This window comes from Dasypus novemcinctus, chromosome 12, assembly GCF_030445035.2.
Source record: "Dasypus novemcinctus isolate mDasNov1 chromosome 12, mDasNov1.1.hap2, whole genome shotgun sequence".
NCBI lineage: Eukaryota > Metazoa > Chordata > Mammalia > Cingulata > Dasypodidae > Dasypus > Dasypus novemcinctus.
The window spans coordinates 96,632,904-96,702,854 of NC_080684.1; the positions used below are offsets into that span (position 1 = coordinate 96,632,904).

The 69,951-nt window shown below is 51.4% G+C and overlaps 2 protein-coding genes across 3 annotated transcripts in view; both read right to left on the reverse strand.

The window, feature by feature from the left end:
- Window positions 1-5,615: 5,615 nt before the first annotated feature.
- IFT27 (intraflagellar transport 27) lies at window positions 5,616-22,387 on the reverse strand. 2 transcript variants are annotated; one of them, XR_011650315.1, is made up of 7 exons: window positions 21,909-22,387; window positions 15,397-15,476; window positions 14,924-14,983; window positions 13,810-13,869; window positions 11,793-11,910; window positions 9,701-10,992; window positions 5,616-9,648 (listed from the first exon to the last, which is right to left on the reverse strand). XR_011650315.1 is itself a non-coding variant. In XM_058308752.1 (7 exons), the coding sequence occupies exons 1-7, from the start codon at window positions 21,940-21,942 to the stop codon at window positions 5,762-5,764; spliced, it is 561 nt and encodes a 186-aa protein (XP_058164735.1). In that variant the 5' UTR covers window positions 21,943-22,387; the 3' UTR covers window positions 5,616-5,761. The 2 variants fall into 2 exon arrangements, 1 of the variants encoding a protein (XP_058164735.1); XM_058308752.1 differs by having other exon boundaries at window positions 5,616-5,860; window positions 10,883-10,992.
- Window positions 22,388-59,428: 37,041 nt separating this feature from the next.
- PVALB (parvalbumin) overlaps window positions 59,429-69,951 on the reverse strand; it is a 13,503-nt gene continuing 2,980 nt past the window's right edge. The window contains exons 3-4 of the mRNA XM_004456385.5: window positions 69,650-69,759; window positions 59,429-59,646 (exon numbers count right to left, since the gene is read on the reverse strand). Coding sequence (XP_004456442.1) covers window positions 59,618-59,646; window positions 69,650-69,759 — 139 coding nt within the window. The 3' untranslated portion in view covers window positions 59,429-59,617. The remainder of the gene's footprint in view (window positions 59,647-69,649; window positions 69,760-69,951) is intronic.

The window sequence follows — 69,951 nt, forward strand, 5'->3', positions numbered from 1 at the left end:
AGAAGGTGGCTTGAGGTCACAGAGCCAAAGAGCACCTATGGTACGTTCAAGTCCTAACTCTCACAGTCATGCCGCCTGTTGAAGGATCAGTTTCCACTTCTGGAAATAGGAGGGAAAACACCTCTTTCAAAGGCTTGCCGGACAAAATAAAATTTAGGTGAGATATGTGAGTTGCCTATATATATATTTTATAATACGATACTTGTTTGTGCAAGTGTCTCTTGGTCTTTGCTTGAAAACTTCCTTTTATACCAGCTAGCATTCACCCTGACCTGGATCCTGTGTGCTCTTAATTTAACTAACTTCTTACAAATGACACAGCATCAGAGTTGTTTCTGGACTCAGCAGCATGAACTCATCGTCGCCCTTGTGTTGGGATATTCAATGCTTGCTGTTGAAATGGTACTGTCAGTCGATGGCTGGATCACTTCCTTGGGCTAGTTCTTTGGGTGCTGATGCGACCCTGGATAGACAAGGCAAGTATGATAGTGCCTACCTACAGAAGCACCTTCCAGCACCAGCTCCTTGGTAGGTAGGACCAGGTCTAAAGTGTTTAAATGTGTTTTCTTTCTTTTTTTTTTAGGTACAGGGGCTGGGATTGAGCCGTGGGACCTCATACGTGGGAAGTAGGCACTCAACCACTGAGCCACACCGGTTCCCAAGTTGTTTTTTTCCTTTGTTTTTTGTTTTTGGGAGGTACCCAGGACCTGCCATGTGGGAAAGCAGGCACTCAACCCCTTGAACCACATCCACTCTCCTTCATTTCATTTCTTCTTCTCAAGCAAAATGCATCAGTGGTGGTGAGGTGGCTACCACGTGCTGGTCTCCTTCCCTGCCCATCTCCCCCTGCCCTTAGGAAGGTCCTGGCCTTCGGTGGTGGAGATCCTGGATCTGAGTCAAATTCCCAAACCCTCAGACCCAGTCTCCCTGGATGGTGAGTGCAATAGATGGAGCTCTTTCTTGGGATTTTAGGCAAACATAAGCTTCCAGCACAGCTGGGCTGCAGCGTCTTTTTTTCTTTTTTGCCTTCAGCCCTGACAGCCTGTTCCTGATTTCTCTGGAAAGGCAGCTCCTAATTAGAATGGATCGAAGTCTTTCTCCAGCTTTGTCCTCGTCTCAGCCGAATTGCTGCTTTAAGACTTAATCTGGTGGCTGCCCCTGGTGGGCCGGGGCCCCTGGCGCTCCAGGCTCCTCTGGGGCTCTGGGAGGCTGGCAGCCTGGGGGGCATGGCAGGGCCCCTCTGCGTCCTCTCACTCCAGGCCCCTCCTTCTTCTCCCCATTTGCTTTCTTTCTAACTTCTCATTAACAACCCAAGGCTGTCCAGGCACCAGTCCTCACAGTCCCTGTTGGTGGGAGTGTGAATTGGAACAATTTCTCTGGAGGGCAATTTGTCAAATGCTATTAAAAGCCTTAAAAAAAAGTACATAGACTTTGACCTGGAAAATCCCCTTCTAGGAATTTGTCCTATAGAAATAATTGTACATAAATAGGTGCAAAAAGATGGTTGTCCTCTGTGCTTTTTGAAAGATTGACAGCTTAGAAACAACCTGGAGTCCATCAATTGGGGATCATTACAACAACCCATGTAACACACCAAGAAGGACCTTTTGGAGCTCACCAGGGAAATGTGAACTGGGTATTAGATACGCCTAAGGAATTACTGCTAATTCTATTTACTGTGATAATGACCTTGTGATTAGTTTAACACATGACATGGGGGCTAGTATTTGATTTAAACTGTTATAACAATAACAATATGGAAGGGAGAAATAAGACAAAGCAAGTGTGGCAAAACCTTCAATGTGCTGAATCTGGCTGATGGGTCAATGTGTGTTCGTTGTGCTCTTCCAATGTGTGTTCACTGTGCATGTTTTACATTTTTCATGATTTAAAAAGAATAAAACAATGATGTAAATCTGTATTTTTTGCCATGGAATGATGTCCAAATAGATACTAAGTGAAATGAGAAAAGTGCCAGAGAGTGCATGTGGCATTTTCACATTTTCTTTGCTTTTCAAATATGTCGTAGTTTTGCATGCAGGGGGAAGAGGGTGGACACACACACACGAGAATGGAGGTTACCTCTGGGTGGGGAGATTTGAGTAACTTCTATTTTCTTCTCTATACGTTTTTGTAGTTTGACTTTTTTTTTTTTTTTGCAATAGTTATATTACTTTTATGTTCAGGAAAAAAGCACAAAAATTGGGAAAAAGAAAATTTGGAGATCACCCACTCTGTTTTTGGCATTTACCACACACCAGGCTAGACAAAAGGAAGTTTCACCTATCTTGACTTATTTACTGCCCACCCCTCTATCTGCCACACACGCATACATTGGTGCAGTGCCACTGCTATTCCATTTGATCAGAGAGGGCACATTTCTTGTCTAAGAAAGCACAGCTGCAATTCTGCTTCTGCTTCTCTGACCTAAGCCAGTCTCTTTCTCCAACACCCCAGCTGTTGCTAGAGACCTGCAAGGAGGAGATGCAGTAGTTCCTGTCCTCCAGGAAGTGTGGCTCTTCTTGCTCTCCTGCTTTCCCCCTTATGTTTAGCCCCGAGGACAGTTACATAACGACTTTGGTGAAAACGCACTTCTCCCCCCACACCGTAGGTGAAATTCTTAAACTGCCCATTCAATATTTTCTCCTAATGAGCCATCTCAGCCTTCTTGCCTTTTTAGGATGGAAATGAGCTCTCCACTGCCATCCTGTTCATATTTATCAGCTCTGTTTACTGGCAGAGCAGAAGAGTGACCGGGCATCGTATACATAAATATCATAAAATCCACAGAGAGTTGGCAAGCCTGCGGTCTTAATCCTGGCTCCATCGCTAACAATTTGCAACCCAAAGAAGTCACTCTCTTTCCATTTTTTCTCTCTAAAGTAAATAAAGGATAACATATTTTAAAAAAACAACCCATTGGTGTGCGGAGGAATAGGCAGCAGAAAGACAACTTTAAGTTGGGCTGAAAATACAATGTTTCCCAAAATTTTTATGAGGCTTGAGATGGTCCAGGCTGTGTCAGGTCTGGGCCTGTGTATTCCAATAGTCCCTTACCCAGTTCCACCTCCAGTTGCTTCCTCTCCCACCCCATCTCCAGTTCTCCCAGGTTGACCCTTTGAAAGTAGAGCTCCAGGTGAGTCACTTCTGTTAAAAGCCATTAATGGCTCCCACTACCTTCTGGAGAATGTCCGATTCCCTTGGCCAGGGTACAAAAGCTCTGTGCTCTGGCTTCATCTACTCTCCAACCTCCCACCTGCTGGGCTCCCCTTCCCTTAAACCCTACACCGCATGCACAGCTCCCTAAGAGGAGCCCCAGCTTCATGCCTCCGTGCCTTTGCACGTGCAGGTGCCTGTGTCTGGAATGCCCCTCCCCATGCTAGCATAGGTACTTTCCTGTAAGGTCCCTGAAGGCCTGCCCCCCATCTCCAGGATGGGCAAAATCCCCCAACAGACGTGGATTGGTACAGCTCTTAGTTCCCATCCCAGGCTCAACTGAATCTGTGCTTACTGTCACCCCAGTTTGGGCCAGCAGTTTTGGTTTTCAATATCCCATTAAAAATACATTTAAGCATCAAAAAGTGTCCTGTTCCTGAATCTCCTTGCAGAAGCTAGTCTAACCAAAGCACCTTTCCCAGCCATGGAAACCGACAGGGCTGCCCTCATGGAAAAACAACACCGTGGTGGACCAGAGAACCCCCCAGCCACTCACACCCAAATGGGGAACCCTCCCCAGAACGCGCCACTGTCGCAGCACCCCCTGCTGGTGCTGCAGGGTTCTTCCCACACCTCTCCCCACTGAGAACCCGGAGAGAGCCCCCGGAGAACGCCCACCCTATGCCACAGCTGGCGCCAGGTTCCTGCAGCTCAGCAAGCATCCAGCCAGGGGGTGAGGTGCCAGCCCCTCTTCTTGCCAGCACCTTCCGTCTAAGGAGGGTTCTCTAGGACCTCTTCTGCTTGGCTCCGGGGGGAGGAGCAGGAAGGGGGGGATGCCTACTTACCACACTGTGTCCTATCACCCCCATTCCTTCCTCTCTCCAATTTTCTTTTGTAAACAACCACTGCGAAAGTGTCTGGCCCAAACTTTCTGTGATCTCTTTAGGAAGTGGGTTACTTAGTATCTCTTTGCCCACAGCTGTGAGCCCTAGTTACCAATTCTGGGGCAACCGGAGATGCCCCCCCCACGTCCCCTTGGCTGTTTATTATCATTCTTCTGGAACGGATGTCGGGAGGCCAGCGGCTTGGCCTTGTTTATGGCCACGACCCCAGTGCCTAGAAGAGCGCCTGGCACATGGCAGACCTCCTGTACCCATTTGAGTGACTCAGTGGGAAGGCAGCTGCAGGTTCACGCAGGGCAGTAATGGGCGCAGGGGGTGGGGGGCCTGGTGCTGGCTGATGCCGCGTGTCTGGACCCCCGGCCCACCCGTCCTACGCTTACTTCTCATGCTCTCCCCTTGCAGGTGACAAGACTCCATTTGCTCCGGCCCAGCTGGCGAGGCTGATCACAGTGGCTGAGCCGGGCTCAGGCGCCCATAACCCTGGCTTGGCCACCCTGTGTGGGAAGTCGGCTGTTACGTAATTCTCTGCCTCTGTCTCCTCGTTTGTCAAAGCAGGATGGCAACAGATTCTACCTTGTGGGGATTTACTGACCCAACACACACAATGTGCTCAGCAGACGCACAGACGTGGTGGGTCAGAGAGAGTAGCCAGAAGCCACGGCCGTTAGCATCGTTGTCATCGAGAAAGCCCAGGTCCGGCTACCCTGAGAGGGTTCCTGAAAGAAGCCGAGACCCCTGGGTGGGGGTGGCAGTAGAGGAGTTCTTGATGCCCTGGGGTAAAAGGCGATGAGGCGCCTCTGTGGGACTTTAATCAGGCAAGTGGATGATGACAGTGGTGTTTTAGGAAGATTAATCTGGCAGCAGGGGACAGGCTGGAAAACAGTCGAGCGTGGTGCCAAGAATCATGCTGCCTCCCAGCCCACCGAGAGCAGAGGGTCATTAAAGAGAAGCGGCCGTGCTCTTGGCTCCTGTGTGTGCAGGGTTCCCGGCAGCCGGGAGAGGCTGGGCCCTCCGTTAAGAGACAGGCGCCGGGGAGGACGGCAGGGGGCACTGTTTTGTCAGTGACAGTGGCCACCGCCAGGGAGCTCTGGCATCTGGACAGCCAGGAACAGGTAGCAAAAACGAGCTTGCCTGCTAGCAATAAGGAACGGGCAGGGACATCAGCCTCTGTCTCGGCCACGCGGCGAGGCCCACGCTGAGGATTTCAACTTCAGCAAATTGTAAGCGAGGGCTGGCCCGGGCCCATCTGAAGTCCGCTGTGGCGTTTGCTTTCTCTGTGGGAGACCCCGTCAGTGCTCACCCTTTAGGCAGCCCGGCCCACCCAGCCAGCCAGGGCTGGGGCTGCTGGTTGTCATCCTGTCCCAGTGGGGCGGCTTCTCTCGGCTTAGCCCTCTGGGACGAGTGACAATCGGCAGCCCCAGTCCCAGCCCACCAGAGAAGGGAGGCCACCAATGTCCTGGGCTTGGCTCCGGGGGCCACTCTGGAACCAGCAGTGCTGTCGCAGCCAAAGTGTAAAATGGAGCCAGGCTTGCCCCAGCCAAGAACAGGAGCTGCTGCTTCTACTTTTTATCCTCATTTTATTTAAAGCCGCATGGTGTATTGGAGGTGCAGAGGCAATTCCATCTTCTCTTCCACGGAGCCCGAGCCTCCTGCCAGCTCCACGGCAGCACTGCACCGTTGGCGGAACGGTCCACCCAACATCCTCATGCCAAGGAGTGGAAAACTTCTACCTTCTCCTGGTACAGGTGGCAGAACCGCCTGGCCAGACAGTGGAAAGGGGCCTCAAAGTTTTCCATCTCTTTCTGCGGAGAGAAGTGAACAAGTCAGCCGGCACTCACTGAACGTGCCTCGTTTCGTCTTCGCACCGTCGGGGCAGCTACTACGATGCTGATTGTACAAGAAGGAAACGGAGACACAGAACAATTAAGGCACTCCTTGTCAAGTGGGGGAGCAGGAATGAACCTGGACGTGAGTGTAGAGCCTGTACTTTTACCCATTCTCGCGACAGTGTAATGGATGTTAAAAATGAGACTCTTTCTCTGAGTTTTGACTGAGGCTCCAAAAGCTAAAGCAAGAGAGCATGCAGCCAGGACCCCCATTCCAGAGGGCAGGCCAGACAAAAAGGGGTGCATCCCACCTCAGAGGCATGAAGGCGGGGGCTGCCCCAGAAAGCACGTAGAGCTGGGGCAGTACCCCCACCGGGGAAGAATCAGGTGAGCCTGGGGCTGCTGTTCTGAGGGTCAAGCCGGGAGCAGCGCTTTCCTGGAGCCGGGACAGGCTAAGCAGGAGCCAGCCTGGAGCTCTTTTACAGGGATCTGTGGGAACGGCCTCCAGAAGGGCGACAGGTCCCCACAAGAACAGGCTGCCGTCTCTGGGGCTGCGAGCCCGAGGGGTGGTACCTGCCTCAGAGAAGCTCCAGGCGCCAGAGCTGATGGGAAGGACAGGGCCTCGCTCCCCCCAAGCCACAGCTGGGGCCTGGTGAGCAGGTGCAGAGACACGCAAACGGCCAGCAGGCTTGAGAGGCAAGAAGCACCGGCTTCAAATTAAGTTTGGAATTTTGACAATCACCCAGGACTAGGCCTCTGGCTAACTAAAATAATGGATATTTTCGTGACTCAAGGTGCCCAAAGGACTTTTAATTATCCGAGAAATTTTTTTAAAAAGTATTGACCCGGCCCTAGATTTTATCTAAGGTGTGGGAAAGAAAAGGCCCTACAGGGCAAGTATGGACAGTACAGCAAGAAAATGGCTATTGTTTTCTTCTCTCTGTATATGCATCCGTGCATTTTAATTTTTTAAGAAATAAGTTGGCAGAAGAAAAAATTCACTGCTTTGAAGAGAGCAGCTCAAACTATGAAGGCAAAAGAACCCTTTTTGAAGTCATTCTTGGCAGCTGGTGCAGTGCAGCCTTGGCAAGGGAGTGAAATATCCCCCAAAGAAACTGAAGAATTTCCAAACTGAGGAATGCTCCAGAGGTCATCAAGTGCCTTTGTTTTACAGGTGAATAATCTGGGGCCAGGGTAAGAGGCCAGCTGGGCAGTGGCCAAGCCTGGCCTAGAGGCTAGACTCCCCAACATGAGACGCCTTTCCACCGTGTCACCAGGAGGATAGAATGTGAAAAGGAAACCTGTTTCTGTGGAAAAAATTACCTGGACTTCCCAGAAAGCAAAGGAAACCCCAAGGCGAAGGATACCCTCCAGTCAAGAGCAGAAACAGCTGTGACAATGCTAGAAGAGTGGGCTGCGGGCGAGTGGGCAGGTGGTGTGTGGGGCGGAGGGCCCAGGGCCCAAAAGCTGTCACTCTCCAGCAGGACATAAGAGACATGACTCAGTTCTTTGTGCAAGCACCTCTGGGTGCTCAGAGCATCATGTCCTAAAGCACTGCCATTGCCAGACAGTAAAACATTCCATCAGTTGAAAACACAGTTAAGTGTTGACTGGAAAGAGAATGAGGCCTAAATAGCATATGCACAAGAATTTCCAGATAATCCTAAAGCTCTTGAAAGCAAGATTTTGGGAGAACACAAGATAAAAAAGCAAGGAATTCAATTGCAGGCAAGTCTCAATGTATACTGAGGCGTGCTCCTGAAATAGTAAGTGCACAGTGAACTCTTTCTCAAGTGCGGTAAGGAATCCTTCTGTTAAGTGACTAATTATAATCTCACTTATAGAGCTTGGAAACCTACAGAGTGGGTTTGCTCAGAGTGGAGTCTTCTGAGCAGGCTCAGACAAGCACTGTCTGGGCTGGAATTCTGTTCCTGAGGCCCCCGAAGTAGGCTCTGTGGGAGGCCAGAGCTGCCCCCTGGTGCCACCCACAGAGCACCCCTTCTAGAAGGCCCAGGTTTTGAAACTGGACAGGCCCAAGTTCCTGTCCCAGTTCTTTCTCATTAGCTACGCAACCAGGGAAAGCTACATAACCTCTCTGAGCCTGTCATTTGTGAAATGGACAGGGACAGCTGCCCTGTCATGTATGCAGACCCCAGCATGCAGCAGGTGCCCAAATGTGAGCTGTCCCCTTGTGGCTTTTTCTTGAACTGGTTTGTATTTAGTATTGTCCAACTTCTTCTAGTGATGAAAATGTTGTTTTTTAAAAAAAATTTAATTTGTTTAAATTTCAAATATTGAGGGGTGTTAGAAAGTTAAAGAACCAGGTAGGTACCTCGTCGAGGTCAGCAAGATGACGCCTGCTGCACTTAGTGAGAAGAGAGGTGGAGTCGGGCTTGGTGTGAGACTTGGCTGCACCTCAAGCAGCATTTGGTTATATTTCCTTTTTAATTACAGCTTTCTTAACCGAGCTGCCAGTGGCGCCTTTGTTAGCATCAACTCAGGGGACTAGTTAACTTGCAGTTAATAACAAGTGCTTAACCACAGCCTCCTCAAGCACAATTTATCCCCACCTGTTTCAACAGAGGAGCAACACCGGCAGAGCGCCGAGACGCTCAGCCCAGCGGCCCTGGTGACTGCTGTGTTGGGCTGGGTGTTAATTTTTGAGTTCTATCAAGAGTTCTGGAGGGAAGCAGACTTGGCCCAATGGAGAGAGCGCCCGCCTACCACATGGGAGGTTTGCGGTTCAAACCCCGCGCCTCCTTGACCCGTGCAGAGCTGGCCCATGCGCAGTGCTGATGCGTGCAAGGAGTGCCGTGCCACACAGGGGTTCCCCCACGTAGGGGAGCCCCACGCGCAAGGAGTGCGCCCGGTAAGGAGAGCCACCCAGCGCGAAAGGAAGTGCAGCCTGCCCAGGAATGGCGCCGCCCACAAGGAGAGCTGACACACAAGATGATGCAAAAAAAGAACACAGATTCTGGGTGCCGTTGATAAGGATAGAAGCAGTCACAGAAGAACACACAGTGAATGGACACAGAGAGTAGACAACTGGGGGGGGGGGAGGGAAGGGGAGAAAAATAAACAAATAAAATCTTTAAAAAAAAAAAAGAGTTCTGGGGAATCTGAGATCATGGGGTGAGGGGGCAATGCCACAAATGTGATTGGAGGAAGGGGGACACGGAGCCCTTGCTTGGTGTGGGGAGGACAGCGGGCTGCTCAGCTCGGAGGCACGCTGTGGGAGAGTGAGGAGGCCCTAACTGGGAAAGCCCACCGACCTGGACTTCACTACCTTAGCATTTGCCATCACCGGATCAGACGTAAGGGTGACATTGATCTTTGTGCAATCTATGAATGCAGGAGTTTACTAATAATAGCAGAAGCAAGATTATTATGGGGATATTTAAACTTCCAAAAAGCTAACAGTTATTGAGTCCTTACTCTGCACCAGATTTCCTGCTATTTTTGTTTTTACCATCTTATTTAATTCTCCTATTTATTACTCAATCAGGGATGGGTTTCATGATCCTCAATTTCCAGAGGAGGAGCCCGAGGCACCAGGAGGTTCAACGTTGTGCCCAAGGCCACGCAGCTAGCTCTGCCATTCACTGCTGGCGGTCAGCGCCCCTGGCTTTCACCACCACACTCTCCTTAAGGAGGTCCATCATGTTTAGGGATTTAAAGTCATATTCATACAAGCATCAGTCAAGTTTCAGAGATGCAGAAACAGAAGCCACTGCAGCCGATGAAGAGTTTGAGCAGAAAAAGACCTCCAGGATACTTAACTAGGCCACTAACTCCTGGAGGCCAAAGAATCAAGACTGGAGGTCGCAGAGTGAGGAGCAAGGGCCGAGCTACCACAGCTGCCCCAGTGGAACGGCCTCCCAGGCTGCCCGGCCACCCGGGGAGGGCACCTCACCGGCCCTGAGACCGAGAGGGGTGTTTTCTGGCTGCCCCTGCAGGGCTTGGTCTTTAAACGCTTTCATGATGAACTTGCACCCAAATGCTTCTGATTGGTGAAGACTGGGTCACATGCCTGCACCCTGGCTGCAGGGAGGAGGCACTTCAAACCCGGGAAGGGGTGGGGGGGCTCCAACAGTGCCAAACCAGCAAAACCCATGATATACTTAAAACAGATCACTCTGATTTTCCCACCTAATGGCATCTCCTGCCCGCTCTGCTGGAGGTCATACTGTAGCCTGGAGACCCCTGGGGCAGCAGCCAGACAGGGACAAGGGATATGAAGCCACAGATCCTAGTCCTGGCTTGACTCTTTACAAGACACATGACCTCGGGCAACTCACGCTACCTCCTTAAATGAAATGGGAATCGTGGCAACTCCTGGTTGACAGGATTGACACGAGGGACTAATGACACAACGTTCAGAGGACACCGTGATCACATCACATGCAAGGGTCACTACCATTGACTCCAATGCCTTTGTATTTCTTACTAAGGGCATACCTCGGAGATCCTGGAGGCTTGGTTCCACACTACCGCAACAAAGCAAGTATCACAATAAAGCGGGCCACACTAATGTTTCGGTTTCCCAGTCCAATACATATAAAAGTTATGTTTACACTATACTATTATTATCTATTTAAAAATGTACATACCTTAATTGAAATGTGATACAGAGATACAAAGTGAGCACCTGCCGCTGGAAAAATTGCACCGATAGAATTGCTCGATGCAGAGTTGCCACAAACCTTCAATTTGTAAAAAGGCAGTATCTGTGAAGCTCAATAAAGAGAAGCGCAACAAAGCAAGGTATGCCTATACACAGCTCTTCCCGGGGCTGGCTGAATGCTCTGTTTTATTGTAATGCACGGGTGAATCTTGTTATATTGAGGAAATATCTTGGGCTGAGGACGTAAACATCAGTTCCAAATAAAACTCTGCATATGGTGGAGGAAGAACTCGATGCATGTGAGGTCATGTGAAAAACCACTTCCAGCAGAGGCCCACTCCAGACTTGGCTGTGGAGCAGGTGGAGATACTTACCACTGATGTTTCGAAACATTCCAGGCCTTGGCTCAGCGCCCACGTCTGGGCCTGCGCTGACTCCACCACTCGTCTGCCGGCCAGGTCTGTTTTATTCCCCACTAAAACACCTACTCAAAAGAAACAACCAAAAGCTCGGCATTTAACTGTGGCCATCTGGGAGCACAGCTGGAGAGAAAGGAGCAAGCACACTCTTTTTTGAGGGGTGTAAAGCACCCTCGGAGGATGGTGAGCACAACATGGGACCCAGAGGGACTCCTGAGCAGGCCCATGGGCCTCCAAGACGATGGGAGGGCTTTGCTTTGAACACAGTTTTGGTTCAGCCTTTTTTCTAGACCTCCTGTGTGTCAACTCCCTGAGGTTGCAATCCCCAAGAAGGTGTGGGCCAAATTTGTGTGTTTGTGATAATTCCTAGCACATGGGGCAAACTTGAAACTCGGTCATTGATGCTAATCGAAGGCCTGGGCCGAGAGTCAGGGCTGAGAGGCAATTTTGTTCTGTTCCCAGCTGCATCAGCTGCAGCTAATTTTTCTGGCCTGTCTGGAGATGGCTCTCCCTGGTCTGTAAGAGGAGTCTTTGTTGCTCTCTCCTAGTGATGGAAAATAAACTGATACAAAGCATTCAGCAGTGATAATAGGACTTCCATGTATATACATGAGAAAACAGGGAAGTCTTCTCTAGGGCCAGCTTCCCAGTAACACCTCATTTGTACAGCGACCCCTTATTACCCTGAGTCTCCCCATAACCCTTCAACGTGGGTGTCATAATTCCTGCTGCACAGATGCAGAGAGGTGTGGTAACTCTCTAAGCTTGATCTGGTGGCTAGGAACCCAGGGGACGCTTTCTGGCACCCATAGCTATCTCCCAAAGACCCCTCACCCTTGCAGGGCAGAGGGGTTGCAGCTCCTACCTGGCAGGGAGAGGCCTGGGGCCCGTGCACGTGCCTTTTCCAGCCACTTGCTGCAGTTGTCGAAGGACTGCTCATTGGTCACATCATAGACAAGGCACAAGACGTTGGGACTCTCCCACTGCACGAGAAGGACAGGTTGAGCATATGTTAGGAGCAGTGACAGTGACTTCTAGGCAGAGAGAATACCTGGCCTTCCAGGGAAGGGACATGTGAGTGGAGGGAAATGAAAAACTCAGGGGGCTGTGAGAGCCTGAGGGTGAGAACTCACAGCCGGGCCAGCCTCCCCGCTGGGTGCTTTCCATGCACAACTCTGAAACCTCACAGTTTTGCAGGTGCCATCTAAATGTCCCTCCTGAAAGCTGAAGAAACTGTATTCAGAGGGGGTAACTAGCTTGCCCTGGTCAAGCTTTTGGAAAAAAGGAGACAAAAACAGAGGCGGGAGTAGGCTCTAGGCTTTTCTCTACCCAGAAATGCCTTCCTCTGCCATTGGCCTCATCAGCTCATCCTTCCACCCTTCTTCACCGAGGGCCTGCTTTTGTTCTGCAGGCTGAAAGAGTATTCTTTCTTCCACATGCCACCCCCTGGAAGCTTCTTTGCTTGCATCTTCTTATTAATAATAAGGGCTGAGTTTTCAAAATGCACAGAGTCCCTATGCCACTCCTGCACTGTCTGCATCCATCAGCCATGGTCCAAACCAGACTGACACCTGGACAGGGCTCCCTCTGCCACTGAGAGCCAGGGCTAAATTCTTGGAGGCGCTCAGAGTCCTGCTGGGACGGCGGATGGTCCTGCTCCAGCTCTGGACACGCACCCTGGTGGCATGTGATCCTCTGCCATGCCTTGGTCTCTGGGCACCGCCTTCCTGCCCAGTTAGGGCCTGCCTTATTGCAGGGGCATCAGGAACCTCCCAGGAAGTGGGGAGAATCCTCTTTCCTCTAGTCGTCCTTGCCAGGCCAGCCCAGGGTTGGTGGTGAAGGCTCCCTCCTCGTCCCCCAAGGTGACAGTGGCTGAAATGATGACAGCCACATCACCTCGCTCCATGGACCACCTCTCCAACTCCCGCTAGAACCACACTGACCTTCTATGTGCGTGGAGCAGATACGGCACTGTGGTTTTAACGCAAGAAGCTCTCCTGGAGGAGACCCAGCTGGGGTGGGAGCCTGGGATGAGGCTGGCTGGAGGCTGCGTGTGCCCTTCCTTGCCCAAATGCATCTGCCCCCTGTTGTGGGCAGGGCACAGCCGTGCACAGTGGGCACTGTGTAAACAACCTGAATCGGCATGTAAAGGCCAGCCCCTGCTGAATTACCATCACCAAAGCCTTTTCTCTTCATTAGACAACAAAAAAAAGGGGGGCAGAAAACAGTTTCTATTACAGCGGAGCTGTTCTTGGAAAGGCTGGGGAGGGCTCTGGAGAACTCACACCTTCTAATTAGCTCACTGGCCCAGATTAGCACACCGCACGCTGGAAGGTACAGCAAGCTGGATCCCGAGAGGATGACTGGGAGGGTGGGCGAGCAGGTGGACAAGGGCCCAAGGAGCCTGGGGCAGCAGCACAGGGCAAGCCCAGAGCCAGCCCCAGGGGAATGCTCCAGCCCAAGGGGTGGGCCAAGAAGGGAAGCTCATTCCAGGGCCTCTAGGGCACCCCCTACAGGGAAGGAAATATTCAGTGCTGCCCCAGGAGTGAGGAGGTGTGCTGAAAGAGCCCCATATGGAAGGGGAGCTCAAGAGAAGGGCAGCCCAGGGTGGGAGGGCAGCAAGGCCTGAGCCACATAGCATTTGGCACCTGTCACTCCACAGCTGGGGCACAGGGGATACCATGGGCTACAGCCGTTCCTACTTGCCAAGCGATCAGAGTCCCAAGCCTAGGAGAAATGCCCCTTAAAGCCTTCTGTCACAGTAGTTGCTCTTGACTGCCATACTGCAGTGGAATCTCTGTGAGCGCATTATAAGGGGCAGACTTTTTGGTTGAAGGTGGAGGTGGAGGTGGTGGTTAGGAAAAAGACCACATGGTACTTGCCAATTTATCCAGCATTTCAGTAAACAGCTCCTTGCCAGCAGAGTCAAAAATGAAGAGTTCCTAGAATGAGAAAATCTACACGTGGGAAAACCATTGGCTGTGAGTCATCAGTCTTATGCTCAGCTCACCGTGGGCTCGTCTTAGTGGTGAGATGCAGAGACACCTAGGCACACACGTGCGTGTGTTTTCAGAAGATGCGATCTTTTTCCCAAGGTATCAGGAAGAGAATGGGAAAAGGAACCAATTCGGGTGGCTCAGAGGCAGGGCGACAGTTTCCCACACAAACTAGCGCTTTCTGGGAGGCGTTGCACCTCTCCCAACCCTGAGTGCAAAAATACCAGGCACAAGCTGACTTCCCAGCTGGCAGAACAGAATGCTAAACAGGCGACAAGTGCTCTCGTTTCTTCCAAAAGGTCATTTTGCACTTTGTTAACCAAATTGATTTTCAAATCTTAGAACGATTCCTTTTAAAGGAGGTCACTGAGGAGGCCTGGGGAAGGTGTCTAAAATAGGACAGGCTATCGTCGTTCTGGGAGGGCCACGGTGACAAGGACAGAGGACACAGGATGACCTTTCCTGCCCGTGGGAGCCCCTTCCCAGGCCACAGCTTTATGAAGTCTCCCCTAGGTTCACCCATAAGCTGCCCCCGTCCTGGATCCCCTCTTGCTGGCCTCTGGCGCACATCGTCTGAACGTACCACAATCTGCCCTGCGCTTTGGCCACATGGGCACGCGCCTTAGCCCTTCTTGCTGCATCACGGGTTCTCAGGTGTTTTTACTTATTTTTTACTATGATCCTCTTCAAGGACCTGGTGAAAGCTATAAACACTCTCTCCAGGAAAGTCCACACAAACCCCATGTTCAATTTCAAGAGTTTGTGGATTCCCATAGAGGGACCCGGGCTAAGCTCTTAGGTACTAGCTAGCGAGTTCCTGAGGGGCAAGCCCATGTCCTAGCGTTCCTGATCTCCTCCCCAACACAGCTCCTTCAAGCACTCTGCCACGGCTAGGCCAACTCCCGAATGGCGTCTCTCACGGGAGGATGACGGTGGGCACAGAGACCCTGGTGCCCAGCCCAGTGGCACTGACTTCCCTCGGGCTAAGGGCACCACTTACCACACTGTCACCAGTGTCAGGAACTGGCACTGTCTTCACCACCAAATCCACTCCTGTTGTCTGCCAAGGAAAACCAAGAACGTGACCATGGGGTCCCACGGGACACACCACAGGAGGCAGCCATGGGCACCCCGACTCCCGGAGGGACATTCCCAACCTGTGTTTGTGTCTGGGCTCACTTCCAGTGAAAAGGGGCTGGGACTGCAGGCATCAGAAAGGACCAAGGGACCTTGCTCCACCTTCCTGCCCACGGGAGCGTGGCACAGTTGGCCAAGCGGCACATGGGCAGCCTGCTCTGCAGACAGTCCCTGCTTGGTGGCTCATGAAAAACAGCCTCCACTTGGGCCTTCAAGCAGCCTCCCAGCCTCCGCCACCCCCGAGGACTTCTTCTAGGAAACTGGGCCAGTCACTCCCTTGGGCACCCTGGCCCCTGCTCCTTCAGCCTTGGCAGGTCTACCACTCTCCCCGCTCACCAGGGTGTAGCTCTTCTGGAAATGGGCGCCGTCGCTGCGGAAGACCTGTGCCAGGGCGGTCTTGCCCACCGTTGGGTCTCCTGTGGGGCCAAGGCAGAAGACGAATGTAATTGTAGTCCTCACCTGCCAGGACTCTCCTGCTCCAGGACACACATGTTGAAGCCAATCACTTCAATGAGTTTTCATCGAAAATGTACTCAATGCTCTGGGGAACTTGTTCTGAGATCGCTGGCAGGGCAATGTGTCATAAAGACCAATCTTCAAAACTTACAATGGCCAGAGTCGCATTTCTTCTGGGCTAATCCTTTCATCCCAAAGAACTGACCCAGAAGGTAGCCAGAGCTTAAGGAGGGCTTCAGAGTGCTGGAAACAGAACTGACACTGTCACGCTGAAACACACCCTATGGGGAGAACCTGTCACTTTCAAACTGGAATCTACTTTGAAGTCTTGAAGGTAAAGAGGTGCGACCGACCAGGCACCGAGAGTTGTAGACTCACCGGATAACTGAACCCGTCTGAGTTTAGCGCTCCCACTGGAATACTTGGGGGAGTGGGGGGAGTGGTAGGGGTTTGGAAGGAAACCAGTTCTGCATTTATGGGAGGCAAGAAGTCAGATGCTGCCTTTACCAAGCTCAGATCCATTTCCCGGTGACATACTCTACCTCACCTCGGTGTGGCCCTCTGACCCACGGTGGAGGCATCTTCCCAGGGGCCGCTCCACCAATCCTATTTGGAATAGCCATTGTATCTTGTGTGCTGCTCATCTCATCCCTACTGGGTTTATCTTCTCGGCTTTCCCTCCTTAGCTGCTAGCCCTATAAATTGATACCCCAAAACTAAAGGTGTAGATCAATGTTGACAGTCTAAGATCCAGACTTTTCACAAGACTGTTGGAGCAATTCCATCTGGAGTTCCTCCCATGCCTGTCGGGGGGCTGCGGGGGCCCCCTTGCCCTCGGGCTTTTCTGCTGCTAGCTCCATTCAGCCCCCTTTGGGGACCGCCATTTCCACTGCGGTAGCTTTTCCTCCCCGAGAGCCTCCCATCATCCGGCCCGGCGGAACACCTGTTTTCTGCTGTCTGGCCCTCGTGCTGCTTAGCTGAGTGCCCGCTGCCCATGTTCTCGGCCCTGCCGTCCCTTCACCTTGATCCTTACTTAACTTCAGCTTCCACACTCTCTCTGTTGGACTTCTCCAAAGTCTGCCACTCCACTTGGTTTTCAGTTTTGACTTTTCCCACCTAGAATTTTCTCTTGCAAAGCAATTATTTGACTACTCGTGGCATTTCATTTTATGTCTACTCCTCCAGGTGTGAGTGAGCCCTTCGGGCTTTGCCCTTCTATGTGCCACTGCTTCTTGGAGGAGAACCGGCCTTTGCTGCGCCCCTCTTGCGACCCGCTCCCGTGACCTCATTTGTTCTTTCCCGCCCACCCCTGCCCTGCCCACCCCTGCCCTGCCCCGGGCATATCGTTGCCCTCCTTTAACAGGGAAGGGATGGAGACTCAGGGAAGCTGGGGAAGCTGCCCAGGATTCATTCCAGCAGCGTACCCTCTCCACTGAGCCCCATCCCTCTCCTAGATGTCGGTGGCCACTTGTGACCCATTTTCAACACTGCCCCTGGATGCCTCCCTGCTGCAGCCTTCCCCGACATCCGGGGGCAGCCACAGGCTAGACTTCTGTGAGCATGGGGCATTTCGCAGCAAACAGCTCATCATTTTCCTTCCTTGTGCCACGAGTGCATCTGCCCTCCCAGCTCCAATTTTTCTTCTGAATCCAGTTGGAAATTGGCTCTTCCCACTTGTGAAATTCCCCACAGATTTGTTCTGGTTAATTTCCTAAGTCTTTTTTTCCGACTGTCAGTCAGAGTCACCGACACTTATGGAAAACCTCCTGTGCTGGCTATGAGGAGGGAGCGGAGCACAGGGAGGTGAAATAACTGATAAACACATTTGCAGAGCAACAAGATGACAAGTGCAAATTCAAATAGCAGCAACTGCGAACCGCAGCGTCTAAGGGAGCATCGAGGAGAGAGGAGTGGCTTGATCAGGGTGATAGACGTCCCTTGGGGCCAGGGCTGAGCCTCCATGGAGGGCAGGGAGTGGCCCTGCTTGACACAGAAAGGGTGACGACAGCAAAGACACGAGGCAAGGAGGTCACGTGACCCCTCCTGGCCAAGGTCAGTGGTCTTTTCTCAGTTCTCATCCTCCCCGATGTCCCAGAAGGCTGTGAGTCAGCCCTGACGCCGTGCTCTCCCGGAGCCCTCTGCCCCCAGCTGCCCCTACCTCCTTGAGGGTCCCTTGTCCTCCCCTGCCTCCTGAGGTGACATCTTGGGGATAGGCCCTTGGCACGTGGCTCCCACTCTAGCCTGCTCCATTCTGCTCCAATGTCCCACTTATTCTCATGGCTTGGACTGGCACTGCTCCAGCCAGGATCTCTCCCAAGCTTTGTCGGCATTTCCAACAACCTGTGGCTGTGCCCATGGGAATGATGTGCCTTCACTCACACTTGATTTTGTCGACTGCTAGGCTCATGGCCTGCCCCCCAGTCCTCAGGGGTTTGGCTTATCCAGCTCACTTCTCTGTCCCCAGCACCGCCAGCCATTCTCCCTGTGCCAATTCAAACTGGCCGCCTCTGACTGCTGCTTCCCCTTCCTCCCCACACCCACCAGCTTCCTTCCATCCCCATGTCCTTCGATGGACCTAAGCACTTTCCCTCTGCTCTCCCTGCCCACACTGCCCTGCTCTCCTCGTGCCCCGTTCCTCTCTCAGCCCCAAGCCCACCCTTCCATGCTCTGCTTGGAGACGCTGGGGCCGGGACTCTGCAAACCCAGCCCTAGTTGGCTGGGGGCTTCCCACCAGGCTCTGCCAATGGGGGTGAGGGGAAGACTGGGAGGCTGGCGGGGAGGAGGGACTTGCCCCTTCCCATTGGCTTGCACTTCTCTTACCGTCATCCCCGCTGGGGCCCTTCACGCGGGTGGGCAGCAGGAGTCTGTTTGCGTCGTTCGCTCTGTTTTAGTTCTTTGTTGTTACCCTGTGCTCCCAGACCAGCTTCACCACACCTTCTGAGACGTTCCAGTCCTGGGAGGGCAGTGGTCACAGCTCTGTGGGACCCCTCCTCTGAGCATCCCAGTTCTGGTAACACCACCCTCTTCCCTCCGTGCGCCCAGCTCTCCTTCCTGCAGTTACTATCTGGGCTGCCTCAGTGGACCCTTCAGTCTTCCCAGTCCTCCAGTGCTGCTGGAATCGAGTCCTGATGTTAAACTCTTGAAATCCCAGTGTGGTTTCTGTGTTTTGCTGGACCCTGATTTACGTAGTACTTGGTGCCACAAGTGGGTTCAAGACACAGACCCTCAGGCATGGACTGGAACTGGTCTGGTCAAGAGTTGCCCTGAGCACTGCACTGAGCTCCTTGCCAGTGGGAAGTGGGCCCTAAGGGTCCATGGCACGTGGCGGCATCAGGCGCTGGGGGCTGAGCTCCAGCTGGGCCGCGTCGCTCCTCAGAGGCCTGGACCCAGCTTTGTGGGGCCATTTGAGCTTCTGACAACCTCTGTCCACCGCTTCCGTGCTATCCTGTTGTTTTCTTCTTTCCTTTTCAGTTCTCCAACACGTTGAACTGATTCCACATAATAAACTTTCTCTGCTGAAGTGCCTGATGCACTTTTTGACTGGGCCTTGACTGAAAACCCTTGCCAAACTGGCCTTCTCCCCTCCCCCTTTTTCTCCCTAATGTAGTTCCCCCAGAGAACACATCTCCAGATGGGCCTTTTATCCCATCACGCTGCCACACAATACCCAGCGGTGATTCCATCCACTGCCCACCTGTCACCCACCTTCCAACTCTCCCTCATACAAAATCTGGGCTTTACACTCCTATTCCCTCAATCCCTGAAAACTCCTCGAGGCCACCTGCTCCCAGGACTCCCCAACCCACGTCCAAATCTTGCCCATTCTCTGCCAGGCACACCTCGAAAGAGTGTCTTTCCTGCCCAGCCCCAGAGTCATCTCTCCCTCCTCTGCCTTCACCTGCGTGGCTAATGGAGCTCACTGCAGGTAGCAGGAGGCACCTGGACAGGGAGGCACAGTTATGACCCTCACAGGTACCGCGAGGCCGTATAACACAGTGCTTAGGGGCACAGGCTCTGGAGCCAGACTCCAGCTCCACCACTTACGAACTGTGTGGTCTCAGGTGAGTTACTTAATCTCTCTGGGCCTCAGCTGCCATGTCTATAAAATGGAGAAAAACAAAAGCACCTATCTCAGAGAGTGGTTGTGAGGATTTAATGAGTTCTTATGTCCAGTGCCTGACATATAATAAACACTACGTAAGTGCTTATTAAATAGAAAAAAGATAGGTAAATGTCATGGTTATTTCCTCTCTTCGAGGAAGCCACAACAATAAGGAGCTGTGCTGGGAGGTACTTTTCCAGATCTGCCACATGGAGGGCATGAGTTCAAGTTTGCTGCGTTGTAACTTATTGTGAACCTCTTAGCGTTTCCGTTGAGTGCAGGGCTGAGTCAGCCGCGTATTCTCACTGAGCTCATGCATAGTAGGTGCTCAGTGAATAGCTGTTGCGTGAACAAACACTTGAATACCTGGTGCCTTGGTGACAAGTTATGTAGGAGAAAAGACAAATGAACCCAGTTTAAACAGTGGGCTGCAAGGAGTGAAAGGAAAAAGAAAATCAGCATGTGTGGGGGTATGTGGTAGGGGTGGTGAGGAGAACAGGAATTTGGACTTGGAAGACAGAAGATGGCAGAGACTGACCCACTGGTCTTTTGGTCCCTGGACATTCCCAAGAGGGAATGCTGTGAGACCGTGGAAGGTGTAGTGGACTGAGGGCCAGCAGGAGTTTAGGCAGCACCTCCTCCGGCAGGGGCTGAGATCAGGAGAGGCGAGCGCTGAGGGAGTGGACTTCAGGAAGGGCAAAGGACCTAGGACCTGGGCCTGAGGGCGGTACAGCTCGGAGTGAGAACGAAGCCCAGGAATTCAGGTTGCTGCTGACCAGCCCGGGCGCATGTCCTAACCCCTCTTGGCCTCAGTCGCCTGTAAAATGAGGCTAGTAAGAGGACTGTACCCACAGGGCTCTCATGAGACGGTCTGTGTTGAGGATTTAGTACTGGGCCGGCGTGTGGGTGTTCCGTAAGTTCGCCCTGTGATGGAGAGTGGAATTTAAAATAATAGTAAGAGAAGCAACAGCCAGAGAAGCCCATTTAAAGAATCTAACTTGAAAAAATAAAAACTTTCCCACCTTATCTGTGAGGAAACGGGCTCAGACGTGCTTTAACCAAGACGATATACTTAATAAGAGGAACAGCCAGAATCATTTTGGTTACACAATACTGCCTCCCCTGGCGCTTGGGAAAGTTGACGACCTCTCTTGAGAACCATTAATTTCTTCTGTTCCAGTACGACTTGAATCCTTGTTGTTAGTCATCTTTCTATGTAACCTTTTTATTTCATATTAGAAAAGTCATTACCAATATTATCTATTTTCAGTCTGGAAGAGAGGACCATGGGAAAAAAAAAAGGAATCTCTTTTTCTCTGCATAATCTCCCACTGCTTCGAGCTGGTCGGCACAACCTGGCAAGGTCACAGATTTCACTAGTAGCTTAAGCTAAGAACTTTGGATAGGGCAGACCTGGGGATCGAAAGCATACCTCTTACCTTCACTAGCACGTGACCTTGGGCAAAAGCCTCCACCTCTCAGCAACCTTAGTAAGATGTGAACAGTAGCAGCACCTACCCCGGTGTGTATGTCTCCATGCAGGCTCAGGTGAGATGCAAGCACCTGGCATGCAGCAAGGACTCAGTAAAATATGGTATTTGTTCTGTGGTCCCAGGTCTACAATCAAAGCAGTTGTCTTCCTAAGAGTGCAGGCAAATACAAGGGCAGCGCGACAGGTGGCAGTGCCATGTACTTATTCATTTTCCAGATATTTATTGAGCACTCACTAAGTTCCAGGCTTCGTTCTAGGTGCGCAGAATTACCAGCCAACAAAACAAAGATTCCTGCCCTTGGCGGAGTCGACGCTTAGGTCCCCCAGGAACATGCCAGCACATCTTTGGGTCTTAAGGACAACACACACTGGACTTTTCCAAAGTTGGGTCAACTCCACATTACCCTCTCGTATCCCTGTTATGGGGGCTTGGGGGTCAGGGAAAATCCCCTGGGCAAAGCCTGCCAAAGTCATTGATGCTGAACACTGGGGTCCAATGGCTGACTTGGTTGGAGCACTTAGGGGTCGCTAGGTCTGACGGTTGACGGCGTCCGCCCCTCCCCTCACGGTTCAGGCTGGTGAGAGGGGTTTCAGAGCCCGCCTGGGAGCGGGGAAACCAGCTGGAGCCACGGATGTGCTCTGGAAGGCAATTCTTCCACACCGGATGGAACTGACGCTATCAGTAACTGCATTAACTCGGAAAGGGGGCAGGCAATTCACGTGAACAAACGCTCTCGATAACTTATGAGCATCTGGACTCCGGGGACTACCGTATTCGCCGCAAGTTTCCAAACTCACCTGCCAGGATGCATTTGGCTGCCAGCTTCACCATGGTAACCAACCACCACCACGGGGCCAGAGCGGGGAAGAGCGGCGGCTACTGGCGACGGAAGGGTGGGCTTTGGGGGCTCTGGGCCTGCCTGGGAAGGGGCTGGGGAAGGGCTCACTCTCAGGGGGCCTGTGGCCGCCGAGGGGAAAGGGACAGTTGAGGCGGCTGAGAGCGGGGAGACAGGAGAGCGCCAGATGGGGCTGGGCTCAAGCCTCAGAAAGCAGCCTGGAAAGGGGCGAGCGGGGCGGCGCGGCCCCCTCTCGGCCTGGGCCCTGACGGCCGGGACCGAAATCAATCATCCGCTGCCCCTAGCGTCCGAGCACCTCGCCAACCTCGCCCGCCCCCCGACCGCCCTCTGCCCTCTGCCCTCTGCCCCGCCTCCTCCTCGTCCCTCACCCTCGATTAGCTGCCGCCCACAGCTCCCACCCCCGGAGGCTCTCCCAGACCCAGTGGGAGGAGGTGGGCGGAGCGAACAGCCCCTCCTGGTGAGACCATTCGTAGTGGTGTCTGCTCTTCAAACCCATCCCGCTTGGCGAGTGGCTGCAGGAGAGATATCAATCATTTTCCTTTCCCGCCCCCGCCCCGCCGGAAAGTTCCTGGAACGCCGAGTAACCCCGAGCGATGATAAAAGAAGTTTTCTGATTGGCCGGAGGCTGGTTGGGACCATCTTCGGGAGGAAGGAGGCTACGCCTCACCCCCCTGCCTTTTTGTAAGTGGGTTCGCCCACGAGGGTGGCGGATGGCGCCTGCGCAGTGGTGAGGCAGCGGTAGCCGGAGCCAGAGCTTTCGGTGCGTCTGATTTTGCTGAGGTGCTTGTTGCTTCGCCAAATCCTAAGTTCCGTGGAGCGGGGCTATAAAGTGAATGGAGAAATCCAGGTCCTGCTTCCCTTCCCGCAGTGAAATCTCATTTTTATGTGCTTTAGAATCTGAACTAAGAAAGCATTGAGGTGATGCCTGGGAACAAACAGGAGAACGCCTAAACTTTGGTGCGGTTGAGTGGGGGTCGCCCGGGTTGGAAGTCTTACTTTCCGGGGAGCCTGTTTCCTCCCTTGTAAAGTGGAGCTCGTGGCGCCTGTCACAGATTGCGTGAAAGCGCGTGGTCAGGGGCTTTGGCCAACACGCAGCGAGGATCCCTCAATATCATTCACTTGCCTGAGCGGCCCCACTTGCTATGCCACCCGGAAACCCAGGCTTCCATCACTACCACCGGCCGAACGGAGCCCACCTCGTGGGTTGTGAGGGTTTAAAGAGAAAGTATCTACATGTCTGGAACACAGTAGGTGCGCAATTAATGATTTTTATATTTTATTTTTACGAACAAACTAAATGATGGTTGAATGGATGAACGAGAAGGGATTTATCTGGACAGACTTTGGTTTTATCATCACTGTCATCGTGTTATGGATTTCATTTAGGTTCTTGACTGTGCAGCGGAAATGAATTTCAAGAGTATGTGGGGATGGGAAACGGACTTTGGCCCAGTGGTTAGGGCGTCCCTCTACCATATGGGAGGTCCGCGGTTCAAACCCCGGACCTCCTTGACCCGTGTGGAGCTGGCCATGCGCAGTGCTGATGCGCGCAAGGAGTGCCGTGCCACGCAAGGGTGTCCCCCGCGTGGGGGAGCCCCACGCGCAAGGAGTGCGCCTGTGAGGAAAGCCGCCCAGCGTGAAAAGAAAGAGCAGCCTGCCCAGGAATGGCGCCGCCCACACTTCCCGTGCCGCTGACGACAACAGAAGCGGACAAAGAAACAAGACACAGCAAATAGACACCAAGAACAGACAACCAGGGGAGGGGGGGGGAATTAAATAAATAAATAAATCTTAAAAAAAAAAAAAAATCTACTGAAGAATGTGGCAATTCTTTAAAAAAAAAAAAAAAAAAAAAAAAAAGAGTATGTGGGGGAAGCGTATTTGGCTCAACTGATAGAGCATCTGCCTACCATTTGGGAGGTCCAGGGTTCAAACCCAGGGCTTCCTGGCCCATGTGGTGAGCTGGCACATGCGCAGCACTGATATGTGCAAGGAGCGTCATGCCATGCACGGGTGTCCCCTGTCTAGGGAAGCCCCACATGTAAGGAGTGCACGCTGCAAGGAGGGCCACCCCATGGGAAAAGCACAGCCTGCCATTCGGAGAGCTGATGCGGCAAGATGATGCAACAAAGAGACACATTCCTGGTGCCACTGACGAGAATGCAAGTGGACACAGAAGAACACACAGTGAATGGACACAGAGTGCAGACAATGGGGGCGGGGAAGGGGAGAGAAATAAAAAATAAATCTTAAAAAAAAAAGGCACCTTGGGTGAATTAGGCCAGTAATTTTTTCAGGTAGGGAGGGAAGAGAAACGGGAGAAAATAACAGAGCAGGGGTCCCAGGAAGAGAGGAAGGAGCTGAGAAGTGATAAAGAGGGCTGATTTACAGGCTACAGTTTCCCATTTATACGTTATAAATGCTCAGGTTTTACTTGTGTGGCCACATGGCAAAGGAAATATGGCGAGAGCGGTGCGCAGTGGGCAGGAACGGGTTCACAGGCGAGAGAGCACACGAGAGAGAGCAAATGTGCTCGTCCAGGCCTTGCACTTGGCTCTTTGAACTGTTAATTATTCCGCCCCTTTGCTAATGCCAGGGGAGGGGTTCCAGCTGTTTGCTGTTTTGATTGATTACCCCACCCATCAATCTCCCGTGAGGGCCCAATGATAAAGTCCTTGTGGAATATCTGGGGCTTCTCCTGGCTTCCAGAGGAAGTCTTTGTTCTGATGGCAGAATCTTATGTGTGTGTGTGTGGAGGGGGGGTTCCAGCAGCCATCTTGGGGTTACTGATGTCCACATGGACTCTGCCAGGCTCCAGATCCATCTGTTGATCCCCTATCTTACTAACTGGCTTCAATAGTTTCGCCAAATGCAGCCCATTCTCTTTTGCTGGGCGCCCTGGCCTGGTTGCTGGCCAGACTGAGAGGGATGAGTAGCCCCTCAGCAAAGACACCTGAGCTCAGCATTGGCCATTACCTGCTCCACGGTTACCTGGGCTGTTGTGCCTTCTCTCAGCTGCTCTTTGTCTTATGTGGCTACCAGCTTCGTGCAGGGGCATGAACACAAACAGCTCCACTATGCTAAGGCTGGGGTCCAGCATGTCTAGAATCTTCTGCCTCTCCTTTGTTCACCTTGCCTAGTTTTCTTCTTTGGAGACATCATGTGAGTCTGTCTCAGACACACAGGCCTGGACATCTGCCTGCCCCCCTCCAGGCTGTCGTGTTCACTGTGACCCCACCTGTCCTTTAAAGGGCCCCTCTGAGTGAGTCATTCTCCTGCCTCTGAGCAGCACCTGGGGCGACCGTCTGGGCCTCAGTTTCCCCATCCGAGAGTGGGGCAATGATAGCACCTCCCTCAGGGCCACTGGAAGGGGATTTGTCCCCTGTACCATGTCCATGCTCTCCTTTGTCACTGCAGCTGCTGCGTGTGATGTACTCTGCCTCAGTGGTAAGAGCCAGTTGGATCTTTCCAGAGAGATGGTAAACACCTGCACAGGGAATTCTGCCCCTCTTCCCCCACTGTCCCAAAGACCTTCTATACATTCTTGATGATTAAATGACAACTGGATGGCCGAGAATCACTGGGCTTAAGGTGGCAAGAGACTTTTAGAGCCATGAGGGACCTTGACAAATTCCAGCGTAACTTGTCGTTGAGCAGTTCTAACAGTGAGGCCTGGCATATGTGGAGCACCTACTATGTATAGCCCATTGTAAGGGCTTTAATGGATTAATTAATTTCATATTCATGTTCATATTTGATATGCACAATAACCTCTGTGACACTTATATCACCCCCGTTGGACAGATGGGGAAACCGTGGTTAAGCCAAATGCCCAGGGTCACCCAGCTAGGGAATGGCAGAGCTGGGCTGTGAATGCTTGCAGAATACCAGAGCACGGGCCACTCCGATGAGGCGTGAGCAGAGAGTGGTAAGAGATGGATGTGGCAGAGTGAGTTCTGGCCTGAACATCTGTTAATAGAGCTAAAGGTGTAATAGAATGCCAGTAGCAAGGGAGACAAGATTCTGAATAGAATCCTTCTTTGAGGAATTCATTCAACTGATAGTTCACTGAGTGCCTTCTAGGCCCTGGGATCACAACGGTGGACAGAACGACCCCAGTTAGGGTTCTCCTGGGGCGCCCAGCCCAGAGGGGGAGGCAGATAGTAAACAAGGCTTGATTGTCTGACTGCTTGTAGTATGTGTAAGGAAGGAAAGGACTTGGTGCACTAAGAAAAAATACTCTACGCCAGTGGTCCCTGGACTGGCAGTAGCAGAATCACCCAGGGACCTGGCTGAAGAACAAATTCCTGGCTCCGCCCCACATGTACTGAGACAAAAACACTGAGAATGGGGCCCCCAATCTGCATTCCATAAGCCTGCCTGGTGATTCTGGTGCAGGCTCATGTTCGAGAACCGTTGCTCTGAGATAATGCCAGCAGTCACCTTAACCTACTTCATCTGGTCGCTTTACTGTTTCTTGAATTTGCCAAGACCATTGCTGCCCCAGGGCCTTTGCACTTACTGTTTCTAAGCAGAGAGAACATGGCTGCTTGCCTCTCTCCCTCATGACCTTCAGATCTCTGCTAAATGTCATACCCTAGGAGAGGCAACCCCCAAGAATCCAATTTAAAGAATCACCTCTATCTGTCACTCTCAGTCTCCTTGCTTTACTTTCTATCTTCCTAGCACTCGCTACTACAAGATTCTAAATCCCGTCTTTGTTTATTTGTACAGTGTCTGTCTCCCTCTACTAGAAAGTGAGCTTTAAAAAAACAGGGACTCTTTTGTTTTCCTAGCATCTGGAACAGTGCCCAGGCTGGTGAGCCAATCGATGAACATTTTTGAATGAATGAGTGGATTTGGTAAGGTTTACCCTTCTGGTCATTCATTCAACTAGCACGTCTTGAGCACCTGCTCTGTGTGGGCCATGGGCTTACTGCTGGGAGGGGTGCAATGGCCATTCTGTTGGGAGCAGCCAGATGCCTGGGTCCTTCGCCCTCCCCTGGCCCTGCCCCCAGCTGGACCCATCAGCACGGTGGAGAAGGGGTCAACAAGCCACTCCCCAAAACCAGCAAGAGGGCTGTTTTGGCTGATGTGGAAGTGAGGACTTGGGTGGGAAGGAAGGGGAGAGGCCACTGCTGAGGAGCTCCCTGGGCTGAATGCCTCCCGATGGCCCTGACAAGGGGCATGTGTAGGAGCAGGGCTCAGTGCCGGGGACAGCTCAAGACTCCCTGCACAGCCCCAGGGCTGACGGTACCCGCTGCAGGCTGCAAGCTCCGCCACCATGTCCCCAGAGCCAGGGGTTCCTCTGCCCCATCGCTTGTAGGGGGTATTAGCAGGACTGTTGGACACCAAACAACCCCTTTGGACAAAGAAATTTTAGGGGAAATGAGTGGGGGAAAGACTCTTGAGAGTTATTCTGCATGAACCCTCAAGAAGAAAAACTTTTGTGCATTAAAGCAGATTTCTAATGCCCTCATGCAAGAAAGAGAGTGCTAGTAGGTTGGTGAGAATTTTATGTATTTAGATCAGGGCTACTCTACCCAGGTGCTATTGACAGTTTGGGCTGGATAATTCTTTGTTGGGGGAGGGGCTGTTCCGAGCATTACAGGATGTTTTGCAGCATCTTGTCCTCTATCCCCTGGATGCCAGAATCCATCTCTGTAGTTGTGACAGCCAAAAAAGTCTCCAGACATTGCCAGATATCCCCTGGAGTGGCTACACTGTCCACCAACGAGGATCTCTGATTTAGGTATTGTTCCCTCAACGAGTAAAGAACATTGACTTTAAAACTGACATCTGCAAGGACCTGGGCTCCGATTGCCTGGATTGAATCCCTGCTTTGCCACTTAACTTCCCCAGGCCTCAGTTTCCTCACTGATTGATTGGGTGCTGCCAGGATCATGCGTTAAGGTATGTAAAGGGTCTAGAATAGCACCTGAAAGTGTAAGAGTCAGTAAGTGCCTGCTCATATTAGCAGCCACTGTCTGAGGACGAATCTTCTGAGGGTGCTCAGTTTTATGGTTTCCTATAATGCACCGTGATGTCTTTAATTCGCTGCCTTCTCTGGGGCCACGCTCATATGGTAATGACCTTTGCTGTTCATTTCTGCCCTGTCCACGTGGGCCTGGCTGTTTATGCTTCCGTTGGTGCAGTGCTTGGCAGTGGCTATCTGGATAAAGGGGGGAGGAAATGCGACTGATTCACCTCCCATCGGCCTGGAATGCAAAGCAGAGCCCTGCACTGGGGCCTGGGAACTGCACGCAGGCTGTGATGTCCTGCTTCCGTCACCAGGGGGCAGCAGCAGCCGGGAAAATGCAGGAAAGAACCTAGAGCCACCGTGCTGTTGTTTGGATTTAGTTTGCTGCTGCCTTTATTTAAAGTTGAGCACATCATCCTTCTAGAACCATCCCAGCCCTCCTTTTAGCAGCCCAGGATAGCTTTTATGTGGGAGCCAAGAACCGCGTTTCCAGAATGATCTGTGTTTCGCACTGTTGGCAGCCAGGCTGATAATTTACCTGGGCATCTCTCTCCCTTTGAGCACGGGTCCCTGATTCACATCCCAGAGCCTGTTGCTCTGACTGGCGTCCTGTTCCAGGTTTCACCCCCGGGGCTGCCAATGGCCCTCACAGTTCCCAGACATCAAACTTGTGCTGCTGTGTTTCCAGGAGAGGGCTGTTAGGGAAAAACGGGCGCCCACTGGGACACAGAGACTGTCATGATGCAGGCAGGAAGTTTACTGGGGAGCTCTCCAACGGAGGGGGTCTGAAGAATAGACCTCAGCCTGCTTGTGGAAGGTGATGGAGGTGACTTTCTACAGTGTGTCAACAGGCGGGAAGATGTTACTCCGTGGGGAGGGGTTTAGAGTCTAAGTACAGCCTGTGGTTAATAAGGGGCTGTAAAGTGACCTCTTGTGCATGGCTTGGGGGTAGTGGAGGTAGGGTATTCTTGGAATGCAGGATGGGGTTTGGTGGCCTGGAAGGGATGAGGGTCCTCATCTCTCCATTCCCACTGTGGTGTGGCTCATCCTTGGGGGAAAGACGCCGTCCTCCGCACCTAGGCATCTAGCTTAATCGGCTGGAACGGAGTCACGGCCTTATGACCTGTTAATCATTGCAAACCTTGTAAAGGGAAACCCTAACATTCCTAACTCTTTGGTTATATATACAATGAAGGACCAAAGTAATGGGGATCCTGGGCAGAATGGGAGGGTGAGGGGATTCGGGATGTCGACTGTCTGGCTACTTCCTGCTGTTATGGGGCAGTGAAGGGTGCCCTTCCATCCTGTCCAGTGGGTTCCCAAGTCTGGTCCCAAAGAGGTTGGTATTGGCATTCATGGAGCAAAAATATGCCATCCTCATACTCCTGAGTTGTTGAAAGTATGATTCAGTATATGAATCAGACGAGAAGCTGTAAAAGTCCAGGACCAAAAAGAGGCAGCACAATACTATCAGGAATGGGGTTACCATGGGTGAAAGGATTGATTTTAGGGTGAGGAGAAGTAAGAGAGAAATGAGGATAACCGTGACTGATTTCCATAGCTATTGTCTCAGTCCCTCTGAATGAGTTCCATGTTTTCCTTTCAAGACTTTAAGATTATTTTCTACCTGCCCAGTTTGGTTAATATAAAACACAAAGTTCATGTATGGTGGCACAGGTGCTTAGTACATCCTGTTGGATCAGGGACAGGGGTGGAGGTTTGGGGTCATCTGTTATCAGGGCAGGGGAGACCTGCCGGCACTGACAGCTATCACGGGAGGTTATTTTGCTAAATGGGGCTAACATTACTAACTTTTTTTATATGGTTGGATAGAGAGGGAGAGCAGGAAGGTGCTGTGGGATTCAGTTCTTGTTCCCCTTTGGGCATTGAGCCATGGTAGCTTCTGGCTCAAGGCTGGTCCTCTATTTTTGCAGCAGAAGATCATGTACATGGTCATGGGTGACATCTGGACGGCTGTCTGGATAAACTGAGTTATTGCACGGAAGATGTGTGGACCTGCTGATAGCAGGAGAATGAGAGTTGTAGCTGTGGTAAGGATAGGAACTAACCGTGAAATTCAGGGTGGACTGTGAGTTATTGCTTTCAGGAGTCTGAGGAGAAGGAATAATAAGATTATACATTCAACATTGAACATTAATGGCATTAATGGTTGACAGTGAAATGATATGATTTCATGGGCTTATACATATAGAGTTTTAGCAGGAATAGAAGACTTTAGATTATTAACTGTGGTTTCAAAGCAGTGTTTTTGAGTGATTTTTCATTTTTATGGATTTAAGATTCCCAACCAGCAGGCCTGCATGGACCAGTACAGTGATCAAAATGACAACATTTCCCCCAGTTTATATAGTTTGAAGCATAGGCAACAAAAATTATTATTACTTGCCCTTTTGGGCTTTGGGTGGCTGGCACTTTAACTTGTAGGTTAAATGTAGTCCATTGTTCTAAGGATCTGGCTACAAGAGTCCCGGGGCAGTGTCTGCAGCACTGAAAGCACACCTCACCCCTTCTGAGAGCGGGAGGGGACCGATGTGAGCCACTTGCCGTCGTGCTGCTGGAGCCTGTGCTCAGCCAGCACGCCTCATCCAGCCAGGTAACTGCCGCAGTCACTGCCGTGAGCACGAGGGACACTCGTGGGTGATGTTCGAGAGCTGCTGGCGAGTGACAGGCAGTTGGAACTGCTGGACTAGGCACCATTAGGTCTGGTATTCATGAAATTTGCCTTTTTGGTGGAGCCACCCTCCTCCTTTTGGGTCTCAGGGGTATGGCTCTGGATTTTCACCAGGGCATCTGGGTCAGCAGTCCCAAGAGAGGGAAACGGACTTGGCCCCGTGGTTGGGGCGTCCGTCTACCACATGGGGTTCAAACCCCGGGCCTCCTTGACCCGTGTGGAGCTGGCCATGCGCAGTGCTGATGCGCGCAAGGAGTGCCGTGCCACGCAGGGGTGTCCCCCGCGTAGGGGAGCCCCACGCGCAAGGAGTGCGCCCCGTAAGGAGAGCCGCCCAGCGCGAAAGAAAGTGCAGCCTGCCCAGGAATGGCGCCGCCCACACTTCCCGTGCCGCTGACGACAACAGAAGCGGACAAAGAAACAAGACGCAGCAAATAGACACAGAGAACAGACAACTGGGGGGGGGGGGAGGGGAAGGGAATTAAAATAAATAAATCTTTAAAAAAAAAACAGTCCCAAGAGAGATGTCAGAGGAGGGGGCAGGGCGTGATAGGCTGTTACCTGTCACTGCTGGCAGTGTCTCAGATGTTCTTCCATAGATTTCTGTTCCCCAGAGAGGGCAGCCCACAGCACTTCATTGTTCCTGTCTTGTACTTGGGCTTCTTCTCACAACTGTGACTAAAACTCAAGGGGTATTTGTTTGGAAAGTTGCTTCTGCCACAAACCCCGCCCAAAGCCAGTATTGGTACTGGCTACATCCAATTCACAGGGTAAGTTAAGATCTACACCTTTATGCTTGAGCCTGGGTTATTGTTTTAAAAGCAGCCTGCTGTGGGGAGGGACTCATTTCCATGCACAACCTTTTCTGATTAACACATATGATGGTTTTAATATCGGAGCTAAATGAGGGATGAAGGGTTTTCAGTATCCCAATATTAAAAGCTCTATTATATGAGAAAACATTGTACTTTATCAATTCCAGCAGAGGACACAGTTTTTGTTTCACCCAACTAAACACCTTGTAAGAATTTGCTAGATAGCCAGGACTTTGTAGCTTGCCTCAATTGTTTGCCCATTTCAGGCTCTTAAGATACCAATGACTTTGATGCTTCTTTTAATTCTGGGGAAAAAAAAAAAAAGGATTACTATTTAACAAAATACCATCAGCAGGGTTACAACCACAGGTTTTTCCCACGCAGTCAGAATTTTTGCCGCCAGGCCAGGACAGATGGCTGGGCTCTGCACTCAGCCTTGGGGAAACCCTGCAAAATCCACTGTTGGCTTTTTCACTTGCAGGTGAATGCAGGCTGGCTTGACTTGCCTAAAGAGATACTAAAGAAAGCCTTACCAAGTTTTGAAAACAAAGTGATAGTGACATAACTGGATATTAATTTTTGCAACACCTTTGCAATGTTTAGGACTGCTGCAGACAGCAGTGATGTTACTTTCATTCATGATAATCTACTGTTAAGCACCACCCCCGGAGTCCTCAACAGTCACTCTCTTTCTGTAGCCACAGAGCTGCTGCTTTAGTGGAGGTGAGGCAAATCACATCGACATTAGCTAAAGCATCTGTCTCTTGCTTTCTAGGTGGAGAGGTTGTTTCTGTGACACATACCACTTTAAAAAATAATTAAAGCCATGATTAACAACATTACACTTTATCTAATATTATGCTGAAACATTTTTAGATTTTCAGGAATTTTAAGTATTCTTTTAAGTATTCATATGAACATTTTACTGATACTATTTTGATTAACAGAGGGTTAAAGAATCTCTTTTAATTTCATAACTCTTTAAACATGTTCCATTCAACTTATATCAAATGAACTCAACTATTCTATTATTTTCCTTTTTCCCAAGGTGAAAGATGTTTTTCAGGATTAGACTCTGTCAAGACAGGTTTGAACGTTATGTTCTTTTAAAAGTGATAAGATTTATTTTTCTTAAACAGCTAAGGAAATGATAAAGTTAAAGTACAAGAAACTATTTTGATAAAAAGATTTTTCTTTTGTATACTGTTTAGTCAGGAGAAAAACTTTATGTAAACTTTTGCTGAAATGGACCACTGATTTGGGGGATTTTCTTATTTTAACAGAGAAAGAACAAATTTTAACTTTGCATCAGTACACTATTTGATATTTCAGCTTTTAAACTTCATAGGTAGACCCAATAAGTTTTACTCAACTTTGACTCCAAAAATTTCTGTATTCACGAACCTTTTGCACTTTCTGTATTCATTCAGATTTTGTTTTCTATTTTACCTTTTCTTAATAACCAGTCATTTTATCTTAGGATGAAATTACTGTCTTTTTCCTTAATAATGAAAGCACATTACATACACCCTACATACATAAGTTACTAAAATAATTTTGAGAACTTTCTCAAAGCAAATTTCTTACATCATGATTACATTAATTAACAGCTATCAGGAAAACCTACTTTCCTCATTATTTTATGAGCACCTAAGATTCCCAATGGAATCCAAATTATTTCTCCCTATCACCACTTTAATATGCAGATTGAGGTGGCCTCTGACAGGTTTTCCTGTTATGTATCAATTCAGTTTCTGTTTAATAATGACTTCCTGTAATTAGCCATTTGACTATTTCAGTTTAAGCAATGCTTCTACAGACTTAACTGTTCACAACTGCATGGAGTATAGTTACTTCATTTCAAGGCAATCTCTGCCTTCATAGAACATGTTCCCTTACTTCATGCTACCACAATACCTTCTACAACTTACCATGTGTGTTCAAGTTTTGGCCTATATACTTCCATTCTGATTTTATGAAAACCAGCCATCTTATCTTAGGACAAAACACATTTTCTTGAACAAATGTATTAAATTTCAGTCAGCACTCCTACAAACTTTTTACTTCTTTCAACATTCATTTAAGTTTCACACCCTTCATTTCATTATGTGAGGAAAAATTATTCATTTCAGTTTAGGCAAGAACTATTTTTTACAAAGAGATTTGTAGTAATTTCATTAGTCAAGACTTTTAATTTTCATCATGTTAAAGATCTTATTAGCATTCATACTTATTTATTAATATAAGTGCTTATTTAACTTTTGGCCATTTAAATAGAGCTCTTTTAGGAATTTTCATTTATCAGTTTATATTACCATCTGGAGGTATTAAAATATACACTGTCACTTAACAAACAAACACAAAAAGAATTACAACACACTGATGGAAACATAAAGCTCATTAATTTGACTCATAATTCTTACTCCTTTGGTATGGCTGTTTTTTTTTTTTTAAATATTTATTTATTATTATTATTTTTTAATTACATTAAAAAAAATATATGAGGTCCCATTCAACCCCACCGCCCCCGCCCCCCACTCCCCCCACAGCAACACTCTCTCCCATCATCGTGTTACATCCATTGCACCTGGTAAGTTCATCTCTGAGCATCACTGCACCCCATAGTCAATGGTCCACATCATAGCCCAGACTCTCTCACGTTCCATCCAGTGGGCCCTGGGGGGATCTACAGTGTCCCGTAATTGTCCGTGAAGCACTATCCAGGACAACTCCACGTCCCGAAAACGCCTCCACATCTCATCTCTTCCTCCCGTTCCCCACACCCAGCAGCCCCCATGGCTACCGTTCCCACACCCATTTCACATTTCCTCTGTGGACATTGGATTGGTTGTGTCCATTGCACACCTATGTCAAGTGAGGGCTTAGATTGCACATGGGTACTGGATGCACTCTTCCCGCTTCTAGTTGTAGACACTCTAGGCTCCATGTTGTGGTGGTTGACCTTCTTCAACTCCATGTTAGCTGAGTGGAGTAAGTCCAATAAGTCAAAGTGTAGGAGCTGAAGTCTGTTGAGGCTCTGGGCCTGGGTGTCATATTATCAGTCCAGAGATTCAAATCCCCTACATATATCTTAAACTCAGCACCAACTACAATTCCAATAAAGTAGCATGCAAGTCTTGTGAAAAGAGATCCCCTCTGAGTCCATTTCCATCACGCAGAAACACCAGCTCCAAAGAAGGGCCATCTGTCATGGCAGTGAACCCCTTCTGCCATGACCATAGAACCCGTGGGTCTCTTTATCCCTCAAAAGAACCAATACCTGGGGTTGTATCTACCTTATCTGTCTCTTAGACTCTGTTCAGTTGTACATAGGGGTATTCCTTCTGGCAACCTCCAGACTCTTTTTTAGAGACTCACAGCCTTATAATCTCATTTCTCCTTTCCATTTCCCCCTTACATTAGGTCAAACCACTTCCCGAAGTCATGTTATTATATGTAGACAGGTATATTCTGCTGTTCCGCATTGAATCTTTAATTCAAGGTCATTTTCTAGTTGCTTCTTCAGCTGGTATGTGGTAGTGATCCCTCGGTGCCAGGGAGGCTCATCCCCGGGTGTCGTGTCCCACGCTGGGGGGAATGCATCACATCTACACGCTGAGTTTGGCTGTGAGAGTGGCCACATTTGAGTAACATGAAGGCTGTCAGGAGGAAACCCCCAGGCACAATGCTACTCTAGGCCTTGTTCTTATTGCAGGTGCATAGGCTCAAAAGTGTAGCCATTAGTATCAAGAGCCCACTGTTGGGCCCTCCTTCCTTCCTGGTTCTTGCCGTTGCACCTGGAGGATTGCCGCTGCTCTCCCAGGGCCCACAACAGTGACCCCCCGGCCAGGAGCCCAGTACCCCCCCAGCTGTTGTTTTTAATTGTTTCCACCATGAGTATATATAGACATTACCATATACCCTGGGCATATGCCCTGTATAACTCCCTGTCAACCATATATATCCTGTCAATAACATCCCATATCAGTATTCCTCCGCTGCCATTGTTGAACCACTCTGTGATCCAAAACTTCCCGTAAAGTGAATCCCAACATAATGTCAGCTTCAGAAGAGTCTTAGATCACCAAAATTCATATATACAATATACAGTATTTCCCCCGATCCACCATAAAACCTTTTCCCTTCCTCAGCAATAATCTTTTAACTTATTCATATCATATTTCCTGAAACTGATGTACAGATTCCGAAACTATAGTTTTCAAACAAGGTGACATTTGTGCTTACTATGTGGTCCATACTTTAGGTTGTACAGTTTTCTAAATTTTTTAGTTATCCTATGTTTTGTCTTATGGTTTTCATTATTAGTCTGTCGTCCCCTATATGTTTTTGGTGTAATATTATCTGTTTTATATTCATCCTCGTGTACTCTCACATAACTCCTCTTTTGCCCCCTTATTTACCTTTGTTCTATCCATTGCACGTCCATTTTCCCCTCCCCTTAGGGCCCACAACGCCTGCCAATCTAATGCCCTGGGAGCCGTCCTTTCTCACGAGAGATACAGTTCTCTCTATTCGACGGCATTAGTCTTCCCCAGGATATGGGTCCACCCCACCCAGTGGTAGAACCCACCTTGGCAAAATGAGCCTTCAGCTATTCCCTCCGGAGTCCGTCCCGCATCAGACCATACCCCCTGAGCGTCCTAACCAGGTGACCCTCCTATTTATACTTTGATACGTTTTACTCAACATTTAGTTCTCAACGAACTTCTGGCACTCTCCCATGTTTGTATGTTGTCCCTCCCTCCCACCTATTTCTAGGACCATATTACCCCTCTTCCCATCCCCAGCCCCCCTCAAACCCAGAAGACCCCACCCGAAGGTAACCCCTTGCCCCCATTTTGTCCCTTCTTTGTGCTCATACTTACCCCCAGCTCATCACAGATTCCACCCCTACAGACATTAACTCACATCCTTCCTCCACCCCCCGATTTCCAGTAAGCCACTTTTCCAGACTCTAGCTCTCTGAGGCAGTTAACTTATTTCATATCATTGAGGTCATATAGTATTTGTCCTTCAATGCCTGGGTTGCTTCACTTAACATAAGATTCTCAAGGTTCATCCATGTTATCACGTGCGATTGTAGTGTATTGGTTCTTACAGCTGAGTAGTATTCCATTGTGTGTATATACCACATTTTATTGATCCACTCATCTGTTGATGGACTTTTGGATTGATTCCAACTTTTGGCGATGGTGAACAATGCTGCTATGAACATTGGTGTACATATATCGGTTTGTGTCCTTGTTTTCAGATCTGATGGGTATATACCCAGCAGTGGTATTGCTGGGTCATATGGCAAATCTATGGATAATTTTTTGAGAAACTGCCAAACTGTCCTCCAGAATGGTTGGATCCTTCTGCAGTCCCACCAGCAATGGATGAGTGTTCCCCTTTCTTCACATCCTCTCCAGCATTTGTATTCTACTGTTTTTTTCATGGCTGCCAATCTTATGGGGAGTAAGATGGTATCTCATTGTAGTTTTCATTTGCATTTCCCTGATAGCTAGGGATTTGGAGCATTTTTTCATGTGCTTTTTAGCCATTTGTATTTCTTCTTTGGAGAAGTGTCTGTTTAAGTCTTTTTCCCATTTTTTAAATGGGTTGTTTATCTTTTTGTTTTCAAGATATATGAGTTCTTTATATATGCAAGTTATAAGTCTCTTATCAGATATATGGTTGCCAAATATTTTCTCCCATTGTGTGGGTTCCCTTTTTACTTTCTTGACAAACTCCTTTGAGGTGCAGAAGGCTTTAATTTTGAGGTAGTCCCATTTATCTATTTGTTCTTTTGCTGCTCGTGCTTTTGGTGTGATATTCATGAAGCCATTTCCTATTACAAGGTCCTGTAGATGTTTCCCTACACTGCTTTCTAAGGTCTTTATGGTCTTGGCTCTTATATTTAGGTCTTTGATCCATCTAGAGTTGATCTTTGTATAAGGTGTGAGATGGTAATCCTCTTTCATTCTTCTACATATGGCTATCCAGTTCTCTAGGCACCATTTGTTGAATAGGCCATTCTCTCCCAGTTGAGAGGGTTTGGTGGCTTTATCGAATATTATATGGCTATATACATGAGGTTCTATATCTGAACTTTCAATTCGATTCCATTGGTCTGTGTGTCTCTCCTTATGCCAGTACCATGCTGTTTTCACTACTGTAGCTTTGTAGTATGTTTTGAAGTCAGGAAGTGTGATTCCTCCTATTTCGTTTTTCTTTTTCAATATGTCTTTGGCTATTCGGGGCCTCTTTTTATTCCAAATAAATTTCATAGTTAGTTTTTCTAGTTCCTTAAAGAAGGCTGTGTTGATTTTTATTGGGATTGCATTGAATGTGTAGATCAGTTTTGGTAGGATAGACATCTTAATAATATTCAGTCTTCCTATCCATGAACAGGGAATATTCTTCCATTTATTTAGGTCTTCTTTGATTTCCTTGAACAATCTTGTATAGTTCTCGATGTATAAGTTTTTTACCTCTTTAGTTAAATTTATTCCTAAGTATTTGATTTTTTTATTTACTATTGTGAATGGTATTTGTTTCTTGATTTCCTCCTGATCTTGCTCATTATTGGTGTATAGAAATGCTACTGATTTTTGCGCATTGATCTTATAACCTGCGACTTTGCTAAACTCATTTATGAGTTCTAGGAGCTTTGTTGACGATCTCTCAGGGTTTTCTATATATAGGATCATGTCATCTGCAAATAATGAAATTTTGACTTCTTCCCTTCCAATTTGAATGCCTTTTATATCTGGTTCTTGTCTCAGTGCTCGAGCCAGTACTTCCAAGACAATGTTAAATAGGAGCGGAGACAATGGGCATCCTTGTCTTGTTCCTGATTTTAGAGGGAAGGATTTCAGGACTTCGCCATTGTAAACAATGTTGGCTTTAGGTTTTTCATATATACTCCTTATCATGTTCAAAAAGTTTCCTTGTATTCCGATCTTTTGGAGTGTTTTTATCAGGAAGGGGTGCTGTATTTTGTCAAATGCCTTTTCTGCATCTATAGATATAATCATGTGGTTTTTTTCTCTCAATCTGTTTATATGGTGTATTACATTGATTGATTTTCTTATGTTGAACCATCCTTGCATACCTGGGATAAATCCCACTTGGTCATGGTGTATAATTCGTTTAATGTGTTGTTGAATACGATTAGCAAGTATTTTGTTAAGTATTTTTGCGTCTAGGTTCATTAGAGAAATTGGTCTGTAATTTTCCTTTCTTGTGGTGTCTTTGTTTGGCTTTGGTACTAGGGTAATGTTGGCATCATAGAAGGAATTAGGCAGTGTTCCTTCTGTTTCGATTTTTTGGAATAGTTTCAACAGGATTGGTGTTAGTTCTTTCCGGAATGTTTTGTAGAATTCACCTGTGAAGCCGTCTGGCCCTGGGCTCTTCTTAGTTGGGAGATTTTTAATGACTGATTCTATCTCTTTGCTTGTGATTGGTTTGTTAAGATCATCAATTTCTTCTTTCGTCAGTATGGGCTGCTTATGTATTTCTAGGAATTTGTCCATTTCCTCTAAATTGTCATTTTTGTTGGAATATAGTTTTTCAAAGTATCCTCTTATGATAGTCTTTATTTCTGTGGGGTCAGTGGTGATATCACCTTTCTCATTTCTTATTTTGTGTATTTGCATCTTTTCTCTTTTTTTCTTTGTTAGTCTCGCTAAAGGTTTGTCAATTTTGTTGATCTTCTCAAAAAACCAGCTCTTGGTCTTGTTTATTTTTTCAAGTGCTTTCTTATTTTCTATTTCATTTAGTTCTGCTCTTATCTTTGTTATTTCCTTCCTTCTTCTTCCTGTTGGGTTACTTTGTTGTTGTTTTTCTAATTCCTTCAAATGTGCAGTTAATTCTTCAATTTCTGCTCTTCTTTTTTGATATATGAATTTATGGCTATAAATTTCCCTCTCAGTACCGCTTTTGCTGCATCCCATAAATTTTGGTATGTTGTGTTATCATTATCATTTGTTTCAAGGTAGTCATTGATTTCTTTTGAGATTTCCTCTTTGACCCACTGTTTTTCTAAGAGTGTGCTGTTTAATTTCCAAATTGTCGTGTGAAGTCTGGGTCTCTGTCCCTTGCAAATTTCCAGCTTCACTCCACTGTGGTCAGAGATATTGTTTTGTATGATTTCGATCTTTCTGAATTCATTAAGCCTTTCTTTGTGGCCTAGCATATGGTCAATCTTGGAGAATGTTCCATGTGCGCTTGAGAAAAATGTATATCCTGCTGTGTTTGGGTGTAATGATCTATATATGTCTATTAGATCCAGCTTTTCTAATATATTGTTCAAATGTTTTGTTTCTTTAGTGATTCTCTTTTGAGATGTTCTGTCCAGAGTTGATAGTGGTGTATTAAAATCCCCCACTATAATTGTAGATGCATCTATTCTTTCACTTAGTTTTTCCAGCATTTGCCTCACATATTTAGAGGCGCCCTTGTTAGGAGCATAAATATTTATGATTGTTCGATCTTCTTGACAAATTGTCCCTTTCACTAAAATATAGTATCCTTCTTTGTCTCTCACAATTGTTTCGCATTTAAAGTCTATTTTGTCTGATATTAATATAGCTACTCCTGCCTTTTTTTGGTTGTTGTTTGCTTGTATGATTGTTTTCCAGCCATTCACTTTCAACCTCCATGAGTCTCTGGGTCTAAGATGTGTCTCTTGTAGGCAGCATATAGATGGGTCATATTTCCTTATCCAGTGTCCCAGTCTGAATCTTTTGATAGGTGAGTTTAATCCGTTGACATTCAGTGTTATTACGTTTAGAGAGTTATTTATGTTAGCCATATTTTGGTTGGATTTGTGTTTGTTATATTTTGTTTGTATTATTTTATTTTCCCCTTCTATTTTTGTCTTTCTTGTTGCTTTTACACTCTCCTCCATCTCTGACTGTCCTGTTTTTTCCTTTCTTCCTGCAGAATTCCCTTAAGAATTTCTTGAAGGGGAGGTTTCTTGTTGATATACTCTTTCAGTTTCTGTTTATCTGTGAATATTTTGAACTCTTCATCATTTTTGAATGCTAGTTTAGCTGGATAGAGTATTCTTGGTTGGAGATTTTTTTCCTTTAGTACCTTGACTATATCATACCACTGCCTTCTTGCCTCCATCGTTTCAGATGAGAAATCAGCACTTAATCTTATGGAGTTTCCCTTGTATGTGATGGTTTTCTTTTCTCTTGCTGCTTTTAGAATTTTTTCTTTGTCTTGAGCATTGGATAATTTGACAAGTATATGTCTTGGGGTGGGCCTGTTGGGGTTTATGACCAGTGGAGTGCGCTGTGCTTCTTGGATATGTACATCTGTCTCTTTCAGTAGATTTGGGAAGTTTTCATTCATTATTTCCTGCAACACTCCTTCTGACCCCTTTCCCTTCTCTTCTCCTTCTGGAATGCCTATAATACGTATGTTTGAGCGTTTTGCGTTATCATTCAGGTCCCTAAGTCCTATCTGGATTTTTTCTACCTTTTTATTGACCACTTCTACTATCTGTTTGATTTCCAATGCACTGTCTTCCACATCACTGATTCTCTGCTCTGCCTCTTCTAGTCTGCTGATATTTGCTGCAAGTGTATTTTTGATTTCTTGAATTGTGGTGTTCATTTCCATCATATCTGTTATTTTTTTGCGCATGTCTGCAATTTCCCCTCCAAGTGTTGTCTTCACACTGTTAACCTCTTTCATTACTTCATCAAATTTGTCGGTGATAAATGTTCTGAGATCTTTCATTGCTTGTGCGAAGTCCTGCCCCCCTTCCTGATTTTCAGTTTGTTGATTGGATTCAGCCATGTTTTCCTGATTACTGGTTTGGTTTGTAGATTTTTGTTGCTGTCTTGTCAACATTTTTTCTTGACGGGTTTAATCAGTTCCTTAGCTTCTTTGTCTAGTCTTGGAGATTAATTAGCTGTTGTTTTTGCGTAAGTGTTATATCTTCTCTTTGTCACTTTGTTCTTCTTATTCCAATTTCTTATTGCTAGTTAAGCTCACTTTAAAGGAAAGTATTAGTGCTGGGGAAAGGCAATTGTGTAAGGAAGGAAAAAGTGTGAAGTAGTATTGGTGATATATGTTTACAAAGCAACAATATGAGTTTGGGAGGATAGAGGTTAGATCATGTAAATTGTGTAGAGTTATAGTAGTAGGAAAGTACCTATAATGAGGTAGACGACTGAATATGGGAGGAATGTGGTACGTACTAAGAGGCTATTGTTTTCGTGAGAGAGGGAAAGAGAAAAGAAAGGTAATAGTTTCAGGGACGAATACCAGATGGAAAACTAAACAAAGGTATTAGAAATTAAGAGTTAGACACTTTGTGGATCAAAGAAAGGGAGATGGAATATAGGAGAGATAGCAGATGGTGGAGGATATCAAGTTGTAGGGGAAAGGGGATAGTGTAGATAGGCTAAATCTATTCACAGAGAAATGAGGCAGTGGAGGGTGAGGAAACCCAGCAAATGTGAGGTATTTCCTGTAGGACCTATTGTATTGTTAAGGTAAAATAGTATAAGAAGAATATTGGGGACAAGAAAGAGAGGATTGAGAAAAAAAAAAAAGAACAACAAGAACAACAACAACAAAAAATAAAAAATAAAAATAAAAAATAAAAAATAAAAAAAAAACATAAAACAGAAACCCCGCCGCCAGGCTCGGCTGGGCTCAGCTGGGCTCCGGTCCCCCGCCCGCCGCCCGCCGCGGCTTGGCTGGGCTCGGCTGAGCTCGGCTTTCCCGCCCACCGCCCGGCGCGGTGCTAGCTGCCTCGGCTCCACCTACCCAAGGAGGGAGTCCTCCACACGTAGCTGGGATCTCCGTGTATATTTCACAGATGGATCCTCTCTGTTACCTTCCCTCCAAATCGATGTCCAGACACCTCCGGACCAGGAAAAATCCCGAAACAGCCGGTCCCAAAGAGTCTCCGACGCCTCCCAGCCGATTCCCCCCAGGAGCTAGTAACCGGGAAGTTCACTCAGCCGCCATCTTGCCTCCCCCTCCTGAAAAGTCCCAAATTATATCTTATAGACCAGTCCTTTCCGTTACCTTCCCACCAAATCGATGTCCAGACACTTCCTGCCCTGAAAAAATCCTGAAAAAGCCTGGTCCCGGAGAACCTCCAGCGGTGCCCAGCTGCCTCTTCCCAGGAGAGACGGCAAGGCAAGCTCACTCAGCCACCATCTTGCCAGAAGTCGGTATGGCTGTTTTTACTCCCTTTAAGATTTTGTTTTACCTGGAATCAGTGTTGCTAGTAATACGCAACCTTGTTTTTGGAAATACTTTTATGAGCAATCAGCAACAGTTAGGAATATCTGAGCACTATGGATACAGTTAAGCTCTAATTTAGCAGTTTAGATAGACATCGGGCACATGTATTTTGGGTTATGCCTTTGAGGCGTGCACTTAGGAGCCAGCTGAAAGCTCACTTGTAAGAGGCGAGCAACTGCAGGTTAAGTGAGGCTGTTGGGGGCGGCTGGGCGTCGATCCCATGGAAGGGATCCGGAAAAGGACCCGGGACGGCGCTTGATTTGGGAGAGCTGCGAGGCTGAGAAAGGGACGTGGTCGCGCATAACCCCGGAGCGGGAGACGGGAGCTGGGGAAGGAGGCTGGCGGGGGAGTGGGGCTGGAGAGCGGGCGCGTGGGGAGAGGGAGCGCGAGGGGTGGGGAAACCGGGGAGGCCTACACGGCGCAGAGGGGGGCGTGACTGCGCGGTGGGAGGGCCGGGAGGGGCCGGGAGGGCAGGTGAGCACCTGCCGGGCCCCTGTACAAGGAGAGGAGAGAGCTGGGCGGAAGGTGGTGACAACGAGGAGAGGGAGGGGAGCAGAGGATGGGGGGGGGGCTTGCATGTGATGTCCCAGGTGTATATGGAGGAATGCGGGGGAGCCTGACCAGTCGGGCCAAAGTCGAGGTTTTCAGGGGATTTGGAGGGCAGAAAAAAGGAAGAAGAAAGCTTCTGAGGAGGTTTTTGGTGTAAAAGAAGAGCAGTATGGGCCGAGGGAGGGGCGGATACGAAGGTGAGAGAAGCCTGAGCGTGAGGGATCGCGGATGCCTGCGGCTGCGCTGGGTCAAGTTCTCTAAGTCTCGGAGAACTTGGGAACTGCAAATGCGCTTTTCTGCCCATTGACTCATTGTCCAAATGGTATTGTGGCCACACAGTTGAACAGAAAATGAGGTTTTTGGGTCTGATGCCTCCCTTCGGGTTCTAGTGTTTTAAGGTTGTGAAGGAGACAACCCAGAGGCGTGGTTTTGGGGGGGGGCGAAATCGAATTCCCCATTTTAGGTGGCCGTGAGTGAGCTAAGGATCTCTAGCACAGGGGAGATTCTGCGTGAGACAGGCATCCCCGAATCAGTCAGAAATCACCCAGGAGGCGGGAGACCGTGCTTGGGACCGGACGTTCCCGGAGCCAGGGGGTCTCTTCCCACGAGGACGCAGGCCTCCCACCTGCCGTGGCCCCGGGGACAGTGAGGAGCACTGGCCTAGGCCAGGTTTTCTTCTGTGGTTTGTCCTGGACAATGGAAAAAGAGGAGAGAGAGTGAGAGCAGGTCCTCCGGCAGAGAACTCCCTCACCCACCGGCTGAGATGTGGCGTCCGGCGCTGGACGGGCCCTTTCGGCGTGGCAGGACAGAAGCACCCCCCAACCCATCAGTCTCAGCGGGTCCCAGACCCGGGTTTTCAGCTCCAAGGGTTAGCGCAAAGCTGCGCCCACTGGGACGCGGAGACCGGCACGCTGCAGGCAGGACGTTTCCTGGCAGCTCTCCCAATGGAGGGCCTGAAGACTGGACTTGAGCCTGCTCGGGGAAGGTGGCGGAGGTGACTTTGTGCAGTGCGACAGCAGGGGGAGACGTTAGTCCGTGGGGAGGGGGGTAGAGTCCGAGTACAGCCTGTGGTTGGTGAGGGGCGGTAAAGTGACTTCTCACGGCTGGGGGTAGCGGGCTAGGGGGTGGGGCATTCTTGGAATGCGGGGTCTGGTGTCCTGGAAGGGATGAGGGTCCTTCTCGGCTCCATTCCCACTGTGGTGTGGCTCATCCTTGGGGGAAAGACGCCGTCCTCCGCACCTAGGCATCTGGCTTAATTGGTCAGAATGGAGTCACAGTCTTAAAACCTGTTAATCATTGCAAACCTTGTAAGGGACAAAAAATCGGGAATGGCTCGGCCTGCCCCTAGGCTGATTCTGCTAGAGGCAAAGCTAAGCCGGCTCCTGTGGCTTGACTGTGCCGCGCCCCTTCTCCCCCCACCTCCTCCCCTTAGTAGCCCTGCACCCTGCACCCTGCACCCTGCCGCCTGCCCCTCCGCGCGGCCGATGACAGGTCAGTCCTCCTCAAGCAGCGGGACTTCATGCTCAGACCCCATCTTAGCTTGCCCCCAGCCCCCCGAAGAGCCCAGAATTCTCCTGTCATTTCCGTGACTCCCCTCTTGAACCATTCCATCCCATGTCCCACCAGCAGTCAGGGTTATCCTTTAAAAAATTCTAATTTTGAATGAACAATCTTTTCCCTAGGTTTACAGTGTAAAAGATAGAAAGGAATATATGAGAAAAACCTCTTCCCACTGCCGGCCCCATGCAGTTCCCACCCCCAGGGGCCGCGACTCAACAGGGAATTGCATACCCTTTATACCTGTGCAGAGATATTTGACGTACATTCCAGAAAATACACGTGCATATATATTCTTATTCTTTCTTTCTTCCTTTCCCCCCAAAAATAGTAATCCTCCCAAACATGCTTCTGCAGTTTGCGTTTCCCGCTAACAGGGTACTTGGAGAGGTTCAGTGTCAGTACAGAAAGTGCCCCTCGTTCTCTATTTTTGTTCAGTTGTAGAGAGTGACGTCGCTAAATCTCATCGCACTTCCACTGGAAATCCCTCTAAGGCTTCCCACCGTCTTTGGGGGAAAGCCCTCCTCACCCACAGGTGCTGTCCGGCCTGTGAGCAGGCCCCTGCCTCACCTCCAGCTTCATCTCACCTGCCGGGCAGGCTGGCTCGCTCTGGTTTTTTGTTTTTTTTTAAGATTTATTTTATTTATTTCTCTCCCCTTCACCCCTCTGTTGTCTGCTCTCTGTGTCCATTCTCTGTGTGTTCTTCTGTGTTCACTTGAATTCTCAGCAGCACCGGGAATCGGTGTCTCTTTTTGTTGTGTCATCTTGCTGCGTCAGTTCTCTGTGTGCAGCGCCGCTCCTGGGTGGGCAGTGCTTTTTTCGTGTGGGGCAGCTCAATGCGGGGTGCACCCCTTGCGTGTGGGGCTCCCCTATGTGGGGGAACACCCCTGTGTGGCAGAGCACTCCTTGCACGTGGCAGTGCTGAGCATGGGCCAACTCACTACATGGGCCAGGAGGCCCTGGGTTTGAACCCTGGACTTCCCATATGGTAGGTGGATGCTCTATCCATTGAGCCACATCCGCTTCCCTCGCTCTGATTTTTAAACTTGACCTGCCCGATCCTGCCTCAGGAGTTTGGTGATGTCCTCTGCCTGAAGGTCCTTCCCCTTTCTACCTAATTAGCTCCGACTGCTTTTTTTATCAGCTCAGGCATCGCTTGCACCAAATATCCTACACATTCCATAGCCAAGTGAGTGGCATTTGTAGTTGCAGGCAGTGCAACCCAGAGACAGGGGTTCAAGTCCCAGCTCTGCCACTTCCTGGCCATGTGACCTTGACCTCTCTACCTCAGTGTTCTCACATGTGTAACAGTAGAACCTTCCTCATGGTTTTTTTTTTTTTAAGATTTATTTTATTTATCCCTTCCCGTGCCTCTCTTTGTCTGCTGTGTCCATTTGCTGTGTGTTCTTCTGTGTCCACTTGCATTCTTGGTGGCACCGGGAATCTGTGTCTCTTTTTGTTGTGTCATCTTGCTGCATCAGCTCTCCGTGTGTGTGGCGCCATTCCTGCGCGGGCTGAGCTTTTTTCGTGCTGGGCGGCTCTCCTAATGGGGCGCACTCCTTGTGCGTGGGGCTCCCCTACATGGGGCACACCCCTGCATGCACGGCACTCCTTGTGTGCATCAGCACTGTGCATGGGCCAGCTCACCACATGGGCCAGGAGGCCCTGGGTTTGAACCCTGGACCTCCCATGTGGTAGATGGACACTCTATCTGTTGAGCCACATCTGCTTCCCCCTCATGGGGCTTTGGGGTGAGGATTAATACATTAGCATAGACCAAGCACCAGGGAGCACTCGCTATGCAGTACCTGCTGTTAGGAGAGGGGTGATGGGAGCTCAGTGCTTTGGCCCACTGGATGGAAACCCTGTGGATAGGGGCATGTCAGCTTTGCAGCCATCATGTCTCAAGGCCTGGGAGAGAGCCTACTGGGCATATCTACACATCATCATGGGCCTCTAGAGGAATCAGTGCCCTCACCCAGAAGTTTCTACACTGGGCCCTTGTGATACTAGTTAATAATAACAGCCAACAGTAATTGACACTAAACTTGCACCAGTTCTCTCCTAGCCCTTCACATCCTTTATCTCATCTCATGGGTAGGTAGCATCATTATCCTCATTATTTTTCGGGTGAGGAAACTGAGGCCCAGAGAGGTCAAGTCACTTGCTGGAGGTCCCACAGCAGTAGAGCTTGGAGTCCAACCCAGGAAGCCTGCTAGGAAAGAAGAGGGAAAGCATTGTCTAAACTGAAGAAGGTTGTCTCTGCACCCTGGGTGGGCTTTCTCAGGAGCACCCCTCCCATGCATCTGCCTGTTTTGATTCTGGGCAGGCCGCGAGGCCCAGCTCAGACGCCCTCCTTCCTCCACCCACAGCCGCATCCTGATGGGCCCCCGGACCTCCCCCTGGGCCAGGCCCCTGCTCTCTCCTCTGAGCTCTGCCAGTACCTCCATCTCCCCCAGGCTTCCTTTCTACCTCTCGCGTGCCCTCCCGCTGCCTGCATGAGCTCCGGCTTTCCAAAGGAGCCCCTCAGTCCTGCGCTCGCCACACCTCCCCTCGGAGCTCGGCTCCTCTGAGGGTTCACCATCCCTCGCCTCCCACCAAGTACACAATCAAATACAAATGGTCTCCCCTGAACCTGTAGCCAAGGTCACTCATGGACAAGTGGCCAGCCCCAATGTCAGGCCTTCGGAATAGGGGTCACCGGGCACGTGCTCCCTGCGAGGCCTGTGACGAGCCCGTAAGCCTCGTGGCAACCACCGGAAGTGAGGACAATCGTTATCTGTGTCTCACAGATGGGGAAACAGTGGCACGGGGTGGGGGGGTTGGCAATGTGCCAAGGACCACCTGCTTGAACTAGAGGGGCCAGGTTCAGCAGGGGGGCCGGGTCCTCGGCCGCGCTGTCCCTGACAGGGCATTTCTGCGGTGCCGACACAGGTGGCCTCGCTCTGCTCCGCCTGGTTCTCCCCTCGCCCCCCTGACTGGTTTCTCTCTGATGCACAGGGGCTCCCCTGCGACCCCGGGCCCTGTCCCTGGCCCTTCCTTCCCTGATGGGGACACTGATGTCCAAGGGCCACTTGACCCGCCCGGCTTGGGGTAACAACCCCCACCCCAACTCCAACCCAAATCACCATCTCAGTGAGTTGTTGTGGGCGTCAAGCTTGACACCACATGTTGCCTTAAGACACCTTGCAAACTGTAAAGTGCCAGGCAAAGGTAAAGGCTGTTGCTGTTGCCACGACACTCCCCATCCAGTGGCTGGCTTCCTCCAGCCCCTTCTCTAAATATTCTCGGAGCATGTTACCTGCTCCCAAATGTGGCATCCACGATGGGAGTTTGGTAGCCCTCAAACGGGTTTGGATGAGACTTGAGAGCTGTTGGGAACAGAAAGCCAAGGACCCTTCTCCGAACAGAACCTCCGGGGCAAACACCCTGGCGCCGAGTGGCACCGGCTGGGCAGGCCTCCAGGCCCAGCTCCTGAGCCTCTGGCAGCTGGGAACAGATGTGATTTTACTTAACAACAGGTGAGACCCATGGCAGACCAGAGCCTCAGCTTATCCCACCCAGGGTGGCGTGCCTGGTGGACGAGCACCCAGGCTCTCTCAGGCGAGGGGGCGGGTGGATAGGCTTTTCAGTCAACAGATCTGAGTTTGGAGTCTGGCTGGAGCTGAGCAGTTGCATGACTCCCTGGACCTCGGTCTCCTTCTCTGGAAGAGAGTGTGGACTTTTTTGCTAACCCAGAGAGGTGGATCTGGGTCCTGATTTGCTACCTGGTGACTGTGGGCAAATCCCTCAACCTCTCAACAGCTCAGTTTCCTCATCTGTAAAATGGTATGCATCATCCCCATCTCCTAGAACTGTCAGGAAGATCAAATGGTGTAACAGTTACCTATTGCTGTGTAACAAATTACCCCCAAACTAAGCAGCTTCACACAAGACACATTGGTTATCTCACCATTTCTGCGGGTCAGGAACCTGAGCTGGGCGCCTCTGCTTCAGGGACTCTCACAAAGCGGCAGTCGAGGGGTCTCATCTGAGGTGCCCCTGGGAAGAATCTGCTTCCGAGCCCATGGGCTGCTGGCAGGATTCAGTTCCCCTCGTGCTGTTGGACCGAGGGCCTCAGTTGCTCACTGGCTATTGCTGGAGGCCAAGCTTCTTGCCATGGGGGCCCCTCCACCAGGGCGCCTTGCTTCATCCAAGCTGCAAGCCAGACAGTCGGCTAGCAAGACGGAAGCCACGTCAGTCCTGCCCATGCCAGGCGCACAGTAGGTTCTCAGCAAATCCAAGTGCCCCCCCCCCACTGACAAAGTGCCCATGTCTGTCAGCTCCTGTGGTGTCCTCAAAGGCCCAGGTGGCCACAGAACAAAGGGAGGGAGAGCAAGGGCAGACCCCGAGTCTCAGAGTCCCTGCCTCCTGGGTGAGCTGGGGGATCGAGGGGTGCCCTCGAGGGGGGATGCAGGCTGCCTCAGCAGCTCAGACTGGGGGGAGCGGGCTGTGAGCCCACACTGCAAAGGACTGAAAAGAAAGAAGATTGTCAGCGCCACGAGGGCAGGGATTTTGTCTGCTTTCTTCACTGCTGTCATCCCCAGGGCCTAGAACAGTGCCTGGAACAGGGAGAGCATTTAATTCATATTTGTTGGAAGGAAGGGAGGAAGAGAAGGAGGGAAGGAGGGAAGGAGGGAGGGAGGGGGTGATGGAGGGAGGGGGGAAGGAAAACAAGAATGAAGAGAAGCAGTGGCCCAATGTACGATGAGGTCAGAAGTAAAAAAAGGCGGTGGGGAGAAGGTAGGTATTCGGTGTACACCAGGAATCTAGAGGCGGAGGGAAAAGCTGACAGCGCACGAGAGTGTGGCACAACCTCTGCCCTCTAAATTGGAGGTTTCCGATGTGGGCAGGCTCAGTTCCAGGCCTCACCTGGCCTTCTGTTTTCTAATTCAGCTTCCTAGGTCTTCTAGCAGGCAGGTGTCCTAGGAAAAAGGCATAATGTTTCGGTCCCTGGAAAAATCATTCCAGGAGTGGGAGTTAATCAGTGGGCTTCTGGGTTATCTTTCAGTCTCTTGTGAGTTTGGCTAGCACATATCCACCTTTGAAATGTTTTGGAATCAAGCCTAACTGATAGCAACTTCTCCACACATTTAGGAGGCAAATGTAGTCACCTCTTTTCTATTTTTTTTCCATTAGTTATTTGAGACTTACCTATCTTATTAGAAGGAAGTCTAGTACCTTCCTTTTAATTGGTTCCCCAACCAATTTTCCAAGAATCCCAGGAGCTTGTATAAAAGAACATCATCAGACTGACTTCCACATCCAAGAAGAGGGAAAACTAGTGCCTTATAAGTGACAGAAATTCTACTTTTTCTTCCTCCTTCATGTAAAAAATCTGATTTTTATGGGACATGGGGCCATCTTGCCTGGTTTCTCTTGCAATTAAGTCACAAAGCATGGTCAATGGATATAAGCAAATGCGGTATGTGCATCTTCTGCCAAATGTCCTTACAGGGCAGAGGTATGCCATTCTTCTTCATTCTTTTTCTTCTTGTTGGCTGGTTTGTGAATGTGATGGCTGGAGCACAAGCAGCTATGTTGGACCACTAGGTCGAAGTCACTTGCTGAGGATGGCACAGCAGCAAGTTCGAAGGAGCCTGGATCCCTGACCCCAAGGAATAAAATGCCAGCCCTGGCTACTTACCTGACAGTCCTGACTACTGATCTCTGGGCTTGTTCTGAATTGAAGAGGAATGCCCTCTCATCGCGTTTGAACCCCTCTTCTCTGGGGTTTCCTGTCACTTACCACGCATGGTCATGCTTTTGAAGGGGCCCCATGGTGCTCATCCACTGCTGGAGAGGCCCCTGCTGGGTCCCCGCTCAGGCTGCGGGGGCTCGTGGGGGAGGACGCCCTGTGGGTGCTGAGCCTGCCTGGAGGGGCTCAGCCCCCGGTTCTCACGCACAGCCGCCTCCCAGGTCAGGAAGAGCTGTGGCAGGACGGCTCCGGCATCTGCTGCCCCACAGAGCAGGTCCATGACCCCTTCCCTTCCCAGGGACTGGACTGGACAACTTTCCCTTTTAAGCCCTGAACAAAAAAGATGCCTCTTATCCCCCCTCTCAAGGAGCTGACCCTCAGGAGAGGTTCAGGCCTCTCACTTGCTGGGAAAGATTTTCAAAATCCTGCCCATTTACGCTTCAGTGGGAAAAACCGAACTGGGCGTGCAAAGCCGCATGGTGGATACAGAGCTGTGTGCGGGACCCCCTCAGGGAGCTGGCGCTTGACCCCTCCCAAGCTGCTATCCTGTTCTCTCCAGCTTTAACAGTGGGTGCCCATGCTCCTGGGAGGGGAATGGAGGCACAGAGAGGTTGAGCGGCATGCCTGCCTGATGCGGCCCAGCCAGGAGGAAGCGGGGCTGGGGTCAGAATTCCATTCTCTCTCCAGAGTGGGCTCCACTGCTCCCTGGCTGAGTCAGCATGGGAGAGCTAATGCACTTTGCTAAGCCTCTGTTTTCCTATCTGTAAAATGGGGCTAATGATAGAAAACAGTGCAGAGGGTAGTGAGGATTAAATGGTGTGGTGGTTTTGGAGGCTGCATGTGCCCCAGAAAAACATGTCCTTAAATCAAATCCGTTCCTGTGGGGGCGCACCCATCCTAAGTAGGACCGTTGGCGGAGGCTCCTTCAGTTAGGGTGGGGCCCGCCTGGTTCAGGATGGATCCTGCTCCTCTTACTGGAGCCCTTTATAAATGGAATGAAGAGAAAAAGAGAGAGAGAGAGGAAAGCCACAGAAGCAGGAAGCTGAAGTCAGTGGCGCTGGAGGAGAAGGGAGTGACCAGCGGGTGCTGCCACGTGCCTGGCCGTGTGGCAGAGGAGCCAAGGGTCCCCTGCAGCCGGTCCCTGGGAAGAAAGCATCGCCCCGATTTGGACATTTTCCCAGCCTCAGCCTGAAAGCTAATAAATTCCCCTTGTTTAAGCCAAACCGTTTCATGGTATCTGCTTTGAGCGGCCTAGGAAAGCAAAACGGATGGGTTGACCCCTTTAAAGCACACGCTACCGTGGTAAGCGGTCAACAAATGCTGGCTGTTATTACAGCAGGGCCTGCTGTTGTTAAGTGAAGGAACGAACAAATGAACGAGTGAGTAACACCAGTCCATGCCAGCGCTCTACCGGGGACAGCAAGGTTTCTTGCAAGAAATCCAAGAAAGGAAGGCAATTTTCTTCCGAAGGAAAGTGCCTATTGAAGCCCTTTCTTTGGCAGAGAAACTGGGCATTACTCATTACTTCTCCTGTTATTCACATTCTTCAAGGATCTTTCCAAAAGCAGAGGCTGAGCACCCCCCACCCCCAGAAGACTGTCCATGATCTCTCTGACATTGCTGACGAGGTGGCATTTTGTGATGATATTGCAAGAAACCTTCCAGTAACTGACCCTCTGCTCCAGCAAAAAGCTTTGAATTCTGCAAAATTGCTCCGGCACAGCAGTTCCTCATCAGGTGCTGGCTGGCCCAGCAAGTTTTGCAGCCGTCCCAGAATTGTCTCTGAAGCATGCTGCTGAGCTGATTGCCCTCTGCTCGGTTCTCAAGACTTAACAGATGCGAGCTTTGGAGGAGAGGGTGACAAGTGGCCCGAGACCTGGAGAAGCTGGAGCGGTCAGGGGAGTCGGCTTCTTGCTGGAGCTGGTCCAAGGCAGCAGCACGGACGCCCTGGCGAATACAGAAAATGTCAGGCCGTCATGACATTCCAGAGCCTTTGAACTGGATAGCTTCCGTGCTGGTCTCTTAGCTGCCACTTCGCTGCTGCCGCCTGCTCTTGGCTGCAGATAACTGGCCACGTTCTAGTTTGTGCCCCTAACCATGGGATGCACTTCAGGGCGGTTGCACACCCACTCTCACAAGGCAGAGTTGTTGAGTTAGCATCAGCTTGGGCTCTGGAGTCAGATAAACCTGGGGAGAGCCCTGGGGAAACCCTGTTTCCAACTCTGTCTTGGCTTGGGGTTCCCAGACCCAAGCACGGACTTGAGTAGGCGGTGAATTTGCAGGGCGATTCCAGGAAGCACCGCTAGGGAGTGGGGAAGGCAAAGAAACCAGGAGGGGCCTTATCAGGTCAGCTCCCGTCCTGGGTACAGGCAGTGCTGGGAAGCTCAGGGGGCCCTCGTGGAAGTGGTCTCAGAGTCATGCCAGTGGAGGGGCGAGAAAGCTGGCACGTGAACATCTTTCACTCCTTGCGTGGTGTGGGCCGAGTAGGCACGCACAGCCAGGAAGTCAGTGCCCTTGGACGTGGCCTCGGTCATCATGGCGAGCAGCAGTTAGCCAGAAGGTAAATGCTAGGGGGGGCGGTGGCAGTGGGCATGGGGGCATCTGCTATGACCCTGCCCCACTCCCGGTCATTTGACCTCCCTGCCTCATTCTCCTGCTCTGTTATAAAGGAGTAATGATACTGCCTGCACGGACCTGAAGTAGGAACAAGGGAGAGGGGGTAGAAAGCACTCCACTGAGTGCTGCTGTTACTATAATTTGCTACCCCTCTGTATAGAAGGCCCTCTGCCCCTTTTTAACCAAAGAATTCTTTATCCTTCAAATGTCCAGCCTAAATGGTACATCTTCTATGATGCCTACTTTCCTGAATTTTGTGAATTTTCTGTAATGACCACTGCATTGGTTAGAACTGTGTTTGCTTCATGTATTAACCAAATGGGGGCCTGTTGTCTTCCCGTCACAAGCACACCCGAGATTGGCAGCTTCTGGGCTGGGACGACAGCTTCCAGGGGTCCACCAGGGCCCCAGGCTCCTCCTAGCTCTCCAAGGCACTGTATTGGTTGTGTCTTTAATCTCCGCCATTGTAAAGATGGAGGCTCCATCCTTGGGCACCCAGGCTGCCTCCTACACAGGGCGTAAGGGGACAAAAGACTAAGGGGGTCAGCCCATCCAGGGATGGATATTTACATCTCATAGAACAAAACTGGGTGTCCTGGTCCAAGGAGTATTTTTCACAGGGCACAATGCTGGCCTGCCCCAGAAAGGGGTTGTGCTGGAAAGGAGGCGGCGAGGATGGATGCTGAGTGGCAGCTATAACAAATGACACCTCCAAGAATGTAAGATGCGCATCACAGGTGTTTCCCCATGTTGTTCTAGAACGCCCACAATGGCTCTTTTAAGGGAAACACGACCATTCATTTGTGGATGCCCCCCTGACTTTTCTCAGCCTCACCTTTCCCCTTGGGCACAGAGGCTCCTGCCCTCCTTGCAGCTTCCTCCTTTCTGGGGTCCAGCACCTGCCTCTGAGGGAGAGGGGGGCCAGGGTGTGGGCACTTGGGGGGCCCAGCATTCGATACAGAGGGGCATCAGCTGGCCGGGACGCTGCCGTTAGGAGCCAGGGCGGGGGCCAGGAGGTGGTGGGCACCCTGCAGGGCAGCTGCCCACGCGAGCGGCCAGCAGGAGGGATGTTAAATGCAAACGAGCCGCCTCTGAACCTGGGGACACATTGCAGCGTCGCCGACCCCGGAGCCCTGAGCACGGGGCCAGATCCAGAGGGAGAAAGGGCGAAGACGGACCCGGCAAATTTCTCCACCTCTTTAGACATGACCCTCTCGGGATCCATCTGCGTGACACACCTGCCCAATAAATATCTGGTGAAATGACTGATGACACAAGGTGGCAAGCGGCCAGAGGGAGGGCGGAGGGATTTTCCACGGCCTGTCGGTCAACTCCGATGACAGCAGCTCGGAGTTGGAAGGAAGTCAGTGCCTCGGGGAAGCCTCCTGCTGCACACGAGTCCTTTCGGCAGGTCCCTCGGTGGGCCCTCGCTGCCACAGCGTAGGTCCTAGGGTGACAGCTCCCAGCGCAGGCGCGTCTTCCTCAGGCTCGGTCAGGAGCTGCTGCCTGGTTAGCCCACCTGCAGAACCACACGAGACAGGCGCATTTCCTCTTCGAGCCACACTCCCCGCCGGTCGTGACCAAGGGCCGACGCCTGCATGCGTGGTGCCTGCCTTTTCGCTTCGTGAATGAGTTAGTTGTCGCCTTTGTTTAATGTGTTTAGCCCACAGCGATGCGCTGAGGCCCTCCCCTGCGCTAAGGCCGGGCTAGCAGTGGTGAGCGGGATGGCCTTGAACCCAGCTCTCAGGAACCCTGACCACTGATGAGCAAAGAAGCGATAAGCAGCAAGAGAAGTGGGCGCTGAAAGTGTAACGGAGCACAAAGCGGGGTCCCCCGGAAAGACAGTTGTGGGACCCCCACTGTGCTCGGCACATAGCGGTCCTCAAAAAAGATTTGTTTGGAAGCAGATTTGGCCCAGTGGATAGGGCGTCTATCTACCAAATGGGAGGTCCATGGTTCAAACCTCGGGCCTCCTTGACCCGTGTGGAGCTGGCCCACGCGCAGTGCTGATTCGTGCAAGGAGTGCCCTGCCACGCAGGGGTGTCCCCCATGTAGGGGAGCCCCACACACAAGGAGTGCGCCCCGTAAGGAGAGCCGCCCCATGTGAAGGAAAGTGCAGTTTGCCCAGGAATGGCGCTGCACACACTGAGTGCTGACATAATAAGATGACGCAACAAAAAGAAACACAGATTCCCATGCCACTGATAGGGATAGAAGCGGTCACAGAGGAACACACAGCAAATGGACACAGAGTGCAGACAAGTGGGGGGGGGAGAGAGAGAAATAAATAAAAAATAAATCTTTAAAAAACAAACAGATTTGTTGAGAGGACATGTGAGCAACCAAATTTGGGTGCTGGGTGAGAGTAGGCAAGGCTCCCCAGAGGCAGCCTCATTTAGGCAGAGACCTGAGGGCTGTGTAGTAATTAACCAGGCAGGGAAGGAACAGTGTTTCAGGCTTAAGGAATAGCCCATGTGAAGGCACAGAGAAGAGAGTTGTGGCAGCTTTGAGGAATGGTGCATTCTAGCTAGGTGGACCAGAGAATGTAGGGTGGGGGGCCGAGTGCCAGTGAGGAGGGCAGAGAGGAGGGGGGTTTGGAAGGGGCGAGACATGAGGGGCTTTATAGGCTGTTAAGGAGTGTAGGGTCCTCTGAGAAAGTGAGGGGAAGTGAAGGGTCAGGGAATGAGCGGCAGCCTGGGGCGCCCTGCAGAGGGTGTAGGGAAACAGAAAGAAGAGAAGGCAGGCTTCGGATCCGGGCCCCTCGAAGCGTTGCGTGGGGTCAAGCAAATGGGTTTGTAGTCTCTTAGTCCAGCCTCTTAGGCTCTCGAGCCTCTGTTTCCTCATCTGCAAAACGAAGGTGACGGCGCGACCGATGCCCACAAAGGGGCGCCCGGCGGGACATGTCTCCTCCCACTTCCGAGGAACGAGCCCACTGAGGGGGCACAGAGCGGCGGGCTTCGCCACGCGGGGTGGGGCCCGGCGCGCCGCCAGGCTCCCCTCTGGCTGGGGGTGAGGCCACCGGGAGGGCGGCGCAGGCTTCCACCCCGCGGCTGGATGGCCTCGCGACAAGGGGAGCCAAGAGCCCCGCAAACCGCAGGGAGCCCTTCAGCCGATGCGCCGCGGTGACCCAGGTGTGGGCGGCACTGCCGGGGTGGGGGGCCTGTGAGCGGGGTGCTGGGCAGGGGGCTTCCCTCCTGCCCCCACCCCGCCCATGTCCCTCAGGAGGCCCTGCATGGCCGGGTGCCGGGTTCAAGTCCCCGATCTGCTCTAACTTCTGTCGACTCGAGGGGTCCTGGGCCCCTGGGCCTGCCCTGCCACTGAGTCCTGGCAGGTGGGACCCAGCTGTCCTTGCCCTCTCGGCGGCCCCCTCCGTGCCCCCCTCCACGCCTCCTCTGCGCCCCTCTCCCATTCATTCACTCAGCATCTTTTGTGTGCCCGGTCACGGGCTCGGGCAGGGGACCCTGGGGAGGTGGACACGCACCGAGTCGTCACACCCGCTTTCACGCGAGCCGTGGCGCACGCTGGCGGGGCGCGTCGTCCAGGGCGGCTTTCCTGAGGACGAGTAGGACCGAGCGGGGCACAGCGGCGGAGGGCGAGCGTGGAGGAGGAAGGCGGGAGCAGCGCGGCTGGGAGGGCAGAGCGGGCGCCGGGCTGGGACCGGGTCCTCCCTCCAGGCGGCGGCCACCCCACCGCTTTAAGCAGAGGGCCGTGTGGCCTGACGGACACTGTGGGCAGAGGCTCCTCTGCCGAAGGGGCATTGTGGAGTGGGGGGCCGGGACCCCACCCGGGGGCGGCTCATCCCGCGTCTCCCAGAGGCTGAGGGTAGCCGGGCTGCCCCCAGAAGGCACCCTGGGTGAAAATCAAAACCCGATTTACAAACGGTGCCTGGAGGTGCGGCCTCCCTCGGGGCGCTGCCCAGGGTCCGAATTCGAGGCTCATGGAACGCGGGGCCAGGCTTCGTGGCTCTGCTGAGCCGCGCCCGCCCGGCCCAGCGACTGGGTCTGAATCCAGAACACGTGGGGAAGGAGGAAAAGTCAGGGCGGCTGTCCCTGGCCTGGCCTCCCTGACCTCCGCTCTGCCCCGCCCCAGGGCGAGGCGACGTTCTGCTGTTGCGCTGCCCTGGGCACAGCAGCGAGGTGAAGACCCGGCCCGAGGCATTGTGCTCCCCCCGCCCCATCCATTTCCTGCTCTGCTGCTCCTGGCTGCACGCTGTTGACCTCAGTTTTCGTATCTGTGAAACGGGGGTAGTGATACTACAGCCTCAGGGGTGTTGAAAGAAGGACCTGGGATGAGGTGGTTTAAGGAGCAGCAAATAGAAACTGCCCCTTTTCCCCCTGCCCCCAAGGAAACTCCCACTATTGCTGCTTCTGCTACCCTGTGTTCAACCTGCAACCGCATCAGGCCATTCAGGTGAGCCAGGGGAAGTCATTCCTCCTTGTTCTGCCCAGGCTCCAGGCAAGTCCTTTCAAAGCCCCGGCCCTGGCCTGGTCCTGAGTCCCCGGAGATGTCGAATGGCCCTGGAGCCCACCCTCCGGCTTGGCCGCTGCGCCCTCAGCTGCCCTCAGTTTGAATTGGCCCGAGTGGGCTGTCATCTCGTGGAGGGGCCAAAGGCCCCCTAGCACAGGCAGTGCCCTGAACTGGCTGCTCCAGCCCCCAGCCCACCCTCCTGCATTCCACACTCTCAAGGGCCGTGGCCCCACCCCATCCTCGGTGTCCACATGGGACCCTCACACCCGCTCGCCCGCCCGCACACTCAGACACGCCATCTCTTGCTCACACCCGTTCACACGCACCCCCTTTTCCGGGGCGCACCCCAGGGGCTCAAGCTCAAGCCCACCTGCAGCTGTTGGAGGCAGCCGGCCCTCAGCTCCCGGGCCCAGCACCCACCGCCTCGGGGACTTGCGGTGCTCTGGCCCGGTTCTCAGGTCCGGGCCCAAGGCCCCCAGGCCCTGCTCGCTGTGCCTGGCTGACACCCTGGAAGGGGGCTGCTGCCCACAGCCCGCATCCCGATGGTTGAGCTGCCGCCCTCGCCCTCTGTGAGCGCCTGCCCGGGCAGCCCCGCCAGGGGCGACAGCTCAGAGCCCGGTGGAGGGGCCTGCTGGCGGCCAGCACGGGGCAGGGAGGGGGCTGGTTCGGGCCCCCCGCAAACACGGAGCCAGCGCTCCCCCAGGCCGCCCTGCACTCGCCTCCCTCCCACCCTGATTTCCCCTGCGGCACCCGCCCCACTCCCAGGCAAGGCCTTCCCCGATGACCGATGACCGGTGACCGACCCCACCTGTCTCCGCTGCTGGGCTGGACCCAGAGGGGCCAATCGGGGCACCCCTCCTCCTGGCTGCCGTGGTTGAGGGCGGGGCACAGGTTCTGGAGGGGGCGGCTCTTCCATTTACTTACTGGGTGACCTTGGACAAACTAGCCGCCTTCTCCTTGCCTTAGCTTGCTCATCCGTGCAATGGGGACAGCAAGAGTGGCCACTTCGTAGTGGCATCACGGAAAGGCCTCGGCGGAGTGCTTGGCACAGAGTGAGTGCTTGATGAACACTCGCCACTGATATGAATGGGTCTAAATTGGGAGCCTTTTGATGGAGCGATCAAGAGAGAGAAGTTTGGTTTTTTTTGGCTGATGTTGCTGAATGGACACCTTGAGCTGCTAGAGGCGTTTTACCACCGTAAGGGCAGAGCCTGCCTGATAACACATCCTGCACTGGGAAAGCAGTGCTCAGAGCTGGGGAAAGAGGGACATAGTCCTGATAGCGCTTGAGTCTCTTGATCCACCTGTTCCTGAAGACGATCCCCTAGCCAATACAGGCCTGTAAGCCAATCCAGGTTTTTCTTTCTTTCAAGTTACTTTGAGTTGGGTTCCTGTCATTTGTATAACAAAAGGCATCTCAACAGATACCCAGCCAGCCAGCCAACCAGCGAGCCTCCCATGCACAGACCTGTGTTCACAACCCAGCTCCAAGTCCTACCTGGGTGAGTGTGCACCCACCACTTCATCTCTCCAAGGCTTGGTCTCTGCATCTGTAAAATGGGCGTGTCGCCACCTCACGTATGGGGTTCCGAGGAATAAGTGGGCAGCTCCCGTGGCTACCGTGCTCCGACCAGGCAGCGGACAGCGCAGGGAATCTCCTCGCCGCACAGCCTTCCCGTCTAAATGCCCCTCCCCAGCCCCACCCAGGCGTGTCTGAGAAGGCAGAGCAGGACGAGGCGGCGTGGGCCTGCGTCCTTCCAAGCAGGCAGAGTCCGATTGGTACACCTTTATTATTTCTCCAGCATTTTCCAGAAGAATGGTGTCATTCGAGGGCCGCAGGGGTCAGGAGGGAGTAAAAAATAACATAAATAAACTGAGCAGAACTGCAGGAGGACGGCGAGGGGTCTGCGGTGGGGTGTGGGGGGCAGAGAGGTGGAAGGCCTTGGGGAGACAGCACCCCTTAGCTTTCGGCCACCAGAACGGAGAATTCTGCAAAAGAAAATGATAAAGGGAGTGATTCAGAGGTGGAAAGGACAAAAGAGACGGGCCGCAGCCTGCCCACTGGGCTCCCGGCTTGGGGCTTTTCCTTGGTCCTCGCATCCGCCGTGGGAGACCTGGAGTGAGGGAGACAGTGAATGAATGGGTGGAGGATGAATGAATGAAGTGAAATGGGAAACGGTGGCTCTGCCATATCTTTTGCCTCATCATGTCATCACCTACAAATTATTATTTTTTAAATAATAGCAGCAATAATAATGTTCTGAGTGTTTCTTATTTGCCAGGAACTGTTCTAAGCTCTATAGAAACAACCTCTTCTTTTGACTCTGACGATAACCTTACTAGGTGCATATTATCGTTATTCCCATTCTACAGATGAGGGCACTGAGGCTCAGCGTTCAGCAAGTTTTACAAGGTCATAATACCGCAGAGCTGGGACTCAGACCCAGGCTGGTCAGACTTTGGACCCTGAGCTTTCTCAACCACATGTCTAGATGTTTCCCAGCTGCGCAACGGATCATATGCAGGATTTAAAAAGGCAACTTCCCGCCCGTGGCCTGGAAACTTTTGACTTAGGAAGTCTGGGGTGAAGGATGAGTTATTGGATTTGTTAATATTGAGCCTGATGAGTGATCAAGTTCCAGAACCGCTGTGCACGTCCCCTGCCACCTCCCCAGGGGGGCAGAACAAGACCCGAGAGGAGACTGACCACGAGCTCATCTTTGTGAAGGGCCAGGGGCAAGATTCGGTGTGAAACGACGTCTAAAAGGCCCCCTGAAGTGTGTGGGGCTCCTCAGGGAGACCCCGCCCTCTCCGGACTTGGTGTGAAAACCTGCGACAGTACTATGGTAGTTGTCATAATTGTACCATCGACATGTCAGATGTTAACACGAGGGGAAGCTGAATGAAGGGAATATAGAACTCTCTGGAGGGTCTTTACAACTCTTCTGTAAATCTAAAATTATTTCAAAATAAAAAGTAAAAGCCACCCAACCAACACATGTTATCATCAGGGAAATACCTGGTGCTGGTCCCAGCCAGGTAGATGGATGCGTACCTGGGCCCCTCAGCTTTCTGCTGTTTGATCTGGGACATGGACACTACCCTCTTCTGTCACCAAGCAGGTGGCCTGGATGGTGGGGGGAGGCACAGCCACTTTGGTGGGACAGAGGGAGGAGGGAGGGCCCACCAGCTGGTGCTGAAACCCCCAGTATCTTGGACTGAGTGATAACGGCGAGTGGCAGGGATGGAATCCCAGATCAATAACTGAGCCTCAAGGAGAAGTGCTCCCCGCCGCCTGCTGTCACAGCGCTCCCCGCCGCCTGCTGTCAGAGCGCCTGCTTTCTCAGCCATGAGGCCCTGCAACAGCACATTGGTGGGGCAGGTGGTTCCTAGGAGATGCCGCTTATTGTCAGTACTTTTATTAATACTGCCCATTTCTCTAATTGGTGAACAGCGTTTGTTGGATGCCTAAATGGGAGGCATCTGCATATGTTATCTCACTGAATTCTCTCCACAGAGGCACCTTTGTCTGCATTTCACAGATAGGGAAACTGAGGCCCAAGAATTAAGTAGCTGGACCAGGGTCCTGCAGCGGGCAGGACTCAAGCTTTGCTCTTAGGCTTCCTTTTCTGCCCTCGAGGTTTCTGCCCTACTTTGGCCTGGGTATAGGGTGACACATGTCCCAGTTCAGATGGCGCCACCCCCGAGGTCCTGTTACATGAGCACTTTCCAATTTACTTCCTGGTTCTTAGCACCCTCTGAAATGACCTTACTTAGGCACTTATTTATGTTTGTTGATCTCCCTCCCCTAGAATGTAAACTCCAGGAGGGCAGGGAAGTCTGTCTGTCTCGTTCGCCACCCTCCTCGCAGTTAGAACAGTTTTAGCACACAGCAAGAAACAAATGCTGAATGAATGAATGCAATAGCTCGTAGTCTTCCTAAGGATTCAACAAGTACTGGTTTAGCTCATACGATTCTCACGAGAGCCTGGGAGGTGAGTGGGACGATTCCCCTTGTATAGCTGGGGAGAAGAGAGATGTCGGGGTCATGCAAAAATAGGGGGCAGGGCCAGGACTGGGCTCTGGGCTCCAGGAAACTCCCTGTGTGAATATGGAGAGGCTGCAACTGGGAAGGCCAGAGTCCCAGCGTGGGAGGGGGGAGGTTGAGGAGGAAGAGAGAGCCAGCTTCAACCTGCCATTTAATCTGGAAAACTGGCCAGAGCCAGCATCCCCTGTCATTTGGGGCACGGAGTTGCTCTGTCCTGGGACCAAGGAAGCCTGACTCCTTCCACCAAGGCCTGTTCAGGAAGAGCCTGTCAGTAGGGGCAGTTGGTCTTGTGTCCCAGCCTGCAAGGACCGCCCTGCCCCTCAACCCTGGGAACTGGGGACTCTTGGGCAGTCATCAGCAAAGTCTGTTACTGCCCTTTACCCCAAGAGGTAGGCTTCGTGCCGTGGGTGAAGACGGCCAGAGATGCCAAGCAGGGACCTTGTCAGGGGTGGGCAGGCAAGCATTTGGGAGCCGGACCCTGGGAGATGTTTTGGACCTGGGGGACTTTTGAAAGCCTCTTCAGTTAGACCCTCTGCCCACCCTGGGCCCACCTGTGCTGAAGCAGCTAGGACAACACACTGGCCGCATGCCTTGGCTTTTTTGTAAAGACACGGGATTCTAGTTTTTTCCTCGCAGAACCTTGAACAGGGTCCTTTATAGACAAATCGAGGGCAGGGGTCACATCTTTGCACTTTGGGTGCCTCCCAGGGTAGAGTGCTTAGGAAGCAGCCAATTAACTACAGCCCTCCTTGCAAAATGTCTCCTCTAAAATTTCCAGGTCTCTACTTAAAAGAAAATCAGACAAACACCCTGTAACATCTAGGTCCATTGATTTTGTGGGAAGATGCCGAGATGGGGAATGGGGAGTCGGAGGATGGGGTTCCAGTCGTGGTTCTGCCATTCGTCTGCCCCTGGACAGGACCCCACCCTCCCAGGTCTTGGCTTCTTTATCTGTGTGGTATTGGGCCTAGAAAACACCCTCCCAGCTCCTCATAGGGCTTGGAGTGAGCAGGCTAGGGGGCAACTCTCAGCTCTCCAGGTCCCTGCTTCTGTGACTTTGGACTATATGAACTTGGACTAGATACCTTCCCTCCCTGTGCCTCCATTTCCTCACCTGTACACTGGAGATCATGGTAGTACCTACTTCCTTGGGTTGTTCCAAGGAACTGGCACGCAGACACAGCAGGTGCTCCGCAGTCAGTAGCTGTCGTTTTCTGGATGTTCTATCACTCAAGCCACTTCAACGCCAAGCCTGGGAAATGCCTGGCTAGGGCCTGGCCCACAGCAGGAGCTCTGTAAATGGTACCTTAACCTTCACTGTTATTCTCATTGTCTGTCTCTATCACCTCCACCACGTCCCACCCTGACACCTGCCTACCACCTGCCAGCGACTCTGGAGCTGGGTGTGCAGCTGGTTCCATCACTGCCTGGCTGGCTGGCCTTGGTTCACTACCTGTCCGGGCCTCGGTCTTCTTGTTTGTAAAATGGGTATGACGACGCCCCCTTGCGAGGCTTTTGGGAAGGCCAGATGAGAAAATCCACCTCAGATACCTCCCAACAGAGCCTAGAACATCGTGGGCTGCCGGTTAGCGAGTTCACACCTTCCTTGGCTCTCCCCAGCACCACTGACCGGGGCCTGGAGGTTTGAAAATAACAGCTGCCGCCACAAAAATCCCAAAACTAAGAGGGACACAGAGGAGATACACGGACAGGGGGCACAGGAAGCCTACAGAGCAGCTGGCTGATCCCAGCACCAGCAGACGCAGCCGGGTTTGAATCCCCCCTCCGGCACGCCCACCCGTGGGACCAAATCCTTTGACCCTGTGCTTCATCATCGGTAAAACGGGGATCCTGAGAGCACCTCCTTCTAGGGTGATGGCAAGGGCTTCACGAGATAATGGATAAGAAGCGCTTCGTCCTGTGGAATCAATTCTTATTGTAGGGGTCTGATGGAGAGTCTTCCTGTGGAGGGATCCAGAAGGTTCTTCCTCCCATAAGGCATCAGGGATGGCACTGCCTTTGCGGTTGGGAGACTCTCCAGGGGCTCCTGGGGCAGGCTTGCTGACATCTTTCTGGCCCAATCAGAATGGGCAGGGGGAGATTGGGATGGGGTGGGGCTGGCAGAGGACCAGAAGACAGAGCACGCTGTCCCTCTCGTTCCCTCAGGACACCGAAATTAGCCTAATTAGGTCTGCCGGGTCCCGGTGCGGTGGGGATTGGACAAATTTAGAAGCCACTGACAGGACAGCCCGGCCATGCTGAGAGCCCGAAGGGAAACCGAGCCGGCCCTTGAGTCAGCGGCTGGAAGGCGCTTTGTCCCCTCTGTCGTGATGACCAGGGCAGGCCCGGCCTCCTGGTTTAGCACCTCGCCTCTAAATAGCTCCCGGGCTCAGTTCCTCATACATCCGTCTTGCAGACAGAATCGCGTTCCCAGGCCAGGGGCCGGGGAGGCAGGGTCATTCGGGGTCAGGGCAGACAGCGGGAGAAGCCGGGTCAACAGTCCTGAGGGCCGACTCCATTTCATCCTCACCGGCTTTCTTGTCCCCATTTTACTTCCAGGGAAACTGAGGCTGCAAGTCAGCTGGCCAGGAAGACTCGCGCCCAGGCCGGGCATCGAAGGGCATCCTGACTCCAGCCGGGCCCGGCAGGGGTGGGAGGGGGGTGAGTAGAGAAGGGGTACCCTCTTTCTGCCCCAGCTGCTGCTCCCATTTCCAGCAAGGCGGTTACACAAGCAAGATCTTATCTAGCACAGCCTGAGGCCGGGGCAGGGAGGCCCACTGGGGAGTAAAAGGACGCAGCTTGCTACACACAGAAACCATTTATAACTCCAAGGTCTCCCCTCGGCCTTGTTGGGGGGATGGGGGGAGTCAGGAGACCCGGGCTCCATTTCGGCCAAGGATTTGCTATGTGACTTGGGCCACCTCTCTCATCCCGGACTCCGTTTCATCCAAACACCTGCACTAACTACCTCCCAAGGTTTTGAGGCATCTTCCAAATGAAAACCTATGCATAGAGTAAGAGAGGAAGAAAGTGTTGCTCAGACCACCCCTTCCAGAACGTTCTCCCTTAATTCGAGCAACAGCCCTGTGACGGGGGCATTTAATGCCCATTTTACAGATGGGGAGAGGGAAGGCTCGGGCATCACCAGGTGGTCCACGTGCACCTGGCGGGGTCTAGCTCCTGTCTGACTGCAGGTGTGCAGCCACAGCCCAGAGCTCACCCTGCCACGCCACCGCCCACGCTAAGGAGGCTACTTAGGGATCAGAGAGAACAGATTTTGCCAGAAGGATGCAGAAAAGGTAAATGCCCTCGGGCACATGACGGGCAATAATTTCGTCGGTGAAAGCTTCAGCGACGAGGCAAAAAGCTAAGCACAGGCTCTTGAGTTGGAACGGGCTTGAGGCCAGGAACCTGGATCCCTCGCCAGGATGGAGTTTCAGGGAAAGGAACCAGGATGGCGGAGGGTGGGGCAGGTAGGTGGGTGCTGGCGTCTCGTCTAGCAGGTGAGGTGAAGAGCATGGGTTTTGGGGTCCGAGTAGCCGGGTTTGAAGCGGGGCTGCAATGCGCCACTGCTGTGTGATCCCCGGGGCCGGTCCTGCCGCTTCTCTGGCCGCAGGTTTCTCATCTCACCGTGAGGGTGATAAAGCTGGGCTATGGAGCTGTTTTGAGGATTGAAAAGCACTGATAGCGGGGAGGCCCTGGGCAGTACCTGGAGCACAAAGAGCGCTCCGGAAACAGCCGTCCCTGCCCGTCTGTAAGTTCCCGCAAGCAGGGACGCAGAGCGGCTTGGAGCCTGGTTCTGCTCCTGTCAGGCAGCCTCTCGCTGCCTCCGTGTCCTCATCTGTAAAACGGAGAGAGTGCTGGCAACTACTTTCTGGGATCTTTGTAAGGCAGTGGATCTCAAAGTGCGGTTCCAGAACATCAGTCCCTTCTGGGACCTCAGAAACGCCACAGCTTGGGCCCAGCCCAGACCCAGTGGATCAGACACCCAGGGCAGGAGCCGGGGGCAGCCGCCTGTGCTCTCACGAGCCCCCCGGAGCGGGCTAATTGCTGCGCAAGGTTCAGATCCACTGTGAAGACAGCGACGTGCTGGAAAGCAGCAAGTCGTACCTGTTGTTTGCACCTGGGTCCTTTTTATCATTATTGTTCGTTTTTGTACCTTCCATCTTTTCCCAGAGTCTCTTTCCTTTTCTGCCTTAAAACCCCTCCTTACAAGTTCTGCACAGCCTTCCTGGGCAACCTTCGAGAATCAGTGGAGCACATCTACAGAAGACTCTGAGCTTCCTGGAAGAAGCTGCCCAGAGACAGGGATGCAAAACATTATTATTACAACTTGGTCTTTCTCTCTGTCCCTTCAATCTGGGATCGTAAAGAACTGGTAGCTATAACTAATTTTTAAAGGGCAGACAGAGCTGGGCAAGGAGACACAGCCTGGTGAGCAAGCCACCAGCCTGTACTGGACTGCAGATGGCCTCCCCACTCAGGCAGGGGTCATGCGTCCTCCTCCCAGCATCCCCAGAGCTGGACACATATTCATTCATTCATTCATTCCCTCATTCAATAAACAAGCCTTTCTTGTGCTCCTACCATGTGCCATACCCTATTCTAGGTGCTGGGGATTTAGAAATGAACAAAAAACTCCTGCTCTCATGGAGCTAACACCCTAATGGGGAAAGAGAAGCACGAAATAAGTCAATAAATGAAATACTCTTATGGAGGATGATCACTGAATGTTAAAGGAGTGACTAAGTAAAGCAGGCAGCACAGGGCATGCGCTTAGGAATGGGACAGACCTGAACTCGGACCTTGACCTTGTTGCTTCCTAGCCATGGGTCCTTAGGCAGCTGAGCCTCAGTGTCCTCATCTCTAAAATGGGGATAGTAATTGTAGCCACCTTGAAGGGCAGCAGGAAGATTAAATGAGCAAATTGCTAAGCACAGAGGCTGGCACACAGAAAGGGCCCCACAAAATTATATGCTCTTATCATTGCTATTCAAGGTCGTACAGTGGAGCCCCAGTGCCAAGCTGGCCTTCCATCTGGAGGTTTACCCATTGGGACATCCACAGGATGCTAGACGGGAAGGGACGCCAGTGATGGGCCATCTGAACCCTGATTTTAAAGACCAGGCACCTGAAGGTCAGAGGGCTTCTGAGACTTGCCCCAGTTCCCACCAGGAGTTGAAAGCATCCTCTGGCAGTGGGTGGGGTTCAGACCCACTGGCAGTCACAGAGGGTGGGTGGCAAAGCAGAGCGCCTGACCCTGAACCTCGTGGGGCCTTGCAAAGGGCTCTCGTCTCACTGCCTCTTTGGTATCACCACGCCCACCCTTCCTATCACCTTCCAGAAAGAGCACCTGCATCTTCCCTTTCCAAAACCATGATGCGTGGGCCATGGCAGCCTCAGGTGACCTGTACCCATTGCCCATTTCATCTCTTGCTCATCCTGACCTTCAAAGCTTCAATGGGAGGGAGTACCAGTAGGAACGAGATCGGACCGTGCATGTGTGTGTGTGTGTGTGTGTGTGTGTGTGTGTCGTTGACCTGGCTTCGAATCTTGACTCTGGCACTTGTTGGCTCTGTGACCTTGGACTCCCTGAGCTGCCCAGTCTGTGTCTGCACCCATGTCCATGGCCATCTCAAGGTCAAATGAGCTGGTATTTGTACAGAGCCCAGCACTGGACTAGGCAATATTACACACCAGGTAATAAATCTCTCTCCTCTCCCACTCCTGGTAAACCAGACTTTTTGCCCTTTTCTAAGCATGCCTGGAACTTTCCAGCCTTACCACCCTTGCGGAGCCATTGCTCTGCCTGGCCCTCCCCCGCTCTGCCTGACTTTTCTGTCTGTTTACGTATATAGCCTTAGAACTGTAAGCAAGAATAAAAGTAGCAATGCAGCTGCCACTTACAGAGTGCTTCCTGTGTGCCAGGCACTGCACTCAATCCCCACCCCCTGCATACATGATGTCATGGAATCTTCACAAAATCCCAGTGAGGTAGGCCCCATCAGGCCCGTGCGCAGAGGAGGAAACTGCGGCTCAGGGCCACCCAGCCAGGAGATGGCCATGCCGGGAGCTGGGCCTGATCCAGCTTTACCTCCCCACTGCCGGGCACAGAGATGCTTCCGAGTAAAGGTTTAGCTCTTTAAAATCTGAGAGCAGTGGGGAGGGAGGCAGGCCGGGAATGGGGCCAGGCTCCAGGTTGGTGTTTCGTCATCATGTAGGTTGTCTGTGCGCAGCCAGCCACGGAGACCCTGCCCAGGGCCCCTGAGCTGCAACCAGCTGCACAGGAACGCGGGGCGCGGGGGGGATGGCTGGGAGCCCTGGCGGGGGTCATAGTGGGGACTAGGGCTTGTGGGGGTCCACGTGGCTCATGAGGAGCGGGCCTGGGGGAGGATCTGGAGTCACCCAAGGCTACCCGCCGCAGTCTCTCCAGCGCCCTCCACACCAGCTCTTTTAAAACCACCTTCCTCCTTCCCAGCCACCAGCAGGGCCGGGACACCCACACGTGGCCTTGCTAGAGAGCCTCCACTCTTGGTTCTGGCATAAAACTTTAATAAGCCCAAGACCCACTTCCAGAATCCTTGTACCTTTTCCAAAGCAATTCTGATTCTACGGCCGTTTAATTTTTGCCAGGAGCCCAAGCAGGTCATGGGATTAAATGGTGTACCCATTTGCCAGGCAAGGGGATCTAGATATGGCCACGGTCACAGCTGGCAAGGGGCAAAGAAAAGAGCAAAGAGAAGGTAAAGGACTTTACCTTTGGGCGATAGACTTTTACTGAATAGCAGCTTTTTGCAGGTATCGGCTAGAAACTAGGGATAAAGGGATCGATGTAACCCAGTCCCTATGTTTAAAAAAAATTTAGTTAAAAAACATGTATATAGAACTTGCTATGTGCCAGACACTATTCTAAGCACTTTACATATTAGCACATCTAATCCTCATGATAACCTTATAAGATAAGAACTATCCTTACCCTCAATTCAGTGAAGAAGAAACGGAGGCCCAGAGGAGTTCCCTGAATTGCCCAAGGTCACACAGCTAGAAAGTGTCAGGACTGGGACTTGAACCCACACAGCCTGGCCCAGTGTCCCAGTGCCTCGATCCAGTTTTCTCTTAGATTGACAGAAAGGACTGTCGCAGAAGAGGCAGCACAGCATGCTGGAAAGAGCGCTGGCCTTAGAGTTATGCAGACCTGGTTCTGAGTCCCGGTCCCGCCACTTACATCTTCCCTCTCTGAACTAGGCTAAGCTCCTTGAACCTCAGTTTGCCCATCCTCAAAGTGGAGATGATTCCCAAGGATGTTTGAGAAGGGAGATAATGGGGCTAGGATGAGCTTCGTGAACGCTAGTTGGATCTGAGCCAACAGGACGTGGGGAGGCGGGTGGCCTGCCAACCCCTCACCTGTGCTAAAAGCAAAGAGGAAAGGAAGGCAGGGCCCGACGTAGCTTCTGCCAGTCCCCAGGCGATTCCTGGCTCTCTCACAATGTTGAGGTGGTTTGTTTGAATGAAGCCAAGCAGGTTACTGAGACCTGGGTTACTGGACACCAGGAGAGGATGCCGAGGAGGGTAGGAGATAAGGAATTTCCATCCCTGGAATCTGAGAAGGTGAGAGCTGGAAGGGGCTGGGGCATCAGTTGGCTCTATCTCCTTGGGTTGCAGAGGGGAGACTCAGAGAAAGGGGGAGACTGCCCAAGGGCAGAGCTTGGAGCAGAGCCGAGAATAAAGCCCAGGCAACAGTGCAGGTGATGTCCAGAAAAAGTCCCCGATTCTCCTGGGTTCCCTACAGCTTTTCTTGGCCTGGCTCAGGCATCACATCTCTGAGACCTAGTGAATTTCCCTGCTCTTCCTAATCTCGGGGAGCTGTGATGGACAGCTCAGTGCTTTTAGCATCCAAGCACCCACGATCCGGGATGAGCCAGGCCCTCTGTCACGGCTACCCACCTTCGACCCCAATTTTGCCGTCCCCATCCTTGTCTCCAGCGTTCAGCAACGTCTTGACTTCTTGATCGGTCAGTTCTCGGGCGTCTGGGGAGAAGCCCATTAGGATGAACCTGGAGGGATCAAGGGAGAAAGTGGGGGGAGTCAGGCTGAGTCACCTTGCAGAAGCACTGCGTGGATGGTAGGCTGGCATCTGCCCGGGGAAGTTCGTGGCTGGGACAGGGTGCCAGCAGCGGGCAGCTGGGGCAGGCCAGATAGCCTGGTCAGGGGCTGTGCCTTCATTGAGAGTGTGTGGAGAAAGGCAG

What these genes read in the sequence shown, in the direction of transcription:
- IFT27 (XM_058308752.1), bottom strand. Translation starts at nt 21,942, where the DNA reads ATGGTGAAGCTGGCAGCCAAATGCATCCTGGCAG. An exon ending in CTGACACTGGTGACAGTGTG is followed by an intron (nt 13,870 to 14,923) that starts GTAAGTGGTGCC and finishes TTCTCATTCTAG; the next exon opens with GAACTCTTCATTTTTGACTC. An exon ending in CCCAGGCCTCTCCCTGCCAG is followed by an intron (nt 10,993 to 11,792) that starts GTAGGAGCTGCA and finishes TCTTTTGAGTAG; the next exon opens with GTGTTTTAGTGGGGAATAAA.